Source organism: Mus caroli, unplaced genomic scaffold (assembly GCF_978045245.1).
Source record: "Mus caroli unplaced genomic scaffold, Mus_caroli_1 scaffold_18, whole genome shotgun sequence".
Taxonomy (NCBI): Eukaryota; Metazoa; Chordata; class Mammalia; order Rodentia; family Muridae; genus Mus; species Mus caroli.
In genome coordinates, this window is record NW_028227273.1 from 77,185,600 (window position 1) to 77,257,688 (window position 72,089).

At 39.1% G+C, this 72,089-nt stretch overlaps 1 protein-coding gene across 1 annotated transcript; it reads right to left on the reverse strand.

Moving 5' to 3' along the window:
• Positions 1 to 29,234: 29,234 nt before the first annotated feature.
• LOC147000516 (uncharacterized) lies at positions 29,235 to 53,292 on the reverse strand. Its single transcript, XM_085832775.1, has 5 exons — positions 53,087 to 53,292; positions 38,439 to 39,040; positions 32,305 to 32,647; positions 31,998 to 32,058; positions 29,235 to 30,701 (listed from the first exon to the last, which is right to left on the reverse strand). The coding sequence occupies exons 3-5, from the start codon at positions 32,336 to 32,338 to the stop codon at positions 29,420 to 29,422; spliced, it is 1,377 nt and encodes a 458-aa protein (XP_085688901.1). The 5' UTR covers positions 32,339 to 32,647; positions 38,439 to 39,040; positions 53,087 to 53,292; the 3' UTR covers positions 29,235 to 29,419.
• Between the last annotated feature and the right edge of the window lie 18,797 nt (positions 53,293 to 72,089).

Genomic DNA, 72,089 nt, shown 5'->3' on the forward strand with positions numbered 1-72,089 from the left:
ATTTATTTGTACTAGCCAGATACTAAAAACAAAATTATATGTCCCACAGCTGAAGTATGGATAAGAAAAAAAAAAGGTACATTTACACCATGGCCTAACACTCCTATCACTCAGCTGCTCCTTCTACAGACCCTGATAGGTTAGAGGAAGAGGAGAGATATAGAGGGAAGCATGCACCTTTCTGGAAAGGGGAAAAACAACAGACTCCATGGTAAGATTGGGGTGAATGTGAAAAGAAGTGGGAGGGATCATTTAGATGGGAATGTAGGAAGAGAGCAGGAGATACAAGAAGAAAAGAGCTGGAATTGGGAATTTCCAGGTTAGTATAGGAACTCAGTGTACTGAAAACCTTTAGGAAACAATGAGGGCGATCCTATTGACCATGACTAAAGGAGTTTCTGAACTGGCCATCTTTATAGCCAGCAAGGTTGCACTGTGATGAAAGGTTTGCATTTCCTTGAGGTGTTGGCCAAAGAGGTCTCTAAAGATCTCATGCTGATTTTCGGGAGAAAAATTGCTCACTGAAAACTGACCTCAGGGACTCATTCTTGAAGACAACTTTGACACAGCCAAATCAAACTGAAAATCAAGTGTGTAAAGGCTTGGGTCTTTCACCCCTATGTTCTAGTCTCTCTATAGAGAGAGGGTACCCCCTGGGGCACAAAAAGAAAATCCTGGACATAATAAAAGCTACAAAACCCTCCAGCTGCAATCACTCCAGCCTGAATATAGTGCTGAGCTAAGGGTGTGACACTTTTTTGAGTGTCCAACCAATATTTGGATTAACTTGAAGAGCTGGACATCAGAGGGAACCCATGACTTACACTGTCTGGATTTCTAGGAGTCCTCACATGGACTTATTAGGCAAAAATGGGGCTGGCATGTGTGTTAGCTAGGCCTTATTCCTCTATGTCGTGGCTATTAGCATGGGCATTTGAATAATTTCTCTCACTGGGAGCAGGTGCTTCTTTTGCTTGGTCTTGACCCTCTTTTCTTCCCATTTGCTTGCCAAGTCCAGGCTCAAAAGGAGAGCTTTCATCATGGCTTTTCTATCTTGTTTTGAGAGAACAGAAGAAGGGGAGGGGATCTATGGAGGAGTGCGGGAAGCGGGTGTGGCTGCAGGCCCAGTGAAACCCCCTTATTTACTGCCTTGCCTGAGCATGAGCAGGAAGGCTGCATGCCTGGGCTGCCTGTCAGGCTGGACAGTTCCTTGTGATTCAGATCCATCACCCTATCTGTGAAGGTTCTGAGCTAGAGCCTGGAGCGTTTGTGAATTCTGATTGGATGAGGTGGGGTGGAGCTAGAAGGAGGTGAGTTGGTGGGAGTAGTAAGTAGTGAGTTGTTGTTTAGCCCTTGCCTTAGGTAGAAGCCAGAAGTAGAATAGGAGTAGTAGCTCTTGTCCTACGAAAAAGCTGCTGGGGAAGAGAGCTGTAAAAGAAAAAGCCCGAAGTAAAGTTGCTGCTTGAACCGGACCTGTGTCTATGCTGTTCCTGTAGCCGCCCACCCAGGGATGCCAACGACAGAGGATGAGGATAGAGGAGGGTTAGGGTAAGTGAATGGAGTGGAGGGAGGAAAACAGTGGCCTTGGTACACTGTATGAGAGAAGAATCTAGTTCCAACTAAATGAGTTCAACATTTCCTAAGTGAAAACTCATGGAAGAAGGGAAACAACAATAAACAAAGAAGAGCATAAAATGAATACAAGGAAAGCATTATTTTGATAGATACAGTTCTCATTCTGTTTGGGTACAAGATGAACATCATGCAGGAGTTCATGACAAGCACATTCCTAGGCCCTAACTTAATTTAGGAAATCAGAAGTTTTGCTCACCTTAAAGTGAAAACTACACACACACACACACACACACACACACACGACATAAAACTCACTCATGTCATTTTCTTGTGTTATTTTTCAATAGTTGGAATAGTGGAATTACAGAGGTAACTGCTCACTGAATTCTAAAAATATTCTTGCTTCCCTTTAAGAAAACCTAATGTTTGAATTAATATTCAAATAAAAAATACATCTTTTTGGCCGGGCAGTGGTGTCCCATGTCTTTAATTCCAGCACTTGGGACACAGAGGCAGGCGGATTTCTGACTTCCAGGCGAGCCTGGTCTACACAGCGAGTTCCAGGACAGCTAGGGCTACAAACACACACACACACACACACACACACACACACACACACACAACAAAACTGTGTATCAAAAACCAAAAAACGAGAAAATAAAAACAAACAAAAAATCATCTTTAATGTTACAGAGTATTGATGATACATTCATTATATAATACATTAAGTCTTTCTAGTTTGAGCCAGTCCCTGAGCAGACCTTGGCTGCTAGCTGTGCACCCAATCCCACAACACCTAGAGGAAGGTGCACTCCAAGGTGCTCTAACACACCCAGGATTACAGGATAATAGGATTACAGGATGGCAGAACTTAGTCACACCAGGATTTCAGGATCCCAAAGGCATCTTGACTCCCAGGAGCTCTTATACCCAGGATCTCAGGATCACAGACAGAGCTGGACTCTGAGTTCTGACACAACCACAATAACAGGAGAGACACGCTCTAGTCAGAGACAGTGAGTGCAAGTAATAATAGAGATAATCAGATGGGGAGAGGCAAGAACAAGAACATAAGCCACAGAAACTAAGGCTATCTGGCATCATCTGCACCCAGTTCTCCCAGCATAGCAAGTCCTGGATACCCCATCACACTGGAAAAGGTTTAGATTTAAAATCACTTCTCATGATGATAATAGAGGACATTTTTTAATTGGATATTTTCTTAATTTACATCTCAAGTGTTCCCGGTTTTCCCCCTCCTAAAAGCCCCTTATCCCATACTCCATCTCCCTGCTTCGCCCTTCACCATCAATTACCATAGATGGAGAAACCAAGATATTCCGTGACAAAAACAAATTTACACGATATCTTGCCACAAAGCCAGCCTTACAAAGGATAACAGAGGGAAAATATAAATCAAGGAGGGAAACTACACTCTAGAAAAAGCAACAAAGTAATCTTTCAACAAACCAAATAGAAAATAGCCACAGAAACATAAAAATAATATAAAAAATAACAGGGAGCAGCAATCACTATTCCTTAGTATCTCTTAACATGAATGGACTCAATTCCCTAATAAAAAGATATAGGATAACAAACTGGATGCATAAACAGGACCCAACGTTTTGGTGCAAACAGGAAACTCACCTTAGTGTCAAAGACAGATACTTACCTCAGAAAAAAAGTGCTGGAAAACAATTTTCCAAGCAAATGGTCCCAAGAAACAAGCTGGAGTAGCCATTCTAATATCAAATAAAAGCAACTTTCAATCGAAAGTTGTCTAAAAAGCATAAGGAAGGACACTTCATACTGGTGAAAGGGAAAATCTACCAAGAGGAACTCTCTAGTCTGATCATCTACGCTCCAAATGTAAGGGCAACCACCTTCATGAAAGAAATGCTACTAAGCCTGTAAGCACACGTTGCTCGTCACACAATAATAGTTGGAGAAGTCAAAACTGCACTCTTATCAGTGAACTGATCATGAAAACACAAAATAAACAGAGACACACTGAAACTAAGAGAAGTTATGGACCAAATGGATTTAATAGATAGTTATAGAAGATTTCATCCTAAAACAAAAGAAAATGCCTTCTTCTCAGTACCTCATGGTATAATCACCAAAATTGACCATAGAATCAGTCACAAAACAGTCCTCAACAGATACAAGAAGACTGAAATAATTCCATGCATCCTGTCAGATCACCAAGGACTAAGGGTGGTCTTCAATAGTAACAAAAAACAACAGAAAGCTGACATAAACATGAAAGCTGAACAATGCCCTATTCAATGATAATTTGGTCCAAGAAGAAAAAAAGAAATTAAAAACTTTGTAGAATTTAATGAAAATGAAGGCACAACATACTAAAACTTACGAGACACAATGAAAGCAATGCTAAGAGGAAAACTCAGCTCTGAGTACCTCCAAAAACAAACTGGAGAGAGCATACACTAGCATCTTAACAGTACACCTGAAAGCTCTAGAACAAAAAGAAGAAAATAAACCCAAGAGAAGTAGACAGCAGGCAATAATCAAACTCAGGGCTGGAATAAACCAAACAGAAAGAAAAGGAACTATGCAAATAATCAACAAAACTGGTTCAAAGAAGCTGGTTCTTTGAGAAAATGAACAAGATAGGTAAACCCTTAGGGCACAGAGACAGTGTCTAAATTAACAAAATCAGAAATGAAAAGGGAGATATAACAACAGAAACTAAAGAAATTCAAAATGTCATCAGATGCTACTACCAAAACCATATATTACACAAAACTGGAAAATCCAGATGTAAATGGACAAGTTTTTCGACAGATAATAAAAACCAAAGTTAAATCAGGATCAGATAAATAATGAAACAGTCCCTTAAGCCCCTAAAGAAATACATGCAGTCCTTAAAAGTCTCCTAAACAAACAAACAAACAAACAAACAAGAAACGCCCAGGACAGACGGTTTTAGTGCAGAATTCTATCAGACCTTCAATGAAGACGCACTACCAATACTCTTCAATCTAGTTCACAAAGTAGAAACAGAAGGAACACAACCCAATTCATTCTATGAAGCCACAGTTACACTGAGTATTCTCCCTTGGAGATGGAGTGGTTTCTGTCTATTCAGGAACTTGTCACAATTTTCATTCACAGAGGATTTCATAAGAGATTTTTTTCCACTTGTACCATGTTTAGTGGTGTTTCAACCAGAGTTTAAAAACTGGAAGAGGGGGCTGGTGAGATGGCTCAGTGGGTAAGATCACCCGACAGCTCTTCTGAAGGTCCGGAGTTCAAATCCCAGCAACCACATGGTGGCTCACAACCATCCGTGATGAGATCTTACTCCCTCTTCTGGGGTGTCTGAAGACAGCTACAGTGTACTTACATATAAATAAATAAATCTTAAAAAAAAAAAAAAAAAACAAAACTGGAAAAAAAAAAGATACTACTGATCTCCCCTCCAAATAGAGCAGCTCAATATTCTACAGCTCTCTTTGTGAATTCAGATGAGCAAAATGGTTTGTATGTCTCTGCAGCCACTCACACTTCTTTGTAATTTCAGGACAACAACTGAAGCCCGCATGCCAAACAATGGCAAAGAACAATTTAATGTCTGCTTTGTGCCAGGCACCATGCACACCTGAAAAACCTCTGAAACTCAAAACTCCTTATGTGGCCTCGAATTTAATTTCCATGAAACACAACATGTGGCTGGTAATTCAATTAAATTCAAAAAATTAAAATCAAATCAAATTAAATATTCAAAAGAAATTAAATTAAAAACGTTGCAACAATTGAAGGTAGATGTGGCCATAAATGTGAAAACAAGGAGTGGTTAAAGGGAAGTGAAGGAAAAGGAAATAAAAAGGAAAGGAACATGGCTATTCCTAGACATGGTGGAACAGAAAGTTTATTGCAGATATATGGGAGAGTGGAGTTAGAGACAGGCACATCTTAGAGAGTGACCAGGATCAAGTGGAACCAAAGCCATGTGAAGAGAGGAAGGAGAGGAGAGGAAAACCAGACTAAGTGATGAGGTGGGTAAATGATAGATGAAAAAGATATTCTAACAAATTTGGGTGGATTACATAAGGAAGGGGAGCAGGGAGATGTATACCCCAATCCCTAGGATCCAGGGTGGGTTTTGTTAGGCATACACTGTAAAGGGTAACTGGTGGATTTGGGGATAAACTGACATTCTGGCCTGCTTTGATTTGTTAAATAGGCACCTAAGCCATTTGTGCTGGGCCATAAGACATAATAACAGTGAGAAAGGATAAACCTAAAGGATTTAATTATAATATCAAAATGTATTTTTAAAAGTTGATATTGTCTTTATGATTGAAAAGTTATCCAAGAATTAGACAAACCAGGTATTACTCATACATTTCGCTCCCAATGCACACTGTAAAATTGGAATAGTAAAATTCCTACTAGGCACAGACACAGAAATTTGTCAAGCACTTAAGTGTTGGTTGAATTCATGTACATACAGATATTTAGTTTATAAAAATTAATTCATTTCCTTCTCTAGATTCTTGATTGTCTTGTTCTGTGAACCACCTAAATTTTCAAGTTTGGACTTTTATTGATCATCTAACATTGATAACATTAATATTATTATCACTGATAATAGAAGGTATTTTCAAAGAAAGCTCCCTCCATCATTCTTCCCACTCCCTTTGGTTGCTGTGAATACACCATTTTCAAAGTTGGTCAGTGAAATCAATAGTTACCAACGTCCCTCTTGATCTATAATTTCCCCTAGAAAGTCGTGGAGGGAGGAGAACATTCATTCATTCATTTCTTCATTCATATCTCTCTGTCTTTTTCACTCATTGACCAGTCAGGGCTTATCCTGGAAGAATTTATATGCTTCTGTTCAGGCATTGGACAGCAGAAGCAGGATTAGGTGTTCAAAGAAATTACACAGCAAAAGGTAAGCCTGGGCTATAGAAGAAATTCCTCTAAAGAGAAACAAATAATCATAGCAGTTGAGAAAACGGATAAAATACTTAAATTCTCCAGAAACACTAAAGAGAAAAAAAAAATCTAGATGTTCAGAGAAATTCTAAGAAAATGAAACTGTAAAAGTGTTATCAAGAATTGACTTCTTTAAAAGATAGATATTATTGAAAGTATGAATAGCTAAAGTGTCTTTCAACAAGAGCAGGCCATTACCTCGTAGGCAAATACAGCAAACCAGTAGCCAACATCAAATTAAATGGAGAGAAAACTTAAAGCAATCCCACTAAGATCAGGGACTAGACAAGGTGGCACACTTTCTCCATAACTATTCAGTATAGGACTTGAAGTCCTAGCCAGAGCAATTCGACAACAAAAGAAGATCAAGGGGATACAAATTGGAAAAGAAAAAGTCAAAATATCACTATTTGCAGAGGACATGATAGTATCTATAAGTGACCCTAAAAATTCTACCAGAGAACTCCTAAACCTGATGAACAACTTCAGTGCAGTAGCTGGATATAAAATGAACTCAAATAAATCAGAGGCCTTTCTCTACAGAAATGATAAACAGGATGAGAAAGAAATAGGGAAACAACACCCTTCACAATAGTCACAAATAATATAAAATACCTTGGTGTGACTCTAACTAAGGAAGTGAAAGATCTGTATAAGAACTTCAAGTCTCTGAGAAAGAAATCAAAGAATATCTCAGAAGATGGAAAGGTCTCCCATGCTCATGGATTGGCAGGATTCGTACAGTAAAAGTGACTATCTTGCTGAAAGCAATCTACAGATACACTGCAATCCCCATCAAAATTGGAACTCAACTCTTCACAGAGTTAGAAAGGGCAATTTGCAAATAATTCTGGAATAACAAAAATCCTAGGATATCAAAAACTATCTCAACAATAAAAGAACCTTTGGTGGAATCACCATCCTGAAACTCAAGCTGTGGTACAGAGCAATTGTGATAAAACAAAACAAAAACAAACAAACAACCCCCTGCATGTTACTGGTACAGTGACAGTCAGATCAATGGAATTGAATTTAAGACACAGAAATAAACTCACACAAAGGAGCTCAAACCATCCAGTGGAAAGAGGACAGCATTTTCAACAAATGGTGCTGGCTCAATTGGCGGTTAGCTTGTAGAAGAATGCGAATTGATCCATTCTTATCTCCTTGTACAAAGCTCAAAGCTAAATGCCAAGACAACAACTTGTAGAATACACGAAAGAAACTTAGCCTGTCTGCCTTTGGCATCCTGCTAAGGTGTTTCTATACACAGGACCCTGCTCGAAAGGTTTTGTGAATATTCAGCCCAGATAGTGAAGTTACGCGGGTGCCACTGTTGGGTCCAGAAGCGGCTAAAACCACGAGGCAACTCACAGGTGCCTGCATGTAGCGCTGGTTCCGACCCAGCCTTCCATAGGACCCACCACACCCGATCCCGCTCCTCACCTCTGTGGGAAGTGACAATATCCTCATCATGTCGCACTTTCAGAACTTGCCTGAGCTTCCTTCACAGTACCCAGCAGCACACAGGACAAATCACTTAAACCTGCTTAATTACAGGGAACCAGCGAAATGGATTCCGGAAAAACCACCCTCCTCTTATGACTGGCAGATCCCCCAGGGAATCAGGAAAAAGCATTCCGGAAGAACCACCCTGCGCTTTTGACTGGCAGATCGCACATGGAACCAGCAAAATGCCTTCCGGAAAAACCACCCTCTTCTCATGACTGACAGGTCCTCCTCAATGCCGTGATTGGCCAGTAAATCCTGAGTGACAAGATCAACTCTCTCAGGGTGAGAGGGTAAGAAAGCAACTCGGAATAGTGGTTCAGTGCACAGGCTTCCAATGTAGACGCACACCTATTCCACATCAGCAGAGATTTGTATTTTGGTAGCAATTGTCCAAGGTTTCCGATAGCCTACACGCCAGCCTTTGCCGCCCCATCTCTCCAACTCACCTCTGATTGGCTGCGTGCTCCTCCCCTTTGTGGCCTGTGACCTTGTTCTAAAGAGCCAGGACTCAAATTCTTGCCTGTGTGTCCACTGCCCCCAGAAGGCGCTTCCTCTCATTGCTAGTGGGATGAAGCATATTACTAAAGTTGCAGTGGAGTGAAAAATCTGTCTCACATGTGGAAGTGTGCCCAGTTTAACTGCTAATTAAAGAGTGACTTTAAGAAACAACGTTTTGTATTGTGGCTTCTTACTGGGTTCAGGTAAATTGCACAAACTTTCCAGGTGGAGCTCTATTGTTATTCTATAATCTACTATTCTATTGTCTATTCCTCAGTAGGAAAGTGCCAAAAAATAAAATAAAATCTTAAAATAAACCAAAAACACAGGTGTACTAGGAAAATGCTGTAGGGTCTCTCTATGTATGTGGAAAGTGGATTTATTAGTATGGCTCACAAGCTGATAGGCAACTCTTCCAACTATAACTCTATACAAATGGGAAGTTGAGCAATCCAGTGGTTGTTCAGTCCATGTGGCTGAATGTCTCAGCTGGTTTTCAGTATATACGATAATATGTATAGGAATAAAACGTAACTGTAAGGACCCTAGGAAGTATATAACGAATACATGAAATCATAAAAGTAGCCACAAAATCCATACTGGAGGTAAACCTTAAGCATTTAAAGAACGTGGGCCCAGCTGGTTTTCAGTATATACCATAATATGTATAGGAATAAAACGTAACTGTAAGGACCCTAGGAAGTATATAACGAATACATGAAATCATAAAAGTAGCCACAAAATCCATACTGGAGGTAAACCTTAAGCATTTAAAGAATGTGGGTGAGCCAGCACTATAGTATCCCTGACTGAAGACATAAGAAGATGTATGTCAGCCAGGCGTGGTGGCGTGTGCCTTTAATCCCAGCACTGCGGAGGCAGAGGCAGGCAGATTTCTGAGGTCGAGGCCAGCCTGGTCTACATCCAGAGTGAATTCTAGGACAGCCAATGTTACAAAGAGAAACCCTGTCTCGAAAAAAAAAACCACATAAAATAAAATAAAATAAAAATAAAGAAGAAGGAGGAGAAGGAGAACACAAAGATGAAGACAAAGAAGGGAAATATAAGACTTAAATAGTTTAAAAAAGAAGAATAGAAGCATAAGACTTGAGATGTAGGAATAGATGAAAAGGAACAGAGAGGAACACCACCTCCACCTCTACCCAAAATACAGAAATAAAAATGAATAACTTGATCAGAATAGTTCATTAATACTATGACTATTTTGAACGGATACAGGTCTGCCATTCATTGCTCAGGAGGAATGTGATGACTTCTGTAATAGCATCAGGAATAATTGGAAGGCCAGTTAACAGTCAATGTGCATTCTAAGTAAAGAAGAGGGGTGTGCAATTCATCAGATGTGGAAGGAGTATCTACTTTTAGTGTAGCACGTTATGAAATTAAAGTTTCCACTGTGAAAAATTTAAACTTTTTTGCATAACTAGTAATAAATAGAAACAAATACTTGTATCCTTTCTTGGAATTTTGAGATAAACATAATCTACATTGATAGAGGCTTTTTTAAGTACTTCAGGAATACCAAATAATCCTCGAAGTCTATATTTCCTGGTCAATTGTATAGAAACATTAGTAATAGTAACATTGCTTTCTGCAAAACGAATTAATTAGGAATACTGTATTGTAAGTATAAGCAAGGATAGTGCAAAACCACTGAACTTGACTGTTCCTGGATTGGAAAAATTTATGTATTTTCACACATTTCAGGCTGGCTCTTTTGGATAGAAAGATTGGCAAAACTTGAGGAAAGCCTTGCAGGGTTTGAAGAGGTAAATTTGCAGTGGGAATGAGTGTATAATTGGGGATAGTGGGGGAGATAGGGTGTTATTCCTGTGCATCAATGAACCTAGAATCTCTTCTGGGAAACATGGAATATGTTACCAGTATGTGAATATGTGTTTATAGGTGCCAAAGACCAGGTTTGGTTTAGAGAGAGGTTCTGAGAGAGAAAGAAGTAGTGTCTGGATAAGAAAAAAGGTGATTCCAAGCTGTTGATCTGTGTTCTACTTGATACAGCCTTTCTAGTCTGCTTTCTGTTCTGTTTCCTCTCTGGAGATTTCTCTGTCTATATTTTGCTTGCTTGCCATTCTTAAAGATCTCTCTGTCCAAGTCCTTCTTTCCGGCTTGCTTCTCTCTCTCAATCTCTCTCTCTCTCTCTCTGTCTCTCTCTCTCTCTCTCTCTCTCTCTCTCTCTCTCTCTCTCTCTCTCCCCCACCCCCTTTCACTGTGTGTGTCTCACACCTTGTCTCTCTCACTCTTTGTACGTGTTTGTGTGTGTGTTTATTCTCCAAGCAGTTCTATTTGTCCTAAAATTTTTCTGGATGAATCGTCTCAATGAGAAGACAGGTGCAGTCTTTTATTTTACCTATCAATCCAGTCATTTACTCCAGGTTTTCCTTTTGATTAGCTCATGAATCAGCATCCCATGACCCCAGTGCTTTGATTCTTAGAAGATAGGAGGCATATATTTTTTCTTAAAATTCCAAAATAACTCAAAGATCTCTCTGTCTTTATTAAGCACGGATGATAGGCTAGTTGAGCAGGACTCTGCTCTGAAATTACTATTTTCACCACGCCTTAGGGTAACCTTGATCTGTCTTTGGCTGATCCTGAACTCAGAAATTTATTTGTCTTTGTCAGCTTAAACAGAGAAACAAACAAGTAAACAAACAAGCAAAAACCTGGGTGAAATCTCCTTCAATTACCACTCCCTAAATCTCTTTACTTCCTTCCTTAGTAATTTTCTGACATGTTGGTTCACAGTGCAGCTGCTTTTGTTCCTTCAGATTCATGAAGATGCTCATATAATTCGAACTGAATCATTATTTTTGCATGTTTGAAAAATTATACATTTTCAAAATTCATGTATTTAGAACTCTTTCCCTTAAGTGCTTGTCTGAGGTTCCAGTGTTTACCATTTTGCTGAGAGGTAGCCACACCCTTAACTCTGGGATTTCAGCTTTTAATTAATGTAGAGTCATTAATCTTGATAGGGAGGACTTTCTTCAGAGGTATGTGAAATAATAACATTACTATGCAAGTAATTGTGTTGGCCACAGCTGCCCTGAACTCTCTAGGAAGCTCTAGGCCCTGTCCTAGGGGTAATATGTCACTCTGTCCCAGCAGGGCCAAGCCAGGCTTAGCACATAGGGAACTTGATGCTCCATTGCAGAAGGTAGATCGAGATGTTTGCCACCTCCCCAGCTCCTTCAGTTACAGATTTCCATACATTCTCATGGCCATCTGACTATCTGTCCTCTCCCTCCCCACACCTGATCCTGAACCCTCCCATTGTCCTCCTGTTGTCTCCTCTCCCACCCAGTTCCTTCCCTCCACCTGCCAACTGGGACTAGAGGTGGTCTCTTTTATTTCCATATTCCCACTATTTCAGCTAAGGTTACCCATATTGAGTCCCGAGAGCCTAGCCCATGCCAGGTCTCTGTAACTTTCTAAGTGTTCCCCTTTCCCTCACCCATCAAATGCATATTTCCTTTCATATTGCTAGCCCTCTGGGCCCCTTTCCACCTTCTTTTATCCTGTCCCGAAGAACTCACTCCTTCTCCTTCCCATGTCAATTTTGTTCCCCCTTCTAAGTGGGATTGAAGCAGCCCCACTTGGGACTTCCTTAACTTCTTGGATTCTGTGGCCGGTATTATGGGTATTTTGTAACTTTGGCTACTATCGTCTTCTGTGACTACATACTATGTATGTCTTTTGGTCTGGGGTACCTCACTCAGGCTAAAATTTTCTACTTTCACCCATTTTCCTGCAAAATTAATGATCTCTTTGTTTTGGAACCTGAAAAGCCTTCTGTTGTGTAAATGTGTTCTTCAGATAAGGTACAATCTGTTTGCTTCTACTTTCTAGCTATTACTAATAAGGCTGCTATGAACATAGTGGAGCACATGTCCTTGTGGTATTATGGAGAATCTTTTGGGTACATGTGCAGGAGCAGTATAGTAAGGTCTTCAGGTAGAACTAATTCCAATTTTCTGATTAACTTGCAGATTGTTTTCCAGAGTGTTTGTACCAGTTTGCAAACTCACCTGCTTTGGAGGCATACACTCACCCCTTGTTTCACGTCCTCACCAGCATGTTCTGTCCCTTGTGGTTTTTCTCATCTACTTTCTGATGGAAGTAAGATGAACTCTCAGTGTTGTTTTGATTTGAATTTCTGTTATTATTGACAATGGTGTCTATTTCTTTAAGTGCTTCTTAGCCATTTAGATTTCTTTGTTGAGAGTTCTCTATCACTGGATCACAGTTTTTTTTTTTTTTTTTTTAAGATTTATTTATTTATTTCATGCATGTGGGTACAATGTAGCTGTCTTTAAACACACCAGAAGAGGGCATCGGATCCCCATTAAAGATGGTTGTAAGAGCCACCATGTGGTTGCTTAGAATTGAACTCAATAACTCTGAATACACTCAATACACTAAAACTGGCTTTGTTGATTTTTTTTTTGGGGGGGGGGAGACTTTAATGAGGGCTTGTATGTCCTTAGGAATTAATAGTGTTTTCAAAATAGTTTCACCCACTCTGCTGTGAGGTAATGTATTTCTTTATGCATGTGATGTGTTCCTTGTATGTGGCCAATTGATGGATCCTGCTTTAGCTTACAGTCTGTTAGCCTGTGTCTTTTAATTGGGGAATTAAGTCCATTGATGTTGAGAGATATTTATGACCAGTAATCGTTATTGTTATTTCCTCTTATTTGATGTTGATGGTGTTAGTGTGCTTTCCTTGTTTTTGCATGCATGGAATTAAATATTTTTTGTTTCTTTAGGTCCAGTTATCCTTCTTGCATTGGAGTTTTTTTTTCCATTATTGTCTGTAGGATTGGGTTTGTGGAAAGATATTGTGTGAACTTGTTTCTGTCTTACTAACCCCAAAACCTATCTGACACTTAGAGAGGAACAAAGCCTGAACAACATAAGCAGTTATGGACCAAGTAGGCATGGTAGGGGAGAGGGGGAGAGTATAAAGGCATTCTCCCCAATAACAATACAGTTAAAAAAAAAAAAAAAAAAGGCTGGGCAGTGTTGTGGCATGCCTTGAATCCCAGCACATGAGAGGGAGAGGCAGATGGATTTCTGAGTTAGAGGCCAGCAAGGTCTACAGAACGAGTTCTAGGACAGCCAGGGCTACACAGAGAAACCATGTCTAGAAAAATCAAAGAAAGAAAGAATGAAAGAAAGAGAGAGGGAGAAGGAGAGAGAGAGAGAGAGAGAGAGAGAGAGAGAGAGAGAGAGAGACAATGTGAATTCATTTTTTAAATAAATGTTTTTTAATATTTTTTAAAAAATTTTATTTGTAATCCATTTTTTACACTCCATATTCCATTACTGACCCTCCCCATCCACCCGTCGACTGCTCCCCATCCAACTCCTCCTCCCCATCCCACCCCATCTCCACTTGACCTCTAAACTCCCTGGGGCCTCCAGTCTCTTGATGGTTAGGTGCATCATCCCTGAATGAACACAGATCTGGAAGTCCTCTACTATATGTGTGTTAGGGGCCTCATATCAGCTGGCTTATGCTGTCTGTTTGGTGGTCCAGTGTTTGGAAGTTCTCAGGAGTCCAGATTAACCAAGACCATGATACTCCTACAAAATCCCTGTTCTTCTCAGTTTCTTTCAGCCTTCCCCAACTCAACAACAGGGGTCAGCTTCTTCTGTCCTTTGGTTGGGTGCAAATAACTGCATTTGACTTTTTCAGGTGCTTGCTGGGTCCCTTGGAGGGAAGTCATGATAGGCCCCTTTTTGTGATCATTCTATAGTCTAAGTAATAGTGTCAGGCCTGGGTTGGAGAGATGGCTCAGTGGTTAAGAGCAGCCACTGCTCTTCCAAAGGTCCTGAGTTTAAATCCCAGCAACCACATGGTGGCTCACAACCATCTGTAATGAGACACTCTCTTCTGGTGCATCTGAAGACAGCTACAGTGTACTTAGATACAATAATAAGTAAATATTACTAAAAAATAGTGCCAGGCCCTGGGACCTCCCTTGAGCTGGATCCCTCTTTGGGCCTGTTGTTGAACCTTTTTACTTCAGGCTCTGCTGCAGACCCTCTTTATCCCTTTGTCTGCGTGGAAAGGGTCTCTGGGGCAGGTGGGCAAAGCGTTGGATGGAATGACAGACAGATGCACACAGGAGAGGTTGTGTAGAATCTGAATGTAATTTGTAAAATCGAGCATCAAACTTTTTATACAGAAGAAAATAGGGAAGTTGGGTGACACACCAGCAAGGTACAAAGAGGTAACTGGATTCTTACACAAAACAGAGGAATGCAAACACAGAAGGTCTAACAGGAACCACCTGGGATAGAATTCATTGTTAACAACTGGGATCAACAAGGGCTCCACCTAAAGTTCTCTTAATCTTAGAAGCCAGGGTCAAGGACTTCCTGCCCTTGCCATAGTTCCTATTTTTAGTATATTGTATAGTCCACCTTCCCCCTAGGCCATTGTAAATACGTGTGTATGGGTGTAACTCAGCTATCTATAGTTCTAAGTATCTATCTGGTTTCTCTTTAGGTCTCAAATTTCCTTCTTCCTAGTTGATGGTAAATTCTTGTGTAGGGCAGTGACTTAGCTTTTATTCAAAGTGATAGTGTAATGCCAGAGGCAATTCTGAATGTCACTGAATAGCAACATTCTTACTGAATTCCAAGCCCATGGTCTGCTCAAGGTCTTTCTAGGACTGTTGGAACACTGGTGAAGGCTTGGCTAGGTCAGAATTCAATCTTAAAAGGCACTTATAATAGGATAATGCTAAAAGAGAGCACGTGGATCCATACACCAGACTAACTTGGGAATGGAATATTAATGTATGGGTTAGAGAGAATGCCAGACTCCAGGAGGTGAGTTTCCGTGAAACTCTTTGCCTTGTGAGTAGCTTTTAGGCCTTTCGGCCTGTCAAGCTGACTCGACCAGAGCGCATGGCAAGGCTCCTCTCCATTTCCATCCCTGTAATTCTTTCAGAAAGAAACCATTATGGGCCAGAGGTGTGACTGTGGGATTACAACACCACAAATGTCCTGTCTTCCAGCTGTAGGCAGGCTCCACAGGTTCCCTCTCCCCATTGTAGGGCACCTCATCAAAGGTGAGTCCTGGGAGTCTCTCACCTCCCAGGTCTCTGGTCATTCTGAGGGGTTCCCCCACCTCCTATTTCCTGAGGTTGCCTGTTTGTATTCTTTCTGCTGACCCTCAGGACTTCTGTCCTTTTCACTTACCCAATATCAGGTCAGGTTCCCCTACATCCCCCACTGCCCCTCCACACTGTCCACATTCCCTCCAACGTCAATCCCTCCTTCCCTCCCCACTTCTGATTGCTTTCTTCTCTCTCCCAAGAGGGATTGAGGAATCCTCACTTGTGCAATTCAGCTTGTTGAGCCTTTTGAATTATGTGGACTATATCTTGTGTATTCTGTTTGGGATTTTTATTTGTTTCTTTTTTTTCTTTTTATTTTGGGTAATATTCAGTTACTAGTGAGTTTCTACCATGCATGACCTTTGGGTGTGAGTTAACTCACTCAGTATGATATTTTCTAGTTCCATCCATTTGCTTGCAAATGTCAGGATGTCGCCATTCTCAATAGCTGTGTTGCATTCCATTGTGTAAATGAACCACATTTTTCTGTATCCGTTCTTCTGTCTTGGGACTTCTAGGTTGTTTCCAGCTTCTGGCTATCACAAATAAGGCTGCTATGAACATAGTGGAACAGGTTCCTATGTGGCATAGTAGGTCAAATTTTGGGTTTATTCCCAAGAGTGGTATAGCTGGGCAATTCTTAATTTTTTTTTATGATTTATTTATTTAGTTAGTAAGTTAGCTAGTTTTATGAGACATGATTTCTCTATGTAGCCTTGGCTGTCCTGGAACTCACTTTGTAAACCAGGCTGGCCTCAAAATCAGAGATCTGCCTGCCTCTGCCTCCCAAGTGCTGGGATTGAAGGCATGAGCCACCACGCCAGCTTATTATTATTTTTTTATTTATTAGGTATTTTCTTCATTTATATTTCCAATACTATTCCAAAGTCCCCCATACCCTCCCCTTAAAATCAGGGACTAGAGAAGGCTGCCCCCACTCTCCATACCTATTTAACATGGTATTTGAAGTCCTAGCCAGAGCAATTCGACAACAAAAGGAGATCAAGGGGATACAAATTGGAAAGGAAGAAGTCAAAATATCACTTTTTGCAGATGATATGATAGTATATATAAGTGACCCTAAAAATTCCACCAGAGAACTCCTAAACCTGATAAACAGCTTCAGTGAAGTAGCTGGATATAAAATTAACTCAAACAAATCAATGGCCTTTCTCTACACAAAGGATAAATAGGCTGTGAAAGAAATTAGGGAAATGACACCCTTCACAATAGTCACAAATAGTATAAAATACCTTGGTGTGACTCTAACTAAGGAAGGGAAAGATCTGTATGATAAAATTTCAAGTCTCTGAAGAAAGAAATTAAAGAAGATCTCAGAAGATGGAAAGATCTCCCATGTTCATGGCATATTTTTTTGAAATACTTATTTATTTTATGTATATGAAGTACACTGTAGCTGTCTTTAGACATACCAGAAGAGGGCATCGGATCCTATTACAGATGGCTGTGATCCATCATGTGGTTGTTGGGAATGAACTCAGGACCTCTGAAAGAGCAGATGGTGCTTTTAATGGCTAAGCCATCTCTCCAGGCCAGTGAATTACATTTTTAGAATATTATTTATTTTAAATATCTTCTCTTATGATGATGACCTTCAATGCATGACACACCTTTACTTTTATGAATCTCCTTGATTTAAATATTTTACATTATGATTTGGATCTTCATTGAATACCACTACACACTTGTCCAAATCTTTTCCTATCATTCCGTACCCCCTTCCATATTTTTAGCAGGGAGGTTTCACATATTGCATGTGTGTATGTCAGTGAAAGGCTAGCAGCACTTAATTCTCCAAATTTCAGGCTTCTGGACCAAATAGTGGACTTGGATTTGTATGCCTTTGCATATTTAGACCATTTGAAGATTAGGAAATCCTTCAATCTAATCCAAGAGAATATTGCTGGAAATCTAATAGATTATCTATCACCCTGCATGATATTGAAGTCCAAGTGAATAAAGGAACTCAACAGAAAACCGTATACACTAAATCTAATCCAAGAGAATGTAGGGAATATCTTGAGTTCTTTGGTACAGAGACAAAAATCCTAAACAGAACACTAATAGCTTAGGCTCTAAGTTAAATATAACTTCATGAAACTTCAAGCCTCTCTGAAGCAAATGGCAAAATCAATAGGAAGAAACAGAGGCTATAGATTAGGAAACGTCCTGTTTAGAAATATGATATTTTTACAAAAGTTACACACCAAAGTGAAAGATATTTTATGCAACATACTGAAGGACTACATAAATATGCTTCTCGACCAAATAGTGGAATTGGATTTGTATGCCTTCACATATTCAGACCATTTGAAAGGTATGAGATTTCTACATTTTGGGAAACTTATATCAATTTTATATTTGTTGGTATGTGGATTTGGGAAGCCCTGGAATGATTTAAATGGGGTTCAATGGATCATCCAACAGCAACATGGAAAATTGCTGCTGAGGATGATTTGATATGTGCAGAACCAAACTCTTTTAGTGAAATAGAATTCTACTATGTCACCGAGAGAGTTCTGCTTTGATATCTTGGTGAAGAACGGGACTGTTTTTTCCCTGCATGTGTGAAGAGTATACCTGGGGTTAAGACAGATTACAATTAATGATTTTTACAAAAGAAGTCTCAGAAAAGCCCATCATAGACTAGTTTACTCTCACAAAGAACGTTCTGATCAAGTATAGCAAATATGAAATGTTTGATTCAAATAATAAAAGGGCATGGAGAAGTGCAATAAAACTAAACTCTTTGATGAACAGAACATTCTAGCCTGCTTATGGATCCAACTGTAGTTGAGGGTGTCCCTTTAGATTAGTTAGGGCAGTGAACCATGCTAAGAGATAAGCATGAAAACTTGGTACATAAGACTTTGTCAATCTGGGACAGACATGGGGAGTATAATTCCACACAAATCATTGCCAACATATTTAAAATACAGTAAAGCTTATGGAACAATTTCCAGGAAACAATCAGTCCAATCACTATATCTAAGTACACGATATAGTTTAAGTATGCACTACATAGAAACCATTTTACAAAGTACATCTGACCATGAGAGTAGGTTCTATATATAAAAAACCCTAGAATTTAATGTTGTGTATTACTTATAGAAGTCAGCCTGCTATAAAGAACACTGACCATTTCCTCCAAGGATGTTTAACAGGTAAGAGAAGAAAAAGTCTGAAAAAAATCCATCTGCAGAAGTTAGGTAAGGTTTTCCTCTATAGATAAAAATAGGTAAGGTCTGCCTTCAATAGCAATGAGGTTCCCATGTCATTAACAAATTCCACTCTGAGCCTTTTGGATTTATTGCAGGTCTTTTTCTACTTCCTCGAGAAGAATCCCCTATATGATTAATATTTCTACATTCTGTAGTGACCCGTGCTTTCAACTCTGGCCCCAATATTCTCATGATCATTGAAGAGTAAAAATCTCCAGCAATTGTAGGAATTAGCCTCAGAGAATGATGAGGTCCCTGTTTGACTATTCAGTGCAACCTGGCCCATCCTGAACATGCATACAAGAAAATGTACTCAGAAAATTTTATTCGTAAATATGTGCATGCTATCTTGTACATACTTAACAGAAAACAAATCAGCTGGGAAAATATTTGGGAGGGATTTAGAATAGATTAAGGGGAAAGCTGACCTAAAATATTCTTTTTTTAAAAAACTTTTTCCAATTTTTTATTAGGTATTTTCTACATTTACATTTCAAATGCTATCCTGAAAGTCCCCTATACCCTCTTCCCACCCTGCTCACTTACCCACCCATTCCTACTTCTTGGCCTTGGTGTTCCCCTGTACTGGGTATATAAAGTTTGCAAGACCAAGGGGCCTCTCTTTCCAATGATGGCCAACTAGGCCATCTTCTGATACATATGCAGCTAGAGACACGAGCTCTGGGGGTACTGGTTAGTTCGTATTGTTGCACCACCTATAGGGTTGCAGACCCCTTCACCTCCTGGGTACTTTCTCTAGCTCCTCCATTGGGGGTCCTAGAGATGACTGTGAGCATCCACTTCTGTGTTTGCCAGGCACTGGCATAGCCTCACAAGAGACAGCTATATCAGGGTCCTTTCAGCAAAATCTTGCTGGCATATGCAATAGTGTCTGCATTTGGTAGCTGATTATGGGATGGATCCCCAGGTGGGGCAGTGTCTGAATGGTCCATCCTTTTGTCTCAATTCCAAACACTGTCTCTGTAACTCCATCCATGGGTATTTTGTTCCCAATTCTAAGAAGGGGCGAAGTATCCACATTTTTGTCTTCCTTCTTCTTGAGTTGCATGTGTTTTGCAAATTGTATCTCTGGTATTCTAAGTTTCTGGGCTAATATCCACTTATCAATGAGTTCATATCATGAGTTCTTTTGTGATTGGGTTATCCCACAGGCTAGTTAGAGGCTAGTCTGGTCTACAAAGTGAGTTCCAGGACAGCCAAGGCTATATAGAGAAACCCTGTCTCGAAAACAATAACAAAAACAACAACAACAACAAAACAAAAACAAACAGACAAACAAAAAACCCAAAAGACTCTTTAATCTCAGATATAAATTTACCACAACTATTTCCATTTTGTAATTTATAAAGTATAAGACACAACTAAAACTCTGTCCATCATTTTTGTCAATTAAATACTCTTGTCATCTACCCTAACTTACAAGACTATATAAATTTGTAAGTTATGTCTCGGTTTGGTTTAGCTTGTATACTCTCTGAAAATTATCTTCTCAAATATATCATCTCAATGTTCAATATCCTGTGTTGACTGAGACTGTAAGTAGCCTTTCAACCCTGTTAGAAATACAGGAATGACCAACAGTTTCTGAAAATATAGGAAGCCTAACACAGCTTCCAGAACTGAGACAAATCTTAGAGACAGCTGCCTACATATACAACCCCAGTAGGTCAGGAAGTTGGAGCATCAATCTTCAGCCCCCTGGCCCAGGATATTCTGACAGACCATGAAAAACAGGGATTACTAAGGACTAGCTTATTCTGTCTTGGCAGAACTAAATTGTCCAATCCTGTAACTTGTGTCCTCTCAAGGATGGTACAGGTCTGCAGGAGAGATAGGCAATTTCTGTCCATTGGCTACTGGGCCACAGTGCACTATGTCACCTAGAGATAGAGATGTTCCATTTCTTCTTTGAATCCACAAAAGGGAGCTGTTAGGAGCAGATATGTCTCAACAACGAAAGAATAAAAAACATTAGATGTCACATTCTGGGAATTTCTGGTATATTTGAAAACCAAGTATCTATGTAAAGTAATCTGGACTGTTTTCATTAACTACTCCCAGCTATTTCTAACTAAATTATCTGAGAACACCGTAACAATGAACTCAGAGCCATGAATTTGCTGTTTGGCCCATAATTCACAGGTTTAAACATCTCAAATCAGTTTATAACAATAGCTATAGAAGGAGTGGCTCTAAACCTTCCACTGTAAAAAGTTTTGTAACAATAGAAGAAATTTGTACAAATGAAAACCTTGATTTTCTATTAAAATAAATTCTGTACCAAAATCAGAAATTATAACTTTAACATAAAGATTTCTATCAAGTGAGATAATGGCTGCACAATCAATTGTAGTTATATCCTCTCTGTCAAATTCTTATCATTTCTAAGTTCCCCCAGAAAGACTATTCTGGAATAACCACTTCTACAACCCCAAGTCCTAGAAACCGGGATGATAAATCTTTATAAGTTCTTCAAGCTGAATATGGTTGTTGACATATCTTAAGGAGAGAGAGGGCAGGGAAAAGTGAGGGAGTTGTTTGGACTTAAGAAAGCCACAGTAGTGGATGTATAAGGTTGCATTCCCACCAACAATGGAGGAGTGTTCCTATTTCTCCACATCCTCTGGACATAGTACTACCGGAGGATCCTGCAATACCTTTCCTGGGCATATATCCAGAAGATGTTCCAACTGGTAAGAAAGACACATGCTCCACTATGTTCATAGCAGCCTTATTTATAATAGCCAGAAGCTGGAAAGAACCCAGGTGTCCCTCAACAGAGGAATGGATACAGAAAATGTGTACATTGACACAATGGAGTACTACTCAGCTATTAAAAACAATGAATTTATGAAATTCCTAGGCAAATGGATGGATGTGGAGGATATCATCCTAAGTCAGGTAACCCAATCACAGAAGAACTCACATGGTATGTACTCACTGATAAGAGCATATTAGCCCAGAAACTTAGAATACACAAGATACAAGATACAATTTGCAAAATCCATGAAACTCAAGAAGAACAAAGACCAAAGTGTGGACACTGTGCCCCTTCTTAGCATTGGGAACAAAACACCCACGGAAGGAGTTACAGAGACAAAGTTTGGAGCTGACACGATAGGATGGAGCATCTAGAGACTGCCATAAACGGCAATCTATCCCATAATCAGCCTCCAAACACGGACACCACTGCATACACTAGCAAGATTTTGCTGAAAGGACCCTGATATAGCTGTCTTGTGAGGCTACGCCAGGGCCTAGCAAACACAGAAGTCTAGGCTCACAGACAGCTATTGGATAGATTACAGGGCCCCCAATAGAGGAGCTAGAGAAAGTACCCAAGGAGCTAAAGGGGTCTGCAACCCTATAGGTAGAACAACAATATGAACTAACCAGTACCCCCCCAGAGCTCGTGTCTTTAGCTGCATATGTATCAGATGATGGTCTAGTCGGCCATCAGTGGAAAGAGATGCCCATTGGTCTTGCAAACTTTATATGCTTCAACACAGAAGAACGGCAGGGCCAAGAAGTGGGAGTGGGTGTGTAGGGGAGTGGGGAGGAGGGTATTGGGGACTTTTGGGATAGCATTGGAAATGTAAATGAAGAAAATACCTAATAAAAAATTTAAAAAAAGAAAGCCAAAGTAACCATATTATTAAAGTTTCCGATGTCTACGTCCTGATTGGATCCTGCTGAAAATCCATGAGATGAGGAGTTTAACTGGGTCATGTTTGACATTGGATCTCACCAAAGCTGTATATTCTGTAATATATAAATCTGAAAACAAAAATTTAGTATCATTAAGATAACTTTTTTGTTCGATTTTCTAGAATCTAGTTTTCTGGGGGATCCCTCTATCAAATCTGATACGTATAGCTCTGGAAGATGTCCAGAGCCTAATCATCTTTTCTAAAAACACAAAGAGAAGACCTTTCTCCCAAATCAGCATATCCTTGAGACACTCACTAGAAAACCCTTTATTTTGACCTCTCTCCAAGAGGAATAATATACCCACCAAATTAAAAATCACATCCATTTTGAATATTAAAACAATCCAAAACAAATTAAGTAAACTAAAACATTGTATGTGACTATTCTTAGGCTTTTTCTATTTATTCATGTCAGAAAATTAACCCACAATTTCCGTGGAACTCATACTCAAAGAATATGATTTGCTGCAGACTTTTTTTTTCTTCTTGGTTTTTCGAGACAGGGTTTCTCTGTATAGCCCTGGCAGTCCTGGAACTCACTTTGTAGACCAGACTGGTCTCGAACTCAGAAATCCGCCTGATGCTGCTTCCTGAGTGCTGGGATTAAAGGCGTGCACCACTAAGCCAGGCTCCTGCAGACTTTTTTTTTTTTTTAAGATTTATTTATTTAATATATATAGGTACACTGGAGCTGTCTTCATACACACCAGAAGAGGGAATCGGATCCCATTACAGATGGTTGTGAGCCACCATGTGGGTGTTGGGAATTGAACTCAGAACCTCTGGGAGAGCAGTCAGTGCTTTTAACCTCTGAGCCATTTCTCCAGCTCCCTCCTGCAGACTTTTTAATAAACCATTTATCTGTTATGCTCTCTATCTGGAGACACAGATTTCAATCAGTAACTGTTCATTCCAGGGAATTATCACTTCCCCCTCTACTTGGAGGCAGTGACTAATTTTCTCTATCCTAGAAATGCAAGGCAGGTGAAATTCTCCACAGTGGAATACTACTCAGCTATTAAGAGCAAGGATATCCTGAGTTTTGTTGGTGAACGGATGGAACTAAAAAATATCATCCTGAGTAAGTTTACTCAGACCCAAAGAACATGCATGGTATGTACTCACTAATAAGTGGATATCAGCCAAAACCAACCAAACAAAAAAGTACAGATACCCAAGATATACTCCACAGAACTCAAAAAGGTTAGCAAGCTGAAGTGCCCAAAGGAAGACCCCCCTCAGTCCCACTTGGAAGAGAAAAGAAAGCAATCACAAGTGTGGAGGGATGGAGGGATCTGGGAAGGAAAATGGACTGGGAGCATATGTGGGGGGATGAAGAAGGGAACCTGATCTGGTATTGGGTGAAGGAAAAGAACAGAAGCCCTGAAGGCCAGCAGAAAAACTGGAAAAAGGAAACTTCTGGACATAGAAGGTTGGCTATTATCTTTCAATTTGAATAATGCCTTACTCTGAGAATAGATGTAGCTCTGATTCTTTTCCTTGATCTTACTGCTCTTTTCTTCCTATTGTCTTGCTATGTACAGCCTCAAAATGAGGGCTTTCTACCTGTCTTTACTATCTTGTCTTGGTTTGTTTGAATCTCCTCTCTTTGAAAGCACCTTTTACAAAGAGACAAAACAGAAGGTGGGGTGGCATGCCAAAGGAAGGCGAATAGAAGAGGTGGGTGTTATGTAACTGGAACAAGTGAATGGAGGAGCATATTGTACAAAAGGAGCAGCTATTTTCACACAGTAATTCAGTATTTCTTAAATGAAAATGCAAGGAAGAAGGGAAAGTAAAATGAACAAAGAAAAGCAAAATAGTGAAGACAAGGAAAGCATGATATGATATAGGGAGATACCATACTTTTGTGAAGAGGATCACCATCACACAGGACTTTATGACTAGATCATTTCTAGGCCCTGTGTAAGTCTCTGAAATCACAAGTTTTGCACTCTGCAATTTCTCTCTCTCGATCTCTCTCTCACACACACACAGTATGTTCTTGTTTTCTGGAGAGAAGGAAATCCATAGGACACAGAAAGACAACTTAACTGCTCATTTAAGTACAAAAATATCTATCCTTCCCTTTAAGAAAAACTAATATTTAAGTAAGTGTTCCAAAAATAAAAATACATGTGTAAGGTTACCCAGCATTGTACATGTGGGTACAAAAATAAAAATACATGTGTAAGGTTACCCATGCATTACTTATATACCAAACATTAAGTGCTATGTAAAAGACGTTCAGTGTTTAAAAACATTCTCCAAATCAAAAATGAATGGGTTACCATCTAAGACTGGCTATGTACTCAGAAGAAAAGAAAGAGGTGAGTCACATGCCTAACGCTATTGCATTGTTGCTCATCTATCATTTACAGTCATTATTTAGGTTCAAACAAAAATAATTCTATCTACTTATTTATAAATTTTTAAAAAGATTTATCTATTTATTTATTATATGTTAAGTGCAGTGTAGCTGTCTTCAGACACTCCAGAAGAGGGCACCAGATCTCCTTACGGATAGTTGTGAGCCACAATGTGGTTGCTGGGAATTGAACTCAGGATCTTTGGAAGACCAGTCAGTGCTCTTAACTGCTGAGACATCTCTCTAGTCCCTTCTGTCTACTTCTTTTTTTTTTTTTTTTTCATTTTTTATTTATTTATTTATTTATTTATTTATTATATGTGAGTACACTGTAGCTGTCTTCAGACACTCCAGAAGAGAGCATCAGATTTTGTTATGGATGGTTGTGAGCCACCATGTGGTTGCTGGGATTTGAACTCAGGAGCTTTGGAAGAATAGTCGGCGCTCTTAACCACTGAGCCATCTCACCAGTCCTTCTGTCTACTTCTTAATGTCATTTCCAGTTTTTCTTTCACACCGACTTATTCTTAGAAAAGTTTTCATTACACTCAAATAAAACAAATTTCTGGGTTTTTATACTATAGTATAGAAGCTATTTGCTTCTCATCTATCTGAAAACTGTGACTGTAAAAAGCTTAATATCTACATTTTCCTCACATACAAAATAAAAGAATATTATAAGAAGCCTATGATGTAAATGCTTCAGCTAGATTCTGTGCTTCCACCCCTTCATTTTCTATTTCAACCTGTAATGCAGACAAGTCGGATGAAGACTCACTTTCATCTGAGAGTGCAATGAGAGTACCATTAGAGATATAACATGAGAGAGTCAGCTTGACAATGCTTAAGCTGTCATTGTGTTATGAAGTTTTATGACCAATAGGGCATAGAATGTAGGGATCCTTTTTAAGTGTATATTTCTTGAAATATGAACTTGATAAATTTAAAATATCTGTATGTGCATAGAAATCAAACAAACACAAACCTAACAATTCCCGTAAAAATAACTCAAAGTGACCATGAAAATTGTTATACTTCTGTCTTTATATTACTGTGAGTTCTTTTGTGATTGGTTACCTCACTCAGGATGATACGCTCCAGATCCATCCAGCTGCCTAGGAATTTCATAAATTCATTGTTTTTAATAGCTAAGTAGTAGTCCATTGTGTCAATGTACCACATTTTCTGTATCCATTCCTCTGTTGAGGGACACCTGGGTTCCTTCCAGCTTCTGGCTATTATAAATAAGGCTGCTATGAACATAGTGGAGCATGTGTTATTACCTGTTGGAGCTGAGACGAAAGGATGGACCATCTAGAGACTGCTGCACCCGGGAAACCATCCCACAATCAGCCTCCAAATGCAGACACCATTGCATACGCCAGCAAGATTTTGCTGAATGGACCCTGATATAGCTATCCCTTGTGAGGCTATGACAGTGACTGGCAAACACAAAAATGGATGCTCACAGTCTGCTATTGGATGGAACACAGGGCCCTCAATGGAGGAGCTAGAGAAAGTACCCAAGGAGCTAAAGGGGTCTGCAACCTTATAGTTGGAAAAACAATATGACCTAACCAGTAACCCCAGAGCTCGTGTCTCCAGCTGCCTATGTAGCAGAAGGTGGCATAGTCGGCCATCATTAAGAAGAGGGGCCCCTTGGTCTTGCAAACTTTGTATGCCACAGAACAGGGGAACACCAGGGCCAAGAAGTGGGAGTGGGTGGGTATGGGAGTAGTGGTGTGGGGAGGGTATGGGGATTTTCGGGATAGCATTTAAAATGTAAATGAAGAAAGTACCTAATAAATTAAAAAACAAAAACCTTTCTTCCCAAGCATGGCAAAAGTTACACCTGTCATGTATACTGGGCAGTGATATTATGAGCAACACAGCTTTCTATGATTAGAGCTGTAGAGTCTCTTGTTCTCCAGGGGAACTCCACATCAAATGACCCTCGATGGCTAAGGCCATGTTTGTACATCTACCAACAGAACCACAGTGATGGTCAAGCTAAATCCTATCAGAAGGAACTCTGAGAGATTAGCCATTCTGTTTCCTGGTGCCGCTCCCCAACACGACACAGCTTATGGCCTACTTAACACCTCCCTCCAAGTGGATCAGAGGAGAATCCTGGAAAGAACCTGTGAGCTACATTCCCTGGTGCTCCTAATTTCTATATCATTCCAGAACCTTCTCTACCTGTAACCATCCAGCTTGGAAACAGCACAATATCCCCTCAACTACTGGAGGATTAGAACCCAAATGAGTCAGACAGAACAGGCCTCCACAGATCTGCCCTTCCACATTATGGGCAGATACAGTCCTTCTCTTGTAAACTTTTAGTTTCATAGAACAACCAAGTATTCATCATCCAATGAGCAGGAATCCTCGGCATTCACAAAATTGAGCAAGTGTCCTTGCGGTAAGATGTAGTATCTGTTGGATTTGTGCCTAAGAATGGATTAGTTGGGTCTTGAGGTAGATTCACAGACTTCTGAGAAAGCAATAAATAAATAGTACCCCATATATAAAATTTATCTGCCCCCCATTTTAAAAGTACTTGTGTCTAAGATATTGCTATTTAATAGTTTTAAAATATTTACCTCTAAAATGCCTGTGGTCTTCAACAAATATGTCTTCCGAGTATGCTGAAAACTATGTTCATATTTGTAAGTTTATTATATATGGTGAAAATCTTTCAAAAATTAGGCTAAAACTTATAACCCAATATTTATACTTAAATGTGGGAAAACTCTTCTAATTAAGGTTACAGTCCACCAATGTGTAACTTGCCTTTTCTGTGAACACATAATGGAAAATGGCCTTCATTTTTGGGGCTTCTACTTTTCTGACCTTGTCTGGGGAATTAAAAGCCCTTGCACAGAACTCACCCTTAGGAATATCACAGTGACTTAACTGGAATATAGGATGAACTAACTTCATCCTGATTAAGAAACCCATACTCCTAGATTCTCAGATTCCTGAAATGCTTGCTCCTGCTAATGAGGCATTTTGGTATTCTCAGCATTCAGCTTTACCCATTCTGGAAGTTCCTATCCCCAGTCCTGCAAATTATATAAGCCTTCAATCACCAAAAAGTTGTTCTGACTCCCTGCCGCTGGTACTGGATTGATCATTCATTGTCCATTTGCACTGGGCTTGTGAACCTGAAGTTTGCTGTGTGCTCCCATTGACCTTATGAACCAATATCGCCTTATGATCCTTGAGGGCATGGAGACATACACTGAAAATTCTATACCTAGGTTATCTTAGTTTGTTACAACTTATTATATACTTAATTCATACCTTGTTTAAAAGGTGTGTGTGTAAATATGTACAGTTACATTCTTTTTATTTTTTTATCTGTTCTCATCTCCCACTTTATATCTGGACCACAGTACACATCCCTCCACTTCTCTATATCCCTCCCAAACTAACATCACACCCATATATTCTACCATTTCCCCTGAAAAAAGAGCAGCATACTTGGGGATAGCAAATGAACAAGGCATACCATATTTTAATAAAAATAGGCACAAACTCTCATATCAAACCTAGCAAAGCAAATAATTAAGACAAAAACCATCTCGAGAGTAGGGAAAAGAAACAGACACACCCACCCACTATATTCCCACAAACTATGTTGCATCCCTTAGAAGGTGACTGCTAACAAATGGCTTTATTAGATTGATTACATTTACAGGGTTCTCACAAGAATTTGTTTTTAAAATTCCTTTTCAGACCACCATAACAAAGCCTTTACGACATTCACTGCATTATCAGGGTTTCTCATTAGTATGTATTCTTTTATGTGCTTGAAGCTGACTGTGTCATGCAAAGGTTTTACCACGCTAATTACATTCATAGGGTTTTCTCCAGTATGTGATATTTTATGATTTCATGGAGTACTGTGACATGAGAATTCTTTTCCACATTGTTTACATACACAGGGTTTTTCTCCTGTATGGGTACTTTTATGGAGTTGAAGATAGCTGGGACATACAAAGGCTTTGCCACGTTGACTACACTCATAGGGTTTCTCTCCAGTATGTGTTCTTTTATGGATTCGAAGACTACTGTGACATGTAAAGGCTTTGCCACATTGTTTACATTCATAGGTTTCTCTCCAGTATGTATCCTTTGATGACACTGAAGATGAACAAATTGTGTAAAAGCTTTGCTACACTGGTAACATTCATAGGGTTTTTCTCCAGTATGTATTTTTTTATGATTTCGAAGAGTACTGTGACCTGCGAAGGCTTTGTAACATTGATTACATTCATATGGTTTTTCTCCACTATGTGTTCTTTTATGGATCTGAAGACTTCTGTGATATGCAAAGGCTTTTCCACATTAGTTACATTCATAGGGTTTCTCTTCAGTATGTGTTATTTCATGACATTGAAGATGAACAAATTTTGTAAAGGCTTTGCCACACTGGTTACATTCATAGGGTTTCTCTCCAGTATGTGTTCTTTTATGGATTTGAAGATATCTGCGACATGCAAAGGCCTTGCCACATTGATTACATTCATAAGGTTTCTCTCCAGTATGTGTTCTTTTATGGACTTGAAGAGTTCTGTGATATGCAAAGGCTTTGCCACATTGTTTACATTCATAGGGTTTCTCTCCAGTATGTATCCTTTGATGACACTGAAGATGAACATATTGTGTAAAGGCTTTGCCACACTGGTTACATTCATACGGTTTCTCTCCAGTATGTGTTGTTTTATGTTTTTGAAGATATCCAAGACATGCAAAGGCTTTGCCACATTGATTACATTCATAGGGTTTTTCTCCAGTATGTCTCCTTTCATGGATTTTAAGATAACTGTGACATGTAAAGGCTTTACCACATTGTTTACATTCATAGAGTTTCTCTCCAGTATGTGTTCTTTCATGGACTTGAAGACTTTTGTGATATGCAAAGGCTTTGCCACATTGATTACATTTATAGGGTTTCTCTCCACTATGTTTTCTTTCATGGATTTGAAGACTACTGTGATATGCAAATGCTTTGCCACATTGATTACATTCATAGGGTTTCTCTCCAGTATGTGTTTTTTTATGTCTTTGAAGATATCTGCGAAATGCAAAGGTTTTGCCACATTGATTACATTCATAGGGTTTCTCTCCAGTATGTGTTTCTTCTTTATGGATTTTAAGAGTTATGGAATATGCAAAGGCTTTCCCACATTGGTTACATTGATAGAGTTTCTCTCCAGTATGTGTTATTTTATGACTTTGAAGATGACTAAATTGTGCAAAGGTTCTGCCACACTGGTTACATTCATAGGGTTTCTCTCCAGTATGTATTCTTTTATGAATTTGAAGATTGCTGTGATTTGCAAAGGTTTTCTCACATTGATTACATTCATAGGGTTTTTCTACAGTATATGTACCTTTACGGATTTCAAAATGGCTGTGACATGAAGAGGTTTTACCACACTGGTTACCATCATAGACTTTTTCTCCAGTATGTGGTCTTGTATGTATTTGATGATCAGTATAAGACATGAAAGATCCAGTGCTCTTATATAACTGATGATGATGGTTTCTTGCAAATGCTCCATCATATTGAATATATTCAAATGGTTTCTCTCCAGCATTAATTGGTCCATCCCTTTGAAGATGCCTGTGATATAAATAGAGATTAACACATTAGATATTTTCATAGTATTTCTCTACAATAAGATTTTATTTAAGCCTGTGTATGCAATTGGTACATGTATAAGTTTTACTCATTAACTATACCAATGAATCATTTATCTGTATGGATTAGGTTAACAATCTATTCTAATTGTAAAGAGGAATCAGATATAATAAGGTTCTGTCATGTTGTTTTTATCCATGTTGGTTTGATTCATTATGCTTATTATTTACATCTTTAAAAGTACCTGTGATGGAAAGAGCATTTATTACATGGCTCAAAGTTAAAATATCTTTTTCCTTTATGATGTTTTTCATATATTTGACAAAATGTGCAAGCATTCACAGATTTACCACAATGGTTGGATTCATGAATATTCCTATAATATGAACCATACAACATTTGGAAAGTTCAACAGGAGAAACAGAACATTTCTACATTACTAATACTCATAGGGATTTTCTGCAGTCTGAGGTTTTTGATGTATTCACAAAGAAGTTATGATTTTAATTAATTGTACACCTTCATAATTTTCAACAAATTTATTCTAAGTTGGGAAAATTAACCAATCTTCTAATTGTCCTGAGAGAGCAATATTGGTTTTATGTCAAAATGGCTAAGGCAGAGAAATTGTATCATTTATGTTCAATGAATAGATGATAGATTAGAAAGACAGATACATAGACAGATAGACAGACACATAGACAGACAGAGATATATCTGTCCCATATAATACAACTACGTAAGGAGAATAACAAAATATATATACCTTTTATTCACTTAGTTTTAATTTTGGTTCCTCATAGACATGTGGCATTTAGATTAAGGTTTCACAACAAACTTTTTCACTTCCATGAACTTCCACACTCAATAATATAAGCAACTTTGCCACAAGTATATGAGTAACATCAGTATACTATGGACTGTTTGCATATCAGACAGTTTTGGATATAAACTGATTTCATATTCAATGTGTACACTTTTAATACTAGCTGAGTGGTATGAGACTAAACAGACTGGCAGATCTACACTGTAGAATGAATGGGGCTGTGCTTGAAATGGTACTGTCTGTTAAGGCAGTATTTCCGTGTTTTCTGTCTTACAGGAAAGCCTTACAAACACAATCAAATACCTGACACTGAGTTGTCCTTTTTGTGAGTATTTAATAATCAGTATCCATAAAACTGTGCTTATTTACACCCCTGATTTTAACTAAAACTTCAAGAACAAACTAAGATTTCTTCAAAGGCATATTTGGATCAGCATGCACAAGAAAATTACCATCTGGGTCTTCCAGAATTTTCACAATCTTCTTCAATATTGTCATCTTCCCAGTTATAGCCTAGAAGACAGTACAAGGAAATACATGATATATTTGTGGAATTCAGGCAAAATTTAAGAAACTATCTTCAGTGATCCTTACAAACAAGCCTAATTTATTCTCATCATTCTTCCTCCTTCTCAAATGAAATTGTAGAGGTACATCAATAACAACAAGAAAAACAAACAAACACAAACACATACAACCACACAACTAAAATACAGTTGCCCCCTCTTTCAAAAGAAGAAACAACAATCACAATCTTACCTATGGCAGTGAGGTTCTTATAGGTTTCGAGCATCACATCTTTGTAGAGACTCTTCTGGGAAGGATCCAGCAAAGCCCATTCTTCCTGAGTAAAGCTCACCAGTACATCATTGTACGTCACTGCGTTCTAAAACATCCCATGTATATGTACAAAAGTAGCATGAGAATGAAATATTAGACATGTACATTTCATTGACAATATTTTCAAATAATGTTGGTAGTTCGCCCACTTGTTACTTTACACAGAAGTTATAATGTACTCATGATCACCAAGTCATATTTGAAGGAAACTGAATAATGAGTTCTCATCTGTCATTTCTTCACCCTTTGAGTTGGAGAAGGTCTTCGAAGACAAAAGCCAATGAATACACATAAAGAGACAAGCAAAAAAAAAAAAGATCAATAGTAGTAAGCACACAGAGATATTGTATGAAATATTGTCATTACAAAAGTAATGAACAAGATGCTTAGATTCGAGAATGCATTTAATTACAGCACTGAGGATACAGAGGCACAAATATCTCATTGTTCTTGATGCCAGCTTGGTATAGGCAATGAGTTCTAGGATAGTCAGAGTTGTATACTATGTCACAGTATCCCTTACAAAAAAAAAAAAAAAAAATCAATTAAAGAATCAAATCACCTCTAGCCTAGAGACACAGATCAGTGAAAAAATGCAAGTATCATTGGATTTTTGACGAAGAATAGGTCAGATTAACTTAGAAGATGTAAATAGAAGAAATCTGCTTAGTTATTGTTCCCTGAAAACTTGATAAATATATAAATATAATGGCCCAGTTTCAATTATTTAGGAGCTAGCTTTGTTACTACAGGCACTGACATTTGGCATACCAATGACTGACAAGAATTCCCTTAGAGTAGAAACTCTAAGGGAAGGCTCTGAGGCCCAAATGTGGGTAACCTTAGTCAAATATGTAACAGCTTGAATATGGAATCTGAAGAAACCACCTCCAGTACATGGACAGGGCCCCAGTAGAGGCTCTCACATCCAACATTTTCACCTCAAAGTTGTTCCTTACTAAAAGGAATGTGGGGACAATCATGGAGCTGAGCATGAACAAATGGCTGAACATTCACTGACCCAACTTGGAATCCATCCCCTGGGTGGTCACCAAACCCTAACATTATTACTGATGCTATGTTGTAACTGCAGACATGAGCTTAGCATCTTAGCTTAGTTCTTTGAGAGGCTCTACCAATAGCTGAATGAGACAGTTGCAGATACTCACAGGCAAGTTCTGGATAGATAGGATTAACATAGTAAAAATAACCACACCCAGATACCCCTTCTCTCAGAACATCTCTGTAAGCCCAGCCTGGTCTTTTGGCACCTATGAACACATACCTGTAACATATACCACAAAACCCACATGAGACAACAGATACTGAAGAAAAATATCAGATCCTATTACAAAACACTATACTCAACAAAAGTTGAAGAAATGTAGATGAAATGGACTGTTTTCTAGACAGTTACCAATACCAAAGTTAAATCAGAATCAGATAAACCTTCTAAACAGTCGTATAACTCCCTAAAGAAATAGAACCAGTCATTAAAAGTCTCTGTTAGTGCCAGGACATTCCAAACCCAGGTGCTAACAATGTGACCCATGACCTGTGTTGCCAAGCCAACAACCTCAATCCCAGAACCCATTCTGCTCACCTCCCACCCTTACTTGTGTGATGTCATTTTCCATATAAATTAGGAGATCAACCTCTCCTCACTCTCTTTCTTCTCTACCCCTCTACTTGCCTTGCTGTCCCCTTTGTCTATACACAATAAACCTCTCTCATGTGAAACCCCTTGGGATTGGTGCACTGTTTGGTATATCTGGTAAATAAATATTAATATTAATATCAATAATATATGAGTCTCCCAACCAAAAAAAAAAAAAAAAAAAAACCACCCAGGATAAGATGGTGTTAATGTAGAATTCTATCAGATCTTCAAAGAAGAATACCAATACTCTTCAAACTATTCCACAAAGTAGAAACAGAAGGAACACAACCCAGTTCATTCTATGAAGCCACAGTTACACTGAGTACTCCCCCTTGGAGATGGAGTGGTTTCTGTGTAATCAGGAATTTTTCGCAATTTCTTTTCATAGAGGATTCATAAGAGATTTTTTTGTTTTTTTTTGTTTTTTCTTTTTTTGTTTAAGGCACTTATTATTGAGGATTTTTGCGTCGATATTCATAAGGGAAATTGGTCTGAAGTTCTCTATCTTTGTTGGGTCTTTTTGTGGTTTAGGTATCAGAGTAATTGTGGCTTTATAGAATGAGTTGGGTAGAGTACCTTCTGTTTCTATTTTGTGGAATAGTTTGTGAAGAACTGGGATTAGATCTTCTTTGAAGGTCTGATAGAACTCTACACTAAACCCATCTGGGCCTGGGCTTTTTTTGGTTGGGAGACTATTAATGACTGCTTCTATTTCTTTAGGGGGTATAGGACTGTTTAGATCATTAACCTGATCTTGATTTAACTTTGGTACCTGGTATCTGTCTAGAAACTTGTCCATTTCATCCAGGTTCTCCAGTTTTGTTGAGTATAGCCTCTTGTAGAAGGGTCTGATGGTGTTTTGGATTTCTTCAGGATTTGTTGTTATGTCTCCCTTTTCATTTCAGATTTTGCTAATTAGGATGCTTTCCCTGTGCCCTCTAGTGAGTCTGGCTAAGGGTTTATCTATCTGGTTGATTTTCTCAAAGAACCACCTCCTCGTTTGGTTGATTCTTGGAATAGTTCTAGTTTCCACTTGGTTGATTTCACCCCTTAGTTTGATTATTTCCTGATGTCTACTCCTCTTGGGTAAATTTTCTGCGTTTTTTTCTAGAGCTTTTAGGTGTGTTGTCAAGCTGCTAATGTGTGCTCTCTCTAGTTTCTTTTTGGAGGCACTCAGAGCTATGAGTTTTCCTCTTAGAAATGCTTTCATTGTGTCCCATAAGTTTGGGTATGTTGTGGCTTCATTTTCATTAAACTCCAAAAAGTCCTTAATTTCTTTCTTTACTCCTTCCTTGACCAAGGTATCATCGAGAAGAGTGTTGTTCAGTTTCCACGTGAATGTTGGCTTTCTATTATTTATTTTATTGTTGAAGATCAGCCTTAGTCCATGGTGATCTGATAGGATGCATGGGACAACTTCAATATTTTTGTATATGTTGAGGCTTGTTTTGTGACCAATTATGTGGTCAATTTTGGAGAACGTACCATGAGGTGCTGAGAAGAAGGTATATCCTTTTGTTTTAGGATAAAATGTTCTGTAGATATCTGTTAGATCCATTTGACAAGGGAGCTAAAACCATCCAGTGGAAAAAAGACAGCATTTTCAACAAATGGTGCTGGCACAACTGGTGGTTATCATGTAGAAGAATGGGAATTGATCCATTCCTATCTCCTTGTACTAAGGTCAAATCTAAGTGGATTAAGGAACTCCACATAAAACCAGAGACACTGAAACTTATAGAGGAGAAAGTAGGGAAAACCCTCGAAGATATGGGTAAAGAGGAAAAATTCCTGAATAGAACAGCAATGGCTCGTGCTGTAAGATCGAGAATCGATAAATGGGATCTCATAAAGTTGCAAAGCTTCTGCAAGGGAAAAGACACTGTCCATGAGATAAAAAGACCACCAACAGATTGGGAAAGGATCTTTACCTATCCTAAATCAGATAGGGGACTAATATCCAATATATGTAAAGAACTCAAGAAGGTGGACTCCAGAAAATCAAATAACCCCATTAAAAAATGGGGCTCAGAGCTGAACAAAGAATTCTCACCTGAGGAATACTGAATGGTAGAGAAGCACCTGAAAAAAAAAATCCAACATCCTTAATCATCAGGGAAATGCAACTCAAAACCACCCTGAGATTCCACCTCACACCAGTCAGAATGGCTAAGATCAAAAATTCAGGTGACAGCAGATGCTGGCGAGGATGTGGAGAAAGAGGAACACTCCTTCATTGTTGGTGGGATTGCAAGCTTGTACAACCACTCTGGAAATCAGTCTGGCGGTTCCTTAGAAAATTGGACATAGTACTACCGGAGGATCCAGCAATAGCTCTCCTGGGCATATATCCAGAAGATGTCCCAACAGGTAAGAAGGACACATGCTCCACTATGTTCATAGCAGCCTTATTTATAATAGCCAGAAGCTGGAAAGAACCCAGATGTCCCTCAACAGAGGAATGGATACAGAAAATGTGGTACATTTACACAATGGAGTACTACTCAGCTATTAAAAAGAATGAATTTATGAAATTCCTAGGCAAATGGATGGACCTGGAGGGCATCATCCTGAGTGAGGTAACACAATCACAAAGGAACTCACACAATATGAACTCACTGATAAGTGGATATTAGCCCAGAAACTTAGGATACCCAAGATATAAGATACAATTTGCTAAACGCATGAAACTCAAGAAGAATGAAGACCAAAGTGGGGACACTGTGCCCCTTCTTAGATTTGGGAACAAAACACCCATGGAAGGAGTTACAGAGACAAAGTTTGGAGCTGTGACGAAAGAATGGACCATCTAGAGACTGCCATATCCAGGGATCCACCCCATAATCAGCTTCCAAATGCTGACACCATTGTATACACTAGTAAGATTTTGCTGAAAGGTCCCAGATATAGCTGTCTCTTGTGAGACTATGCCGGGGCCTAGCAAACACAGAAGTGGATGCTCACAGTCAGCTATTCGATGGATCACAGGGCTCCCAATGGAGGAGCTAGACAAAGTACCCAAGGAGCTAAAGGGATCTGCAACCCTATAGGTGGAACAACATTCTGAACTAACCAGTATCCCGGAGCTCTTGACTCTAGCTGCATATGTATCAAAAGATGGCCTAGTCAGCCATCACTGGAAAGAGAGGCCCATTGGATACACAAACTTTATATGCCCCAGTACAGGGGAACACCAGGGCCAAAAAAATGGGAATGGGTGGGTAGGGAAGTGGGGGGGAGGGTATGGGGGACTTTTGGGAGAGCATTGGAAATGTATTTGAGGAAAATACGTAAGAAAAAAATATTAAAAAAAAATAAAATAAAAAACACTCGGAAAAAAAAAAGTTAGATAAAAATGTATAAGCACTTTTTAGAATAAATTTTTATATTTATGATTTCTTAGACACACATTTACATAATCCTATTAAGTCCAGTATACAGAGAAAATAATATGTGTATTGATAGATGTGCTGCATGACATGATATGATCAATATATATTAAAAATATGTTTTTATTGTCATGTATTTCTTACATATTCATGATTAGTTTGTGGCAATTAAATAAAAAAATTGCGAGAAATGACACAACTATGTATTCATACTTATTATTAGTTGTGCAAATAAAAGTTTAAATTCTTCATAATGGAAGCTTTACCTTCATGACATGCTACTCTAAAATGTGGACACTCCTACTACAACTCATGCATTGCATACCCCTCGTTTACTCAATATGTATCTTGACTGTTGACTGGACTTCCAATTATTGCTGAAGCTATTACAGAAGTCCTCACATTGCTGCTGAGTGATGGCAGCAGGATATCCAGTCCAAATGTTCATAGTCTTCTTCAACTCTTCTGATCAACCTATTAAGTTTTATTTTTGTTTGTGTGTTTGTTCCTTTCTGTTCATCTTTATCTATACCTGCATCTTTTGTTGTTGTTGTTGTTGTTTTGAGACAGGGTTTCTCTGTATAGCCCAGGCTGTCCTGGAACTCACTTTGTAGACCAGGCTGTCCTGGAACTCAGTAATCTGCTTGCCTCTGCCTTCCAAGTGCTGGGATTAAAGGTGTATGCCACCATGCCCGGTCTATACCTACATCTTAAGTCTTATGTTTTTCTTCTTTTTTTTTCAACCACATTTTTAACACAGATTTATTTATTCATTTTAATCATTTACTTTATAAGTATTGAAAGTGGATTTATTAGAGTGGGTCTCATGCTGTGGGCCAATTAGTCCAAACAGAGGTGTAAATCAATGGGAATTTGAAGAATCCAGTAGTGCTTCAGTACTTGTGCCTGAGTATCAATATCTCAGCTGGTCTTCAGTATATACTGGAATCCATATAGGAAAAAAAAATACAAGTTAAAGAATGTACAAAGTATGTTACTAATACCTCACATCTTCAAAATTCACCTCAAAATCCATACTGGGGAGAAACCTTAAGCATGTAAAGAATGTATGACAGTCTTCACTGCTATCTCTCATGTTCAAGACAAAATCATTGATAGCATTTTTGAAGAACAAGATATTCTCTTCTGTATGAAATGATCATACATTTTGTAGCCACTATAGTATTGACATTATGGTATCTTCTTGAGACAATAGTAAAGGTTGTTTTCAATTTCAAAGTTATTCATTCTTTGTCTCAATCCACAGTTAAAGTATTATTCCAATGCCTTCTTTAATTTCTTTCTGCCTTCTGATCATGAAGCTCTGACTATTAGGATGGCATGATGAAATTTATATATTCCATGAATAACTGCTAATAAAATACATAATGAAATTACTAATAGGAGAATTTTAGAGCAGTCCTATGGATGGTATCAGAAGGTCAATATAACTCAAACTTTGTATATTTCAATTAAATTATGTTCCTGTGTTCTCATCAAAAGCAGAAACTGCCAACGTGTTGAGAATTGAGTTTCACAGTACATTCTCCACAATATAATTTTTCCATGGAGAAATAATCATGAAAACCCACCAGCAAGATTTGTCCTATATTTAGAAACGTAGAACACTGAATTATAACATATATACCACACAGGTTAATAGCTTTGATAGAGAGAGTCTTAAAAGTTGTCAAATGCTCACACTAGGCAACATGGAAAGTGAGTTTTCTGCCTATCTTACGATATGTTTTATACATGTAAACCTGAATTTAATATGGTTAGTGGTATAGGAAATTCAAGTTGTGGTAATGAATAAAAATTAATCATTCTTAATGATATAAAGCAAAATATCTATATGAGTGCAAGATGACTGATAACATTAAACTATATCAACCTGTTTCTATGTAACCACTGTAATGTTAATTCTCTTTCAGATCCAATGTAATTGAGAGAAATTAGCTACTTTCTTTAGGAATTTATTTCAAATACAATGCAACCTGAAATTATTTGTACAATATCATTCTCAATGGCTGTATCACATATTCTAGTCACTGTATCATAGCTAATCATGTAGAATATTAATTTAACATATATATGCCTTTTATAAAATACATTTTTAATCATTATTTCAAAAATATTATTTCCTATCTTATATGATAGAATAGATCTTGATGCTTTCACAAATAAGTCAGTGTATGGAAGGTGCACAGAGCACTTCTCACACTAGAACAAATGTTGACTTATTACTTGAACTGAAAAAAAAATCCACCAGTTCAAATAACATAAACTTTGAGATGAATTTATAATATACGCCCCATTTGCTCTAATAACAGTGGTGTCAAACTTACAAATTTTACAAGAGTACATCAGGTTTTTTTAGGGGGAGGTCAGGTAGATTTACTTTTTTATCTTTTGATATAGGGTCTAATTTTTTTTCAATATATATGAGCAGTATTTTCCAAGGGCTATGTAACCCTCAAAACACAATTGAGAGCACTGTAAGCAATGAAAGATGATCTAAAGAAACAATTTCAGACAATGAAGTATACAGTGGTCTGTGTTAGTAAGAATGATATTTTTATGCCATTCTATAAAGTAATATAGAAGCAAATCACAAAAGTTCCTAAGACATTGGGAAAATGAACTGCAAAAAAGAAAGGCCTATTGTGGCCCACATGACTGCCTTGATTCACAATTGTTGATTTTAGGTGCCAGCAGTAGAGAAGGAAGCTCAACAAATTGCTAAGCCTTCATTTTGCCAAAGGTGCAGAGAGGTTCATCCTCCTTGGAAACACTTGGAAACTAACTGACTCAGTCCTTTTTTTCAACTATTATACAAGGTTACTTGGTGCTAGGAAAGTTCAAACTGCTAAACTTTTATTGTCCTTTCTGTCTGTGAGGACACACAAGCCACACAAGTCTCAAGCCAAAACTAAAAGTAAGAACTTCAGGATTGCCCACGAGTGTCTTAGAAACAAATTCTGTGCAAGTTCCACCTATCACCAAGTGTGTATTTCTACGCAGACAACATTTCCTCAAAGTTCAAACAGTCTTAAAACCATTTCTCAGCCTATACTTATTAAAGCAAACTTACTGATTAAGCAAATGCTTTACCAAAACATTTCACTCATCCAAACACAAAGGATTTACTCTGCATTTCATTTAAAGCCAGACATAAAAGCTTTCCTTTACATATCATTACACACAACTGAATGTTGATGAGAGCATATGGACTAATTCATAAGTCTTTGAAATAGCAGGTCCATTCAATGGTTTCTCCAGTTGTGGAGGTAATTTCAGATTTAACTAGAATTTGATACACTTGATGGCAAATTCAATGCATAAACACCAAAATTAATTGTATCATTCTACAGTCAGGTTGTCATATTAGCTATTATAAAATTGTATGCGTCATCTCCAAGAAGCTTTTAAGTATGATGGAAGGATAAGGCCTTTAAATGCCCTGTGTTCTTCATCCTCAAGAGTACACCAAGACCTCCAAATACTTGGGTGTTGGCTTAACCTGCTGCTCTGAAGATTTTATATTGGTAATAAAATGTGTGGAGTATTTAGGTCTTATGGGCTCTCCAAAACAGCATTATTTGCTTCACCTACATGGACTCCACCTCTTAATTGATGGTTTTCACAGGTAACTACCAAATCTCAGAGTCACAGAAAGCCAGAAGAAAGAGTTGGATACCATACTCTAAAGACAGATGCCAAAGGATTTGAATGCTAGGTATTCAATTTGGGTCATCAGTAAAAGAAGGGAGCATTCTCAAATGCTCTGGAAATTTTACTTTTCACGTTTTACTTTTATATATGTGGAATTCTTGAAAGGGCATGAACTTTTATGCCTGTGTGCACACTCATACTCACACACACACACACACACACACACACACACACACACACACAAATTCATTTTCATAAGTACAGAAAACATCCATTAGAAACAGTGACATAAGACTGTGTGCTCCATCACCCCCTTCCCTCCCATGCACACATCTCACAGCATGACTCCCAGAAGTTCTGACATTACCAGACTCACAGGTGAGTCTTCCACACCTGACCTAACTGGGATCCCCATCCTGGGCCCCAGAAGACACAGTAACTCCCACCCTGCCAGAGATACACACTTCTGGTCTGAAACAGCGCCCTGGAACAGCACCAGTACCCTAACTCCACCTAGACCCAGAGTCAGCTTGACTCCCAGGATGTTTGGCACAGCCAGGCTCACAGATCAAGTGCTCCAGAACCCCACTCCCCACACCCAGAGACAGCATGAACCAAGGAGGCCCAACCCAAGGAGGTTCTTAGGAGGGACAAGCACCAGTCAGAGACAACAACATCACATAACAACAGAGATAACAGGATGGTGTGAGGCAAACACAAGAACATAAGTTACAGAAACCAATGGTAGTCGGCAACATCACAACCCAATTCTCCCAATACAGTAAACGCTGGATATCCTAACCCATCTGAAAAGCAAGATTATGATCTAAAATTCCCACCTCATGAAAATGATAGAGGATCTTAAGGAGGAAATAAATATCTCCCTTAAAGAAATAGAGGAGATTATTAGAATTGGGAACAAAACACCCATGGAAGTAGTAACAGAGACAAAGTTTGGAGCTGTGACGAAAGGATGGACCGTCTAGAGACTGCCATAATTGGGGATCCATCCCATAATCAGCCTCCAAACGCTGACACCATTGCATACACTAGCAAGATTTTGCTGAAAGGACCCTGATATAGCTCTCTTGTGAGACTATGCCGGCACCTATCAAACACAGAAGTGGAGGCTCACAGTCAGCTATTGGATGGATCAAGGGATCTGCAACCCTATAGGTGGAACAACAATATGAACTAACTAGTACCCCCCCCCCCCCCGCACCCCACCTCGGACATTGTGTCTCTAGCTGCATATGTATCAGAAGATGGCCTAGTCGTCCATCAGTGGAAAGAGAAGCCCCTAGGTCTTGCAAACTTTATATGCCTCAGTACAGGGTAACACCTGGGCCAACAAGTGGGAGTGGGTTTGTAGGGTAGGGGGGTAAGGTATGGGGGACTTTTGGGATAGCACTGGAAATGTAAATGAAGAAAATACCTAATAAAAATAATAATAAAATATATGAGAGATAAAATGAAAAAAAAAAAAAAGAAATACAGGAGAATATAGCAAAATAGGTTCAAGCCCTTAAACATAAATCCATTAAAGAAATGGAGAAAACAACAATCTGAAACAATAATTTGGAAAGTAAGAAGTCAAAGTATCATAATTAGAATTCATCATACAATAATATACATAGTGACTCTAAAAATTCCAGTACCAACTTTATATAGGTGATAAATACTCTCAGGAAAATGGCTTGATACAATGTTAACAAACAAACAAATAAATAAGTAAATAAATCAGTAGACCTCTCCTATGCCTCCTATATACAAAAGACAAATAGAGAAAAATCAGAGAAACAAAACAGCTTCAAATAATGTAAAAAGGTTACAGTAACTTTAAAACAGAAACTGAAGTACATGCATGATAAAAAGTTCAACCTTGCCAGGCAGTGGTGGCGCATGCCTTTAATCCCAGTGCTTGGGAGGCAGAGGCAGTTGGATTTCTGAGATGGAGGCCAGCCTGGTCTACAGAGTGAGTTCCAGGACACCCAGGACTGCACAGATAAACCCTGTCTTGAGCAAAACAAACAAACAAACAAACAAATAAATAAAAAATAATTAAAAAGTTCAACTATGTGAAGAAACTGAAAAAGATATAAGAAGATGGGGAAATCTCTCATGCTCGTAGATTAGTATGATTAATAGCCATCTTGCCAAAAGTAATCTACAAATTACATAAAATCCCTTTCAAAACTAAAAAACTAGATAGTAATAGAGCTTGAAAGGATAATTTCCAGCTCCCAGGACAAAAACCCTGGAGAGCCAAAGCCATCTATTACAATAAAATACCGGCAATATAGCCAGGCAGTTGGTGGCGCATGCCTTTAATCCCAGCACTTGAAAGGCAGAGGCAGGCAGATTTGAGTTCGAGGCCAGCCTGGTCTACGGAGTAAATTCCAGGACACCCAGGGATACACAGAGAAACCCTGTCTCCAAAAAATAAAAATAAAAAAACTGTGCAATATATTGGCACACAAATACACAATTGATTATGGAATTGAGGTATAGACACAGATATAATTCCTATGACATACACACATCTGGTGATTGCTAAGGAACCAAAAAACATACAAAAAAAGCCAATAACAATAAACAAAGAAACAAACAAAACATACCAAAAAACACATAGCACCTTCAACAAGTGGTGCTTGTTAAACTATAACATGCTCTACATGCAGAAGAATGTGCAAACAAATCTATATTCTTTATCCTGAACAAAATAGAAGTCCAAGTGGGTTAAACACTTAAAACCAGACACACAGGACCTGATAGAAGAGAAAGCGGGAAATGGCCTTGAGTGCACGGTCAGAGGAGACACATTAGTGGTCTTATGGGAGGAACACTAATAGTTCAGGCAATAAGAACAGTAATTAGTAAATTGGACATCATGCAACTGTGATGTTTCTGGAAGGCAAAAATCTAGTCAATGGGACAAGAGACAGACTACAAAATGGGAAAAGATTTTTGCCATATCCAAATCTCATAGTGTTATATAATACAAAAATATGAGACATAATATACAAAGATATATACAGACCTCAAGAATCTAGATAGTCTAAAAATAAAAACAAACAAACAAAAACAGATAAAAAGCCGGGTTCATATATTAACAGAGACTTCTCAACAGAGGAATCTTCAATGGCTTAGAAACAAGTATTCAACATTATAGAAAAGGAAAGGAAACCTTCTATGTCATTAAACATGTCAGAATAGTTAAGATCAATAACAGAGTGACTGTTCACGTTACAGAGAATATACCTCTGCAGCTTGTGAGAGACTGCAAACTAAAACAGACACTGTGTAAATCAATATCATGGTTGTCAGAAAAAGGGGAATCCATCTACCTCAATACCCAGATATACCATTCTCTTGGGCATTGTGGTGGTTTGCATATTCTTGGCTCAGATAGTGGTCTTATAAGGAGGTGTGGCATTGTTGGAGTAGGTGTGGCCTTGTTTGAGCAGGTGTGCCACTATCTGGCTTGGGCTTTAAAATCCTCATGCAAGCTGCCTGGGAGACAATCTTCTCCTAGGAGCCTTCAGAAGAAGATGTAGGTACTCTCAGGTCCTCCTGCACCATGCCTGCAAGGATGCTAGTGCTCCTGCCTTGATGATAATGGAGAGAATCTCTGAATCTGTAAGCCAGCCTCAATTAAATGTTGTCCTTATAAGAGCTGCCTTGGCAGGCTGGAGAGATGGCTCAGCGGTTAATAGCACTGTGTGCTCTTCTGAAGGTCCTAGGTTCAAATCCCAGCAACCGCGTGGTGGCTCACAACAGTCCATAACAAGATCTGACTCCCTCTTCTGGAGTGTCTGAAGACAGCTACAGTGTACTTACATATAATAAATAAATAAAAATCTAAAACAGAGCTACCTTGGTCATTGTGTCTCTTCACAGCAATAAACACCTAAGACAGGCATACATGCAAAAGTTTCTCCATCTACAATAGACTTGATCAACTCTGTTGATAGGAGATTTATTTGTACTAGCCAGATACTAAAAACAAAATTATATGTCCCACAGCTGAAGTATGGATAAGAAAAAAAAAAGGTACATTTACACCATGGCCTATCACTCCTATCACTCAGCTGCTCCTTCTACAGACCCTGATAGGTTAGAGGAAGAGGAGAGATATAGAGGGAAGCATGCACCTTTCTGGAAAGGGGAAAAACAACAGACTCCATGGTAAGATTGGGGTGAATGTGAAAAGAAGTGGGAGGGATCATTTAGATGGGAATGTAGGAAGAGAGCAGGAGATACAAGAAGAAAAGAGCTGGAATTGGGAATTTCCAGGTTAGTATAGGAACTCAGTGTACTGAAAACCTTTAGGAAACAATGAGGGCGATCCTATTGACCATGACTAAAGGAGTTTCTGAACTGGCCATCTTTATAGCCAGCAAGGTTGCACTGTGATGAAAGGTTTGCATTTCCTTGAGGTGTTGGCCAAAGAGGTCTCTAAAGATCTCATGCTGATTTTCGGGAGAAAAATTGCTCACTGAAAACTGACCTCAGGGACTCATTCTTGAAGACAACTTTGACACAGCCAAATCAAACTGAAAATCAAGTGTGTAAAGGCTTGGGTCTTTCACCCCTATGTTCTAGTCTCTCTATAGAGAGAGGGTACCCCCTGGGGCACAAAAAGAAAATCCTGGACATAATAAAAGCTACAAAACCCTCCAGCTGCAATCACTCCAGCCTGAATATAGTGCTGAGCTAAGGGTGTGACACTTTTTTGAGTGCCCAACCAATATTTGGATTAACTTGAAGAGCTGGACATCAGAGGGAACCCATGACTTACACTGTCTGGATTTCTAGGAATCCTCACATGGACTTATTAGGCAAAAATGGGGCTGGCATGTGTGTTAGCTAGGCCTTATTCCTCTATGTCGTGGCTATTAGCATGGGCATTTGAATAATTTCTCTCACTGGGAGCAGGTGCTTCTTTTGCTTGGTCTTGACCCTCTTTTCTTCCCATTTGCTTGCCAAGTCCAGGCTCAAAAGGAGAGCTTTCATCATGGCTTTTCTATCTTGTTTTGAGAGAACAGAAGAAGGGGAGGGGATCTATGGAGGAGTGCGGGAAGCGGGTGTGGCTGCAGGCCCAGTGAAACCCCCTTATTTACTGCCTTGCCTGAGCATGAGCAGGAAGGCTGCATGCCTGGGCTGCCTGTCAGGCTGGACAGTTCCTTGTGATTCAGATCCATCACCCTATCTGTGAAGGTTCTGAGCTAGAGCCTGGAGCGTTTGTGAATTCTGATTGGATGAGGTGGGGTGGAGCTAGAAGGAGGTGAGTTGGTGGGAGTAGTAAGTAGTGAGTTGTTGTTTAGCCCTTGCCTTAGGTAGAAGCCAGAAGTAGAATAGGAGTAGTAGCTCTTGTCCTACGAAAAAGCTGCTGGGGAAGAGAGCTGTAAAAGAAAAAGCCCGAAGTAAAGTTGCTGCTTGAACCGGACCTGTGTCTATGCTGTTCCTGTAGCCGCCCACCCAGGGATGCCAACGACAGAGGATGAGGATAGAGGAGGGTTAGGGTAAGTGAATGGAGTGGAGGGAGGAAAACAGTGGCCTTGGTACACTGTATGAGAGAAGAATCTAGTTCCAACTAAATGAGTTCAACATTTCCTAAGTGAAAACTCATGGAAGAAGGGAAACAACAATAAACAAAGAAGAGCATAAAATGAATACAAGGAAAGCATTATTTTGATAGATACAGTTCTCATTCTGTTTGGGTACAAGATGAACATCATGCAGGAGTTCATGACAAGCACATTCCTAGGCCCTAACTTAATTTAGGAAATCAGAAGTTTTGCTCACCTTAAAGTGAAAACTACACACACACACACACACACACACACACACACGACATAAAACTCACTCATGTCATTTTCTTGTGTTATTTTTCAATAGTTGGAATAGTGGAATTACAGAGGTAACTGCTCACTGAATTCTAAAAATATTCTTGCTTCCCTTTAAGAAAACCTAATGTTTGAATTAATATTCAAATAAAAAATACATCTTTTTGGCCGGGCAGTGGTGTCCCATGTCTTTAATTCCAGCACTTGGGACACAGAGGCAGGCGGATTTCTGACTTCCAGGCGAGCCTGGTCTACACAGCGAGTTCCAGGACAGCTAGGGCTACAAACACACACACACACACACACACACACACACACACACACACACACACACACAACAAAACTGTGTATCAAAAACCAAAAAACGAGAAAATAAAAACAAACAAAAAATCATCTTTAATGTTACAGAGTATTGATGATACATTCATTATATAATACATTAAGTCTTTCTAGTTTGAGCCAGTCCCTGAGCAGACCTTGGCTGCTAGCTGTGCACCCAATCCCACAACACCTAGAGGAAGGTGCACTCCAAGGTGCTCTAACACACCCAGGATTACAGGATAATAGGATTACAGGATGGCAGAACTTAGTCACACCAGGATTTCAGGATCCCAAAGGCATCTTGACTCCCAGGAGCTCTTATACCCAGGATCTCAGGATCACAGACAGAGCTGGACTCTGAGTTCTGACACAACCACAATAACAGGAGAGACACGCTCTAGTCAGAGACAGTGAGTGCAAGTAATAATAGAGATAATCAGATGGGGAGAGGCAAGAACAAGAACATAAGCCACAGAAACTAAGGCTATCTGGCATCATCTGCACCCAGTTCTCCCAGCATAGCAAGTCCTGGATACCCCATCACACTGGAAAAGGTTTAGATTTAAAATCACTTCTCATGATGATAATAGAGGACATTTTTTAATTGGATATTTTCTTAATTTACATCTCAAGTGTTCCCGGTTTTCCCCCTCCTAAAAGCCCCTTATCCCATACTCCATCTCCCTGCTTCGCCCTTCACCATCAATTACCATAGATGGAGAAACCAAGATATTCCGTGACAAAAACAAATTTACACGATATCTTGCCACAAAGCCAGCCTTACAAAGGATAACAGAGGGAAAATATAAATCAAGGAGGGAAACTACACTCTAGAAAAAGCAACAAAGTAATCTTTCAACAAACCAAATAGAAAATAGCCACAGAAACATAAAAATAATATAAAAAATAACAGGGAGCAGCAATCACTATTCCTTAGTATCTCTTAACATGAATGGACTCAATTCCCTAATAAAAAGATATAGGATAACAAACTGGATGCATAAACAGGACCCAACGTTTTGGTGCAAACAGGAAACTCACCTTAGTGTCAAAGACAGATACTTACCTCAGAAAAAAAGTGCTGGAAAACAATTTTCCAAGCAAATGGTCCCAAGAAACAAGCTGGAGTAGCCATTCTAATATCAAATAAAAGCAACTTTCAATCGAAAGTTGTCTAAAAAGCATAAGGAAGGACACTTCATACTGGTGAAAGGGAAAATCTACCAAGAGGAACTCTCTAGTCTGATCATCTACGCTCCAAATGTAAGGGCAACCACCTTCATGAAAGAAATGCTACTAAGCCTGTAAGCACACGTTGCTCGTCACACAATAATAGTTGGAGAAGTCAAAACTGCACTCTTATCAGTGAACTGATCATGAAAACACAAAATAAACAGAGACACACTGAAACTAAGAGAAGTTATGGACCAAATGGATTTAATAGATAGTTATAGAAGATTTCATCCTAAAACAAAAGAAAATGCCTTCTTCTCAGTACCTCATGGTATAATCACCAAAATTGACCATAGAATCAGTCACAAAACAGTCCTCAACAGATACAAGAAGACTGAAATAATTCCATGCATCCTGTCAGATCACCAAGGACTAAGGGTGGTCTTCAATAGTAACAAAAAACAACAGAAAGCTGACATAAACATGAAAGCTGAACAATGCCCTATTCAATGATAATTTGGTCCAAGAAGAAAAAAAGAAATTAAAAACTTTGTAGAATTTAATGAAAATGAAGGCACAACATACTAAAACTTACGAGACACAATGAAAGCAATGCTAAGAGGAAAACTCAGCTCTGAGTACCTCCAAAAACAAACTGGAGAGAGCATACACTAGCATCTTAACAGTACACCTGAAAGCTCTAGAACAAAAAGAAGAAAATAAACCCAAGAGAAGTAGACAGCAGGCAATAATCAAACTCAGGGCTGGAATAAACCAAACAGAAAGAAAAGGAACTATGCAAATAATCAACAAAACTGGTTCAAAGAAGCTGGTTCTTTGAGAAAATGAACAAGATAGGTAAACCCTTAGGGCACAGAGACAGTGTCTAAATTAACAAAATCAGAAATGAAAAGGGAGATATAACAACAGAAACTAAAGAAATTCAAAATGTCATCAGATGCTACTACCAAAACCATATATTACACAAAACTGGAAAATCCAGATGTAAATGGACAAGTTTTTCGACAGATAATAAAAACCAAAGTTAAATCAGGATCAGATAAATAATGAAACAGTCCCTTAAGCCCCTAAAGAAATACATGCAGTCCTTAAAAGTCTCCTAAACAAACAAACAAACAAACAAACAAGAAACGCCCAGGACAGACGGTTTTAGTGCAGAATTCTATCAGACCTTCAATGAAGACGCACTACCAATACTCTTCAATCTAGTTCACAAAGTAGAAACAGAAGGAACACAACCCAATTCATTCTATGAAGCCACAGTTACACTGAGTATTCTCCCTTGGAGATGGAGTGGTTTCTGTCTATTCAGGAACTTGTCACAATTTTCATTCACAGAGGATTTCATAAGAGATTTTTTTCCACTTGTACCATGTTTAGTGGTGTTTCAACCAGAGTTTAAAAACTGGAAGAGGGGGCTGGTGAGATGGCTCAGTGGGTAAGATCACCCGACAGCTCTTCTGAAGGTCCGGAGTTCAAATCCCAGCAACCACATGGTGGCTCACAACCATCCGTGATGAGATCTTACTCCCTCTTCTGGGGTGTCTGAAGACAGCTACAGTGTACTTACATATAAATAAATAAATCTTAAAAAAAAAAAAAAAAACAAAACTGGAAAAAAAAAAGATACTACTGATCTCCCCTCCAAATAGAGCAGCTCAATATTCTACAGCTCTCTTTGTGAATTCAGATGAGCAAAATGGTTTGTATGTCTCTGCAGCCACTCACACTTCTTTGTAATTTCAGGACAACAACTGAAGCCCGCATGCCAAACAATGGCAAAGAACAATTTAATGTCTGCTTTGTGCCAGGCACCATGCACACCTGAAAAACCTCTGAAACTCAAAACTCCTTATGTGGCCTCGAATTTAATTTCCATGAAACACAACATGTGGCTGGTAATTCAATTAAATTCAAAAAATTAAAATCAAATCAAATTAAATATTCAAAAGAAATTAAATTAAAAACGTTGCAACAATTGAAGGTAGATGTGGCCATAAATGTGAAAACAAGGAGTGGTTAAAGGGAAGTGAAGGAAAAGGAAATAAAAAGGAAAGGAACATGGCTATTCCTAGACATGGTGGAACAGAAAGTTTATTGCAGATATATGGGAGAGTGGAGTTAGAGACAGGCACATCTTAGAGAGTGACCAGGATCAAGTGGAACCAAAGCCATGTGAAGAGAGGAAGGAGAGGAGAGGAAAACCAGACTAAGTGATGAGGTGGGTAAATGATAGATGAAAAAGATATTCTAACAAATTTGGGTGGATTACATAAGGAAGGGGAGCAGGGAGATGTATACCCCAATCCCTAGGATCCAGGGTGGGTTTTGTTAGGCATACACTGTAAAGGGTAACTGGTGGATTTGGGGATAAACTGACATTCTGGCCTGCTTTGATTTGTTAAATAGGCACCTAAGCCATTTGTGCTGGGCCATAAGACATAATAACAGTGAGAAAGGATAAACCTAAAGGATTTAATTATAATATCAAAATGTATTTTTAAAAGTTGATATTGTCTTTATGATTGAAAAGTTATCCAAGAATTAGACAAACCAGGTATTACTCATACATTTCGCTCCCAATGCACACTGTAAAATTGGAATAGTAAAATTCCTACTAGGCATAGACACAGAAATTTGTCAAGCACTTAAGTGTTGGTTGAATTCATGTACATACAGATATTTAGTTTATAAAAATTAATTCATTTCCTTCTCTAGATTCTTGATTGTCTTGTTCTGTGAACCACCTAAATTTTCAAGTTTGGACTTTTATTGATCATCTAACATTGATAACATTAATATTATTATCACTGATAATAGAAGGTATTTTCAAAGAAAGCTCCCTCCATCATTCTTCCCACTCCCTTTGGTTGCTGTGAATACACCATTTTCAAAGTTGGTCAGTGAAATCAATAGTTACCAACGTCCCTCTTGATCTATAATTTCCCCTAGAAAGTCGTGGAGGGAGGAGAACATTCATTCATTCATTTCTTCATTCATATCTCTCTGTCTTTTTCACTCATTGACCAGTCAGGGCTTATCCTGGAAGAATTTATATGCTTCTGTTCAGGCATTGGACAGCAGAAGCAGGATTAGGTGTTCAAAGAAATTACACAGCAAAAGGTAAGCCTGGGCTATAGAAGAAATTCCTCTAAAGAGAAACAAATAATCATAGCAGTTGAGAAAACGGATAAAATACTTAAATTCTCCAGAAACACTAAAGAGAAAAAAAAAATCTAGATGTTCAGAGAAATTCTAAGAAAATGAAACTGTAAAAGTGTTATCAAGAATTGACTTCTTTAAAAGATAGATATTATTGAAAGTATGAATAGCTACAGTGTCTTTCAACAAGAGCAGGCCATTACCTCGTAGGCAAATACAGCAAACCAGTAGCCAACATCAAATTAAATGGAGAGAAAACTTAAAGCAATCCCACTAAGATCAGGGACTAGACAAGGTGGCACACTTTCTCCATAACTATTCAGTATAGGACTTGAAGTCCTAGCCAGAGCAATTCGACAACAAAAGAAGATCAAGGGGATACAAATTGGAAAAGAAAAAGTCAAAATATCATTATTTGCAGAGGACATGATAGTATCTATAAGTGACCCTAAAAATTCTACCAGAGAACTCCTAAACCTGATGAACAACTTCAGTGCAGTAGCTGGATATAAAATGAACTCAAATAAATCAGAGGCCTTTCTCTACAGAAATGATAAACAGGATGAGAAAGAAATAGGGAAACAACACCCTTCACAATAGTCACAAATAATATAAAATACCTTGGTGTGACTCTAACTAAGGAAGTGAAAGATCTGTATAAGAACTTCAAGTCTCTGAGAAAGAAATCAAAGAATATCTCAGAAGATGGAAAGGTCTCCCATGCTCATGGATTGGCAGGATTCGTACAGTAAAAGTGACTATCTTGCTGAAAGCAATCTACAGATACACTGCAATCCCCATCAAAATTGGAACTCAACTCTTCACAGAGTTAGAAAGGGCAATTTGCAAATAATTCTGGAATAACAAAAATCCTAGGATATCAAAAACTATCTCAACAATAAAAGAACCTTTGGTGGAATCACCATCCTGAAACTCAAGCTGTGGTACAGAGCAATTGTGATAAAACAAAACAAAAACAAACAAACAACCCCCTGCATGTTACTGGTACAGTGACAGTCAGATCAATGGAATTGAATTTAAGACACAGAAATAAACTCACACAATGGAGCTCAAACCATCCAGTGGAAAGTGGACAGCATCTTCAACAAATGGTGCTGGCTCAATTGGCGGTTAGCTTGTAGAAGAATGCGAATTGATCCATTCTTATCTCCTTGTACAAAGCTCAAAGCTAAATGCCAAGACAACAACTTGTAGAATACACGAAAGAAACTTAGCCTGTCTGCCTTTGGCATCCTGCTAAGGTGTTTCTATACACAGGACCCTGCTCGAAAGGTTTTGTGAATATTCAGCCCAGATAGTGAAGTTACGCGGGTGCCACTGTTGGGTCCAGAAGCGGCTAAAACCACGAGGCAACTCACAGGTGCCTGCATGTAGCGCTGGTTCCGACCCAGCCTTCCATAGGACCCACCACACCCGATCCCGCTCCTCACCTCTGTGGGAAGTGACAATATCCTCATCATGTCGCACTTTCAGAACTTGCCTGAGCTTCCTTCACAGTACCCAGCAGCACACAGGACAAATCACTTAAACCTGCTTAATTACAGGGAACCAGCGAAATGGATTCCGGAAAAACCACCCTCCTCTTATGACTGGCAGATCCCCCAGGGAATCAGGAAAAAGCATTCCGGAAGAACCACCCTGCGCTTTTGACTGGCAGATCGCACATGGAACCAGCAAAATGCCTTCCGGAAAAACCACCCTCTTCTCATGACTGACAGGTCCTCCTCAATGCCGTGATTGGCCAGTAAATCCTGAGTGACAAGATCAACTCTCTCAGGGTGAGAAGGTAAGAAAGCAACTCGGAATAGTGGTTCAGTGCACAGGCTTCCAATGTAGACGCACACCTATTCCACATCAGCAGAGATTTGTATTTTGGTAGCAATTGTCCAAGGTTTCCGATAGCCTACACGCCAGCCTTTGCCGCCCCATCTCTCCAACTCACCTCTGATTGGCTGCGTGCTCCTCCCCTTTGTGGCCTGTGACCTTGTTCTAAAGAGCCAGGACTCAAATTCTTGCCTGTGTGTCCACTGCCCCCAGAAGGCGCTTCCTCTCATTGCTAGTGGGATGAAGCATATTACTAAAGTTGCAGTGGAGTGAAAAATCTGTCTCACATGTGGAAGTGTGCCCAGTTTAACTGCTAATTAAAGAGTGACTTTAAGAAACAACGTTTTGTATTGTGGCTTCTTACTGGGTTCAGGTAAATTGCACAAACTTTCCAGGTGGAGCTCTATTGTTATTCTATAATCTACTATTCTATTGTCTATTCCTCAGTAGGAAAGTGCCAAAAAATAAAATAAAATCTTAAAATAAACCAAAAACACAGGTGTACTAGGAAAATGCTGTAGGGTCTCTCTATGTATGTGGAAAGTGGATTTATTAGTATGGCTCACAAGCTGATAGGCAACTCTTCCAACTATAACTCTATACAAATGGGAAGTTGAGCAATCCAGTGGTTGTTCAGTCCATGTGGCTGAATGTCTCAGCTGGTTTTCAGTATATACGATAATATGTATAGGAATAAAACGTAACTGTAAGGACCCTAGGAAGTATATAACGAATACATGAAATCATAAAAGTAGCCACAAAATCCATACTGGAGGTAAACCTTAAGCATTTAAAGAACGTGGGCCCAGCTGGTTTTCAGTATATACCATAATATGTATAGGAATAAAACGTAACTGTAAGGACCCTAGGAAGTATATAACGAATACATGAAATCATAAAAGTAGCCACAAAATCCATACTGGAGGTAAACCTTAAGCATTTAAAGAATGTGGGTGAGCCAGCACTATAGTATCCCTGACTGAAGACATAAGAAGATGTATGTCAGCCAGGCGTGGTGGCGTGTGCCTTTAATCCCAGCACTGCGGAGGCAGAGGCAGGCAGATTTCTGAGGTCGAGGCCAGCCTGGTCTACATCCAGAGTGAATTCTAGGACAGCCAATGTTACAAAGAGAAACCCTGTCTCGAAAAAAAAACCACATAAAATAAAATAAAATAAAAATAAAGAAGAAGGAGGAGAAGGAGAACACAAAGATGAAGACAAAGAAGGGAAATATAAGACTTAAATAGTTTAAAAAAGAAGAATAGAAGCATAAGACTTGAGATGTAGGAATAGATGAAAAGGAACAGAGAGGAACACCACCTCCACCTCTACCCAAAATACAGAAATAAAAATGAATAACTTGATCAGAATAGTTCATTAATACTATGACTATTTTGAACGGATACAGGTCTGCCATTCATTGCTCAGGAGGAATGTGATGACTTCTGTAATAGCATCAGGAATAATTGGAAGGCCAGTTAACAGTCAATGTGCATTCTAAGTAAAGAAGAGGGGTGTGCAATTCATCAGATGTGGAAGGAGTATCTACTTTTAGTGTAGCACGTTATGAAATTAAAGTTTCCACTGTGAAAAATTTAAACTTTTTTGCATAACTAGTAATAAATAGAAACAAATACTTGTATCCTTTCTTGGAATTTTGAGATAAACATAATCTACATTGATAGAGGCTTTTTTAAGTACTTCAGGAATACCAAATAATCCTCGAAGTCTATATTTCCTGGTCAATTGTATAGAAACATTAGTAATAGTAACATTGCTTTCTGCAAAACGAATTAATTAGGAATACTGTATTGTAAGTATAAGCAAGGATAGTGCAAAACCACTGAACTTGACTGTTCCTGGATTGGAAAAATATATGTATTTTCACACATTTCAGGCTGGCTCTTTTGGATAGAAAGATTGGCAAAACTTGAGGAAAGCCTTGCAGGGTTTGAAGAGGTAAATTTGCAGTGGGAATGAGTGTATAATTGGGGATAGTGGGGGAGATAGGGTGTTATTCCTGTGCATCAATGAACCTAGAATCTCTTCTGGGAAACATGGAATATGTTACCAGTATGTGAATATGTGTTTATAGGTGCCAAAGACCAGGTTTGGTTTAGAGAGAGGTTCTGAGAGAGAAAGAAGTAGTGTCTGGATAAGAAAAAAGGTGATTCCAAGCTGTTGATCTGTGTTCTACTTGATACAGCCTTTCTAGTCTGCTTTCTGTTCTGTTTCCTCTCTGGAGATTTCTCTGTCTATATTTTGCTTGCTTGCCATTCTTAAAGATCTCTCTGTCCAAGTCCTTCTTTCCGGCTTGCTTCTCTCTCTCAATCTCTCTCTCTCTCTCTCTGTCTCTCTGTCTCTCTGTCTCTCTCTCTCTCTCTCTCTCTCTCTCTCTCTCTCTCTCTCCCCCTCCCCCTTTCACTGCGTGTGTCTCACACCTTGTCTCTCTCACTCTTTGTACGTGTTTGTGTGTGTGTTTATTCTCCAAGCAGTTCTATTTGTCCTAAAATTTTTCTGGATGAATCGTCTCAATGAGAAGACAGGTGCAGTCTTTTATTTTACCTATCAATCCAGTCATTTACTCCAGGTTTTCCTTTTGATTAGCTCATGAATCAGCATCCCATGACCCCAGTGCTTTGATTCTTAGAAGATAGGAGGCATATATTTTTTCTTAAAATTCCAAAATAACTCAAAGATCTCTCTGTCTTTATTAAGCACGGATGATAGGCTAGTTGAGCAGGACTCTGCTCTGAAATTACTATTTTCACCACGCCTTAGGGTAACCTTGATCTGTCTTTGGCTGATCCTGAACTCAGAAATTTATTTGTCTTTGTCAGCTTAAACAGAGAAACAAACAAGTAAACAAACAAGCAAAAACCTGGGTGAAATCTCCTTCAATTACCACTCCCTAAATCTCTTTACTTCCTTCCTTAGTAATTTTCTGACATGTTGGTTCACAGTGCAGCTGCTTTTGTTCCTTCAGATTCATGAAGATGCTCATATAATTCGAACTGAATCATTATTTTTGCATGTTTGAAAAATTATACATTTTCAAAATTCATGTATTTAGAACTCTTTCCCTTAAGTGCTTGTCTGAGGTTCCAGTGTTTACCATTTTGCTGAGAGGTAGCCACACCCTTAACTCTGGGATTTCAGCTTTTAATTAATGTAGAGTCATTAATCTTGATAGGGAGGACTTTCTTCAGAGGTATGTGAAATAATAACATTACTATGCAAGTAATTGTGTTGGCCACAGCTGCCCTGAACTCTCTAGGAAGCTCTAGGCCCTGTCCTAGGGGTAATATGTCACTCTGTCCCAGCAGGGCCAAGCCAGGCTTGGCACATAGGGAACTTGATGCTCCATTGCAGAAGGTAGATCGAGATGTTTGCCACCTCCCCAGCTCCTTCAGTTACAGATTTCCATACATTCTCATGGCCATCTGACTATCTGTCCTCTCCCTCCCCACACCTGATCCTGAACCCTCCCATTGTCCTCCTGTTGTCTCCTCTCCCACCCAGTTCCTTCCCTCCACCTGCCAACTGGGACTAGAGGTGGTCTCTTTTATTTCCATATTCCCACTATTTCAGCTAAGGTTACCCATATTGAGTCCCGAGAGCCTAGCCCATGCCAGGTCTCTGTAACTTTCTAAGTGTTCCCCTTTCCCTCACCCATCAAATGCATATTTCCTTTCATATTGCTAGCCCTCTGGGCCCCTTTCCACCTTCTTTTATCCTGTCCCGAAGAACTCACTCCTTCTCCTTCCCATGTCAATTTTGTTCCCCCTTCTAAGTGGGATTGAAGCAGCCCCACTTGGGACTTCCTTAACTTCTTGGATTCTGTGGCCGGTATTATGGGTATTTTGTAACTTTGGCTACTATCGTCTTCTGTGACTACATACTATGTATGTCTTTTGGTCTGGGGTACCTCACTCAGGCTAAAATTTTCTACTTTCACCCATTTTCCTGCAATACTAATGATCTCTTTGTTTTAGAACCTGAAAAGCCTTCTGTTGTGTAAATGTGTTTTTCAGATAAGGTACAATCTGTTTGCTTCTACTTTCTAGCTATTACTAATAAGGCTGCAATGAACATATTGGAGCACATGTCCTTGTGGTATTATGGAGAATCTTTTGGGTACATGTGCAGGAGCAGTATAGTAAGGTCTTCAGGTAGAACTAATTCCAATTTTCTGATTAACTTGCAGATTGTTTTCCAGAGTGTTTGTACCAGTTTGCAAACTCACCTGCTTTGGAGGCATACACTCACCCCTTGTTTCATGTCCTCACCAGCATGTTCTGTCCCTTGTGGTTTTTCTCATCTACTTTCTGATGGAAGTAAGATGAACTCTCAGTGTTGTTTTGATTTGAATTTCTGTTATTATTGACAATGGTGTCTATTTCTTTAAGTGCTTCTTAGCCATTTAGATTTCTTTGTTGAGAGTTCTCTATCACTGGATCACAGTTTTTTTTTTTTTTTTTTTTTTTTAAGATTTATTTATTTATTTAATGCATGTGGGTACAATGTAGCTGTCTTTAAACACACCAGAAGAGGGCATCGGATCCCCATTAAAGATGGTTGTAAGAGCCACCATGTGGTTGCTTAGAATTGAACTCAATAACTCTGAATACACTCAATACACTAAAACTGGCTTTGTTGATTTTTTTTTGGGGGGGGGAGACTTTAATGAGGGCTTGTATGTCCTTAGGAATTAATAGTGTTTTCAAAATAGTTTCACCCACTCTGCTGTGAGGTAATGTATTTCTTTATGCATGTGATGTGTTCCTTGTATGTGGCCAATTGATGGATCCTGCTTTAGCTTACAGTCTGTTAGCCTGTGTCTTTTAATTGGGGAATTAAGTCCATTGATGTTGAGAGATATTTATGACCAGTAATCGTTATTGTTATTTCCTCTTACTTGATGTTGATGGTGTTAGTGTGCTTTCCTTGTTTTTGCATGCATGGAATTAAATATTTTTTGTTTCTTTAGGTCCAGTTATCCTTCTTGCATTGGAGTTTTTTTTCCATTATTGTCTGTAGGATTGGGTTTGTGGAAAGATATTGTGTGAACTTGTTTCTGTCTTACTAACCCCAAAACCTATCTGACACTTAGAGAGGAACAAAGCCTGAACAACATAAGCAGTTATGGACCAAGTAGGCATGGTAGGGGAGAGGGGGAGAGTATAAAGGCATTCTCCCCAATAACAATAAAGTTAAAAAAAAAAAAAAAAAGGCTGGGCAGTGTTGTGGCATGCCTTGAATCCCAGCACATGAGAGGGAGAGGCAGATGGATTTCTGAGTTAGAAGCCAGCAAGGTCTACAGAACGAGTTCTAGGACAGCCAGGGCTACACAGAGAAACCATGTCTAGAAAAATCAAAGAAAGAAAGAATGAAAGAAAGAGAGAGGGAGAAGGAGAGAGAGAGAGAGAGAGAGAAAGAGAGACAATGTGAATTCATTTTTTAAATAAATGTTTTTTAATATTTTTTAAAAAATTTTATTTGTAATCCATTTTTTACACTCCATATTCCATTACTGACCCTCCCCATCCACCCGTCGACTGCTCCCCATCCAACTCCTCCTCCCCATCCCACCCCATCTCCACTTGACCTCTAAACTCCCTGGGGCCTCCAGTCTCTTGATGGTTAGGTGCATCATCCCTGAATGAACACAGATCTGGAAGTCCTCTACTATATGTGTGTTAGGGGCCTCATATCAGCTGGCTTATGCTGTCTGTTTGGTGGTCCAGTGTTTGGAAGTTCTCAGGAGTCCAGATTAACCAAGACCATGATACTCCTACAAAATCCCTGTTCTTCTCAGTTTCTTTCAGCCTTCCCCAACTCAACAACAGGGGTCAGCTTCTTCTGTCCTTTGGTTGGGTGCAAATAACTGCATTTGACTTTTTCAGGTGCTTGCTGGGTCCCTTGGAGGGAAGTCATGATAGGCCCCTTTTTGTGATCATTCTATAGTCTAAGTAATAGTGTCAGGCCTGGGTTGGAGAGATGGCTCAGTGGTTAAGAGCAGCCACTGCTCTTCCAAAGGTCCTGAGTTTAAATCCCAGCAACCACATGGTGGCTCACAACCATCTGTAATGAGACACTCTCTTCTGGTGCATCTGAAGACAGCTACAGTGTACTTAGATACAATAATAAGTAAATATTACTAAAAAATAGTGCCAGGCCCTGGGACCTCCCTTGAGCTGGATCCCTCTTTGGGCCTGTTGTTGAACCTTTTTACTTCAGGCTCTGCTGCAGACCCTCTTTATCCCTTTGTCTGCGTGGAAAGGGTCTCTGGGGCAGGTGGGCAAAGCGTTGGATGGAATGACAGACAGATGCACACAGGAGAGGTTGTGTAGAATCTGAATGTAATTTGTAAAATCGAGCATCAAACTTTTTATACAGAAGAAAATAGGGAAGTTGGGTGACACACCAGCAAGGTACAAAGAGGTAACTGGATTCTTACACAAAACAGAGGAATGCAAACACAGAAGGTCTAACAGGAACCACCTGGGATAGAATTCATTGTTAACAACTGGGATCAACAAGGGCTCCACCTAAAGTTCTCTTAATCTTAGAAGCCAGGGTCAAGGACTTCCTGCCCTTGCCATAGTTCCTATTTTTAGTATATTGTATAGTCCACCTTCCCCCTAGGCCATTGTAAATACGTGTGTATGGGTGTAACTCAGCTATCTATAGTTCTAAGTATCTATCTGGTTTCTCTTTAGGTCTCAAATTTCCTTCTTCCTAGTTGATGGTAAATTCTTGTGTAGGGCAGTGACTTAGCTTTTATTCAAAGTGATAGTGTAATGCCAGAGGCAATTCTGAATGTCACTGAATAGCAACATTCTTACTGAATTCCAAGCCCATGGTCTGCTCAAGGTCTTTCTAGGACTGTTGGAACACTGGTGAAGGCTTGGCTAGGTCAGAATTCAATCTTAAAAGGCACTTATAATAGGATAATGCTAAAAGAGAGCACGTGGATCCATACACCAGACTAACTTGGGAATGGAATATTAATGTATGGGTTAGAGAGAATGCCAGACTCCAGGAGGTGAGTTTCCGTGAAACTCTTTGCCTTGTGAGTAGCTTTTAGGCCTTTCGGCCTGTCAAGCTGACTCGACCAGAGCGCATGGCAAGGCTCCTCTCCATTTCCATCCCTGTAATTCTTTCAGAAAGAAACCATTATGGGCCAGAGGTGTGACTGTGGGATTACAACACCACAAATGTCCTGTCTTCCAGCTGTAGGCAGGCTCCACAGGTTCCCTCTCCCCATTGTAGGGCACCTCATCAAAGGTGAGTCCTGGGAGTCTCTCACCTCCCAGGTCTCTGGTCATTCTGAGGGGTTCCCCCACCTCCTATTTCCTGAGGTTGCCTGTTTGTATTCTTTCTGCTGACCCTCAGGACTTCTGTCCTTTTCACTTACCCAATATCAGGTCAGGTTCCCCTACATCCCCCACTGCCCCTCCACACTGTCCACATTCCCTCCAACGTCAATCCCTCCTTCCCTCCCCACTTCTGATTGCTTTCTTCTCTCTCCCAAGAGGGATTGAGGAATCCTCACTTGTGCAATTCAGCTTGTTGAGCCTTTTGAATTATGTGGACTATATCTTGTGTATTCTGTTTGGGATTTTTATTTGTTTCTTTTTTTTCTTTTTATTTTGGGTAATATTCAGTTACTAGTGAGTTTCTACCATGCATGACCTTTGGGTGTGAGTTAACTCACTCAGTATGATATTTTCTAGTTCCATCCATTTGCTTGCAAATGTCAGGATGTCGCCATTCTCAATAGCTGTGTTGCATTCCATTGTGTAAATGAACCACATTTTTCTGTATCCGTTCTTCTGTCTTGGGACTTCTAGGTTGTTTCCAGCTTCTGGCTATCACAAATAAGGCTGCTATGAACATAGTGGAACAGGTTCCTATGTGGCATAGTAGGTCAAATTTTGGGTTTATTCCCAAGAGTGGTATAGCTGGGCAATTCTTAATTTTTTTTTATGATTTATTTATTTAGTTAGTAAGTTAGCTAGTTTTATGAGACATGATTTCTCTATGTAGCCTTGGCTGTCCTGGAACTCACTTTGTAAACCAGGCTGGCCTCAAAATCAGAGATCTGCCTGCCTCTGCCTCCCAAGTGCTGGGATTGAAGGCATGAGCCACCACGCCAGCTTATTATTATTTTTTTATTTATTAGGTATTTTCTTCATTTATATTTCCAATACTATTCCAAAGTCCCCCATACCCTCCCCTTAAAATCAGGGACTAGAGAAGGCTGCCCCCACTCTCCATACCTATTTAACATGGTATTTGAAGTCCTAGCCAGAGCAATTCGACAACAAAAGGAGATCAAGGGGATACAAATTGGAAAGGAAGAAGTCAAAATATCACTTTTTGCAGATGATATGATAGTATATATAAGTGACCCTAAAAATTCCACCAGAGAACTCCTAAACCTGATAAACAGCTTCAGTGAAGTAGCTGGATATAAAATTAACTCAAACAAATCAATGGCCTTTCTCTACACAAAGGATAAATAGGCTGTGAAAGAAATTAGGGAAATGACACCCTTCACAATAGTCACAAATAGTATAAAATACCTTGGTGTGACTCTAACTAAGGAAGGGAAAGATCTGTATGATAAAATTTCAAGTCTCTGAAGAAAGAAATTAAAGAAGATCTCAGAAGATGGAAAGATCTCCCATGTTCATGGCATATTTTTTTGAAATACTTATTTATTTTATGTATATGAAGTACACTGTAGCTGTCTTTAGACATACCAGAAGAGGGCATCGGATCCTATTACAGATGGCTGTGATCCATCATGTGGTTGTTGGGAATGAACTCAGGACCTCTGAAAGAGCAGATGGTGCTTTTAATGGCTAAGCCATCTCTCCAGGCCAGTGAATTACATTTTTAGAATATTATTTATTTTAAATATCTTCTCTTATGATGATGACCTTCAATGCATGACACACCTTTACTTTTATGAATCTCCTTGATTTAAATATTTTACATTATGATTTGGATCTTCATTGAATACCACTACACACTTGTCCAAATCTTTTCCTATCATTCCGTACCCCCTTCCATATTTTTAGCAGGGAGGTTTCACATATTGCATGTGTGTATGTCAGTGAAAGGCTAGCAGCACTTAATTCTCCAAATTTCAGGCTTCTGGACCAAATAGTGGACTTGGATTTGTATGCCTTTGCATATTTAGACCATTTGAAGATTAGGAAATCCTTCAATCTAATCCAAGAGAATATTGCTGGAAATCTAATAGATTATCTATCACCCTGCATGATATTGAAGTCCAAGTGAATAAAGGAACTCAACAGAAAACCGTATACACTAAATCTAATCCAAGAGAATGTAGGGAATATCTTGAGTTCTTTGGTACAGAGACAAAAATCCTAAACAGAACACTAATAGCTTAGGCTCTAAGTTAAATATAACTTCATGAAACTTCAAGCCTCTCTGAAGCAAATGGCAAAATCAATAGGAAGAAACAGAGGCTATAGATTAGGAAACGTCCTGTTTAGAAATATGATATTTTTACAAAAGTTACACACCAAAGTGAAAGATATTTTATGCAACATACTGAAGGACTACATAAATATGCTTCTCGACCAAATAGTGGAATTGGATTTGTATGCCTTCACATATTCAGACCATTTGAAAGGTATGAGATTTCTACATTTTGGGAAACTTATATCAATTTTATATTTGTTGGTATGTGGATTTGGGAAGCCCTGGAATGATTTAAATGGGGTTCAATGGATCATCCAACAGCAACATGGAAAATTGCTGCTGAGGATGATTTGATATGTGCAGAACCAAACTCTTTTAGTGAAATAGAATTCTACTATGTCACCGAGAGAGTTCTGCTTTGATATCTTGGTGAAGAACGGGACTGTTTTTTCCCTGCATGTGTGAAGAGTATACCTGGGGTTAAGACAGATTACAATTAATGATTTTTACAAAAGAAGTCTCAGAAAAGCCCATCATAGACTAGTTTACTCTCACAAAGAACGTTCTGATCAAGTATAGCAAATATGAAATGTTTGATTCAAATAATAAAAGGGCATGGAGAAGTGCAATAAAACTAAACTCTTTGATGAACAGAACATTCTAGCCTGCTTATGGATCCAACTGTAGTTGAGGGTGTCCCTTTAGATTAGTTAGGGCAGTGAACCATGCTAAGAGATAAGCATGAAAACTTGGTACATAAGACTTTGTCAATCTGGGACAGACATGGGGAGTATAATTCCACACAAATCATTGCCAACATATTTAAAATACAGTAAAGCTTATGGAACAATTTCCAGGAAACAATCAGTCCAATCACTATATCTAAGTACACGATATAGTTTAAGTATGCACTACATAGAAACCATTTTACAAAGTACATCTGACCATGAGAGTAGGTTCTATATATAAAAAACCCTAGAATTTAATGTTGTGTATTACTTATAGAAGTCAGCCTGCTATAAAGAACACTGACCATTTCCTCCAAGGATGTTTAACAGGTAAGAGAAGAAAAAGTCTGAAAAAAATCCATCTGCAGAAGTTAGGTAAGGTTTTCCTCTATAGATAAAAATAGGTAAGGTCTGCCTTCAATAGCAATGAGGTTCCCATGTCATTAACAAATTCCACTCTGAGCCTTTTGGATTTATTGCAGGTCTTTTTCTACTTCCTCGAGAAGAATCCCCTATATGATTAATATTTCTACATTCTGTAGTGACCCGTGCTTTCAACTCTGGCCCCAATATTCTCATGATCATTGAAGAGTAAAAATCTCCAGCAATTGTAGGAATTAGCCTCAGAGAATGATGAGGTCCCTGTTTGACTATTCAGTGCAACCTGGCCCATCCTGAACATGCATACAAGAAAATGTACTCAGAAAATTTTATTCATAAATATGTGCATGCTATCTTGTACATACTTAACAGAAAACAAATCAGCTGGGAAAATATTTGGGAGGGATTTAGAATAGATTAAGGGGAAAGCTGACCTAAAATATTCTTTTTTTAAAAAACTTTTTCCAATTTTTTATTAGGTATTTTCTACATTTACATTTCAAATGCTATCCTGAAAGTCCCCTATACCCTCTTCCCACCCTGCTCACTTACCCACCCATTCCTACTTCTTGGCCTTGGTGTTCCCCTGTACTGGGTATATAAAGTTTGCAAGACCAAGGGGCCTCTCTTTCCAATGATGGCCAACTAGGCCATCTTCTGATACATATGCAGCTAGAGACACGAGCTCTGGGGGTACTGGTTAGTTCGTATTGTTGCACCACCTATAGGGTTGCAGACCCCTTCACCTCCTGGGTACTTTCTCTAGCTCCTCCATTGGGGGTCCTAGAGATGACTGTGAGCATCCACTTCTGTGTTTGCCAGGCACTGGCATAGCCTCACAAGAGACAGCTATATCAGGGTCCTTTCAGCAAAATCTTGCTGGCATATGCAATAGTGTCTGCATTTGGTAGCTGATTATGGGATGGATCCCCAGGTGGGGCAGTGTCTGAATGGTCCATCCTTTTGTCTCAATTCCAAACACTGTCTCTGTAACTCCATCCATGGGTATTTTGTTCCCAATTCTAAGAAGGGGCGAAGTATCCACATTTTTGTCTTCCTTCTTCTTGAGTTGCATGTGTTTTGCAAATTGTATCTCTGGTATTCTAAGTTTCTGGGCTAATATCCACTTATCAATGAGTTCATATCATGAGTTCTTTTGTGATTGGGTTATCCCACAGGCTAGTTAGAGGCTAGTCTGGTCTACAAAGTGAGTTCCAGGACAGCCAAGGCTATATAGAGAAACCCTGTCTCGAAAACAATAACAAAAACAACAACAACAACAAAACAAAAACAAACAGACAAACAAAAAACCCAAAAGACTCTTTAATCTCAGATATAAATTTACCACAACTATTTCCATTTTGTAATTTATAAAGTATAAGACACAACTAAAACTCTGTCCATCATTTTTGTCAATTAAATACTCTTGTCATCTACCCTAACTTACAAGACTATATAAATTTGTAAGTTATGTCTCGGTTTGGTTTAGCTTGTATACTCTCTGAAAATTATCTTCTCAAATATATCATCTCAATGTTCAATATCCTGTGTTGACTGAGACTGTAAGTAGCCTTTCAACCCTGTTAGAAATACAGGAATGACCAACAGTTTCTGAAAATATAGGAAGCCTAACACAGCTTCCAGAACTGAGACAAATCTTAGAGACAGCTGCCTACATATACAACCCCAGTAGGTCAGGAAGTTGGAGCATCAATCTTCAGCCCCCTGGCCCAGGATATTCTGACAGACCATGAAAAACAGGGATTACTAAGGACTAGCTTATTCTGTCTTGGCAGAACTAAATTGTCCAATCCTGTAACTTGTGTCCTCTCAAGGATGGTACAGGTCTGCAGGAGAGATAGGCAATTTCTGTCCATTGGCTACTGGGCCACAGTGCACTATGTCACCTAGAGATAGAGATGTTCCATTTCTTCTTTGAATCCACAAAAGGGAGCTGTTAGGAGCAGATATGTCTCAACAGCGAAAGAATAAAAAACATTAGATGTCACATTCTGGGAATTTCTGGTATATTTGAAAACCAAGTATCTATGTAAAGTAATCTGGACTGTTTTCATTAACTACTCCCAGCTATTTCTAACTAAATTATCTGAGAACACCGTAACAATGAACTCAGAGCCATGAATTTGCTGTTTGGCCCATAATTCACAGGTTTAAACATCTCAAATCAGTTTATAACAATAGCTATAGAAGGAGTGGCTCTAAACCTTCCACTGTAAAAAGTTTTGTAACAATAGAAGAAATTTGTACAAATGAAAACCTTGATTTTCTATTAAAATAAATTCTGTACCAAAATCAGAAATTATAACTTTAACATAAAGATTTCTATCAAGTGAGATAATGGCTGCACAATCAATTGTAGTTATATCCTCTCTGTCAAATTCTTATCATTTCTAAGTTCCCCCAGAAAGACTATTCTGGAATAACCACTTCTACAACCCCAAGTCCTAGAAACCGGGATGATAAATCTTTATAAGTTCTTCAAGCTGAATATGGTTGTTGACATATCTTAAGGAGAGAGAGGGCAGGGAAAAGTGAGGGAGTTGTTTGGACTTAAGAAAGCCACAGTAGTGGATGTATAAGGTTGCATTCCCACCAACAATGGAGGAGTGTTCCTATTTCTCCACATCCTCTGGACATAGTACTACCGGAGGATCCTGCAATACCTTTCCTGGGCATATATCCAGAAGATGTTCCAACTGGTAAGAAAGACACATGCTCCACTATGTTCATAGCAGCCTTATTTATAATAGCCAGAAGCTGGAAAGAACCCAGGTGTCCCTCAACAGAGGAATGGATACAGAAAATGTGTACATTGACACAATGGAGTACTACTCAGCTATTAAAAACAATGAATTTATGAAATTCCTAGGCAAATGGATGGATGTGGAGGATATCATCCTAAGTCAGGTAACCCAATCACAGAAGAACTCACATGGTATGTACTCACTGATAAGAGCATATTAGCCCAGAAACTTAGAATACACAAGATACAAGATACAATTTGCAAAATCCATGAAACTCAAGAAGAACAAAGACCAAAGTGTGGACACTGTGCCCCTTCTTAGCATTGGGAACAAAACACCCACGGAAGGAGTTACAGAGACAAAGTTTGGAGCTGACACGATAGGATGGAGCATCTAGAGACTGCCATAAACGGCAATCCATCCCATAATCAGCCTCCAAACACGGACACCACTGCATACACTAGCAAGATTTTGCTGAAAGGACCCTGATATAGCTGTCTTGTGAGGCTACGCCAGGGCCTAGCAAACACAGAAGTCTAGGCTCACAGACAGCTATTGGATAGATTACAGGGCCCCCAATAGAGGAGCTAGAGAAAGTACCCAAGGAGCTAAAGGGGTCTGCAACCCTATAGGTAGAACAACAATATGAACTAACCAGTACCCCCCCAGAGCTCGTGTCTTTAGCTGCATATGTATCAGATGATGGTCTAGTCGGCCATCAGTGGAAAGAGATGCCCATTGGTCTTGCAAACTTTATATGCTTCAACACAGAAGAACGGCAGGGCCAAGAAGTGGGAGTGGGTGTGTAGGGGAGTGGGGAGGAGGGTATGGGGGACTTTTGGGATAGCATTGGAAATGTAAATGAAGAAAATACCTAATAAAAAAATTTAAAAAAAGAAAGCCAAAGTAACCATATTATTAAAGTTTCCGATGTCTACGTCCTGATTGGATCCTGCTGAAAATCCATGAGATGAGGAGTTTAACTGGGTCATGTTTGACATTGGATCTCACCAAAGCTGTATATTCTGTAATATATAAATCTGAAAACAAAAATTTAGTATCATTAAGATAACTTTTTTGTTCGATTTTCTAGAATCTAGTTTTCTGGGGGATCCCTCTATCAAATCTGATACGTATAGCTCTGGAAGATGTCCAGAGCCTAATCATCTTTTCTAAAAACACAAAGAGAAGACCTTTCTCCCAAATCAGCATATCCTTGAGACACTCACTAGAAAACCCTTTATTTTGACCTCTCTCCAAGAGGAATAATATACCCACCAAATTAAAAATCACATCCATTTTGAATATTAAAACAATCCAAAACAAATTAAGTAAACTAAAACATTGTATGTGACTATTCTTAGGCTTTTTCTATTTATTCATGTCAGAAAATTAACCCACAATTTCCGTGGAACTCATACTCAAAGAATATGATTTGCTGCAGACTTTTTTTTCTTCTTGGTTTTTCGAGACAGGGTTTCTCTGTATAGCCCTGGCAGTCCTGGAACTCACTTTGTAGACCAGACTGGTCTCGAACTCAGAAATCCGCCTGATGCTGCTTCCTGAGTGCTGGGATTAAAGGCGTGCACCACTAAGCCAGGCTCCTGCAGACTTTTTTTTTTTTTTTTTTTTAAGATTTATTTATTTAATATATATAGGTACACTGGAGCTGTCTTCATACACACCAGAAGAGGGAATCGGATCCCATTACAGATGGTTGTGAGCCACCATGTGGGTGTTGGGAATTGAACTCAGAACCTCTGGGAGAGCAGTCAGTGCTTTTAACCTCTGAGCCATTTCTCCAGCTCCCTCCTGCAGACTTTTTAATAAACCATTTATCTGTTATGCTCTCTATCTGGAGACACAGATTTCAATCAGTAACTGTTCATTCCAGGGAATTATCACTTCCCCCTCTACTTGGAGGCAGTGACTAATTTTCTCTATCCTAGAAATGCAAGGCAGGTGAAATTCTCCACAGTGGAATACTACTCAGCTATTAAGAGCAAGGATATCCTGAGTTTTGTTGGTGAACGGATGGAACTAAAAAATATCATCCTGAGTAAGTTTACTCAGACCCAAAGAACATGCATGGTATGTACTCACTAATAAGTGGATATCAGCCAAAACCAACCAAACAAAAAAGTACAGATACCCAAGATATACTCCACAGAACTCAAAAAGGTTAGCAAGCTGAAGTGCCCAAAGGAAGACCCCCCTCAGTCCCACTTGGAAGAGAAAAGAAAGCAATCACAAGTGTGGAGGGATGGAGGGATCTGGGAAGGAAAATGGACTGGGAGCATATGTGGGGGGATGAAGAAGGGAACCTGATCTGGTATTGGGTGAAGGAAAAGAACAGAAGCCCTGAAGGCCAGCAGAAAAACTGGAAAAAGGAAACTTCTGGACATAGAAGGTTGGCTATTATCTTTCAATTTGAATAATGCCTTACTCTGAGAATAGATGTAGCTCTGATTCTTTTCCTTGATCTTACTGCTCTTTTCTTCCTATTGTCTTGCTATGTACAGCCTCAATATGAGGGCTTTCTACCTGTCTTTACTATCTTGTCTTGGTTTGTTTGAATCTCCTCTCTTTGAAAGCACCTTTTACAAAGAGACAAAACAGAAGGTGGGGTGGCATGCCAAAGGAAGGCGAATAGAAGAGGTGGGTGTTATGTAACTGGAACAAGTGAATGGAGGAGCATATTGTACAAAAGGAGCAGCTATTTTCACACAGTAATTCAGTATTTCTTAAATGAAAATGCAAGGAAGAAGGGAAAGTAAAATGAACAAAGAAAAGCAAAATAGTGAAGACAAGGAAAGCATGATATGATATAGGGAGATACCATACTTTTGTGAAGAGGATCACCATCACACAGGACTTTATGACTAGATCATTTCTAGGCCCCGTGTAAGTCTCTGAAATCACAAGTTTTGCACTCTGCAATTTCTCTCTCTCTCTCTCTCTCTCTCTCTCTCTCTCTCACACACACACACACAGTATGTTCTTGTTTTGTGGAGAGAAGGAAATCCATAGGACACAGAAAGACAACTTAACTGCTCATTTAAGTACAAAAATATCTATCCTTCCCTTTAAGAAAAACTAATATTTAAGTAAGTGTTCCAAAAATAAAAATACATGTGTAAGGTTACCCAGCATTGTACATGTGGGTACAAAAATAAAAATACATGTGTAAGGTTACCCATGCATTACTTATATACCAAACATTAAGTGCTATGTAAAAGACGTTCAGTGTTTAAAAACATTCTCCAAATCAAAAATGAATGGGTTACCATCTAAGACTGGCTATGTACTCAGAAGAAAAGAAAGAGGTGAGTCACATGCCTAACGCTATTGCATTGTTGCTCATCTATCATTTACAGTCATTATTTAGGTTCAAACAAAAATAATTCTATCTACTTATTTATAAATTTTTAAAAAAGATTTATCTATTTATTTATTATATGTAAGTGCAGTGTAGATGTCTTCAGACACTCCAGAAGAGGGCGCCAGATCTCCTTACGGATAGTTGTGAGCCACAATGTGGTTGCTGGGAATTGAACTCAGGACCTTTGGAAGACCAGTCAGTGCTCTTAACTGCTGAGACATCTCTCTAGTCCCTTCTGTCTACTTCTTAATGTCATTTCCAGTTTTTCTTTCACACCGACTTATTCTTAGAAAAGTTTTCATTACACTCAAATAAAACAAATTTCTGGGTTTTTATACTATAGTATAGAAGCTATTTGCTTCTCATCTATCTGAAAACTGTGACTGTAAAAAGCTTAATATCTACATTTTCCTCACATACAAAATAAAAGAATATTATAAGAAGCCTATGATGTAAATGCTTCAGCTAGATTCTGTGCTTCCACCCCTTCATTTTCTATTTCAACCTGTAATGCAGACAAGTCGGATGAAGACTCACTTTCATCTGAGAGTGCAATGAGAGTACCATTAGAGATATAACATGAGAGAGTCAGCTTGACAATGCTTAAGCTGTCATTGTGTTATGAAGTTTCATGACCAATAGGGCATAGAATGTAGGGATCCTTTTTAAGTGTATATTTCTTGAAATATGAACTTGATAAATTTAAAATATCTGTATGTGCATAGAAATCAAACAAACACAAACCTAACAATTCCCGTAAAAATAACTCAAAGTGACCATGAAAATTGTTATACTTCTGTCTTTATATTACTGTGAGTTCTTTTGTGATTGGTTACCTCACTCAGGATGATACGCTCCAGATCCATCCAGCTGCCTAGGAATTTCATAAATTCATTGTTTTTAATAGCTAAGTAGTAGTCCATTGTGTCAATGTACCACATTTTCTGTATCCATTCCTCTGTTGAGGGACACCTGGGTTCCTTCCAGCTTCTGGCTATTATAAATAAGGCTGCTATGAACATAGTGGAGCATGTGTTATTACCTGTTGGAGCTGAGACGAAAGGATGGACCATCTAGAGACTGCTGCACCCGGGAAACCATCCCACAATCAGCCTCCAAATGCAGACACCATTGCATACGCCAGCAAGATTTTGCTGAACGGACCCTGATATAGCTATCCTTTGTGAGGCTATGACAGTGACTGGCAAACACAAAAATGGATGCTCACATTCTGCTATTGGATGGAACACAGGGCCCTCAATGGAGGAGCTAGAGAAAGTACCCAAGGAGCTAAAGGGGTCTGCAACCTTATAGTTGGAAAAACAATATGACCTAACCAGTAACCCCAGAGCTCGTGTCTCCAGCTGCCTATGTAGCAGAAGGTGGCATAGTCGGCCATCATTAAGAAGAGGGGCCCCTTGGTCTTGCAAACTTTGTATGCCACAGAACAGGGGAACACCAGGGCCAAGAAGTGGGAGTGGGTGGGTATGGGAGCAGTGGTGTGGAGAGGGTATGGGGATTTTCGGGATAGCATTTAAAATGTAAATGAAGAAAGTACCTAATAAATTAAAAAACAAAAACCTTTCTTCCCAAGCATGGCAAAAGTTACACCTGTCATGTATACTGGGCAGTGATATTATAAGCAACACAGCTTTCTATGATTAGAGCTGTAGAGTCTCTTGTTCTCCAGGGGAACTCCACATCAAATGACCCTCGATGGCTAAGGCCATGTTTGTACATCTACCAACAGAACCACAGTGATGGTCAAGCTAAATCCTATCAGAAGGAACTCTGAGAGATTAGCCATTCTGTTTCCTGGTGCCGCTCCCCAACACGACACAGCTTATGGCCTACTTAACACCTCCCTCCAAGTGGATCAGAGGAGAAT

Coding starts and splice junctions, on each gene's coding strand:
- LOC147000516 (XM_085832775.1), bottom strand. CDS start 32,338: ATGCTCGAAACCTATAAGAACCTCACTGCCATAG. Junction 32,059..32,304: donor TAAGAACCTCACTGCCATAG/GTAAGATTGTGA, acceptor ACTGTCTTCTAG/GCTATAACTGGGAAGATGAC. Junction 30,702..31,997: donor AATTCTGGAAGACCCAGATG/GTAATTTTCTTG, acceptor TTTATATCACAG/GCATCTTCAAAGGGATGGAC.